At 44.3% G+C, this 72,089-nt stretch overlaps 1 protein-coding gene across 1 annotated transcript; it reads left to right on the forward strand.

Annotated features, from left to right (window-relative positions):
• Positions 1-269: 269 nt before the first annotated feature.
• LOC146689095 (uncharacterized) lies at positions 270-38,911 on the forward strand. The gene is made up of 13 exons (XM_085437557.1): positions 270-337; positions 1,772-1,971; positions 20,943-21,018; positions 22,648-22,734; positions 23,179-23,336; positions 23,682-23,789; positions 25,869-25,968; positions 26,542-26,615; positions 26,961-27,065; positions 29,340-29,735; positions 31,161-31,571; positions 35,244-35,939; positions 38,901-38,911. Exons 1-13 carry the CDS (start codon positions 270-272, stop codon positions 38,909-38,911), a joined length of 2,490 nt encoding a protein of 829 aa, XP_085293683.1.
• The last annotated feature ends 33,178 nt before the right edge of the window (positions 38,912-72,089 follow it).

The raw sequence follows: 72,089 nt of genomic DNA on the forward strand, positions 1-72,089 counted from the left end.
CCCTCTGCATGCATGTCTCCCCATCCGGATGGTTTGTGCTCATGTTGAATTGTATGGAATAAAACATTGTTGATTGAACATTTATACACTGAGTATTGTCCTTCCTTCAGCCCAAAGAATAAAAGAATTGGGAGGATTTAACACTGGATATCAGAAAAATTATTTTTAAGATGTCTTAACTAATGCTTTAAATATGATATGTAATGACATCATGACAAACATTTTTCATCTGCAGTGACCGACAGCACCAGCACTTTCCCAGCTTACGGATGTGCATCTACAAACCTGTGTGCAGCTGCCTCAAGCTTGAAATCTCTACCTTTCATGAAGAGCATTGGTACGATAACAACAGGACCAACATGTAATTCACCCTCGACCACTCCAGCACCAACCACAACCACCGCTGCTCCAACCACAACTACAGTGGCAACAACCACAACAACAACAGCTGCTCCAACCACAACAACAGTTGCTCCAACCACAACAACTGCTGCTCCAACCACAAAAACTGCTGCTCCAACCACTACAACTGCAGCTCCAATAACAACCACAGCTGCTCCAACCACAACCACAGCTGCTCCAACCACTACAACTGCTGCTCCAACAACAACAACTGCTGCTCCAACCACAACAACAGCTGCTCCAACCACAACAACTGGCGCTCCAACCACAACAACTGCCGCTCCGACCACAACAACAGTTGCTCCAACCACTACAACTGCTGCTCCAACCACAACAACTGCCGCTCCGACAACAACAACAGCTGCTCCAACCACAACAACTGCCGCTCCGACAACAACAACAGCTGCTCCAACCACAACAACTGCCGCTCCAACCACAACAACAGCTGCTCCAACCACAACAACTGCCGCTCCAACCACAACAACAGCTGCTCCAACCACTACAACTGCAGCTCCAACCACAACAACTGCCGCTCCAACCACAACAACAGCCGCTCCGACCACAACAACAGGCGCTCCAACCACAGCAACTGCCATTCCAACCACAACAACTGCCGCTCCAACCACAACAACAGTTGCTCCAACCACTACAACTGACGCTCCAACCACAACAACAGCTGCTCCAATCACAACAACTGCCGCTCCAACCACAACAACTGCTTCTCCAACAACAACCACAGCTGCTCCAACCACAACAACTGCCGCTCCAACAACAACCACAGCTGCTCCAACCACAACTGCTGCTCCAACCACTACAACTGCGGCAACAACCACAACAACTGACGCTCTAACCACAACAACAGCTGCTCCAACCACAACAACTGCTGCTCCAACCACAACAACAGTTTCTCCAACCACAACAACCACAGCTGCTCCAACCACAACAACAACAGCTGCTCCAACCACAACAACAGCTGCTCCAACCACAACAACTGCGGCACCAACCACAACAACTGCCGCTCCAACCACAACAACAGCTGCTCCAACCACAACAACTGAGGCACCAACCACAACAACTGCCGCTCCAACAACAACAACTGCCGCTCCAACCACAACAACAGCTGCTCCAACCACAACAACCACAGCTGCTCCAACTGCTACAACAGCTGCTCCAACCACAACAACTGCTGCTCCAACAACAACAACTGCTCCAACCACAACAACAGCCGCTCCAACCACAACAACAGCTGCTCCAACCACAACAACTGCTGCTCCAACAACAACAACTGCTCCAACCACAACAACAGCCGCTCCAACCACAACAACTGCTGCTCCAACAACAACAATTGCTGCTCCAACCACAACAACAGCTGCTACAACAACAACAACTGCTGCTCCAACCACAACCACAGCTGCTCCAACCACAACAACCACAGCAGCTCAAACCACAACCATGGCTGCTCCAACAACAACCACAGCTGCTCCAACCACAACAACAGCTGCTCCAACCACAACCACGGCTGCTCCAACAACAACCACAGCTGCTCCAACCACAACAACAGCTGCTCCAACCACAACAACTACCTCTCCAACCACAACAACAGGCGCTCCAACCACAACAAGTGCCGCTCCAACCACAACAACAGTTGCTCCAACAACTACAAGTGCCGCTCCAACCACAACAACAGCCGCTCCAACCACAACAACAGCCGCTCCAACCACAACAACTGCCGCTCCAACCACAACAACTGCGGCAACAACCACAAAAACAGCTCCTCCGACCACAACCACTGCGGCACCAACCACAACTGCTGCTACAACAACAACAACGGTTGCTCCAACCACAACAACTGCTGCTCCAACAACAACAACTGCTCCAACCACAACAACAGCTGCTCCAACCACAACAACTGCGGCACCAACCACAACAACTGCTGCTCCAACCACAACAACAGTTGCTCCAACCACTACAACTGCTGCTCCAACAACAACAACAGCTGCTACAAAAACAACAACTGCGGCACCAACCACTACAACAGCTGCTCCAACCACAACCACAGCTGCTCCAACCACAACAACTGCGGCACAAACCACTACAACTGCCGCTCCAAAAACAACCACAGCTGCTCCAACCACAACTGCTGCTCCAACAACAACAACAACAACAGCGTCTGCAACCACTACAACTGCTGCTCCAATCAGAACAACTGCTGCTCCAACAACAACAATTGCTTCTCCAACCACAACAACAGCTGCTACAACAACAACAACTGCTGCTCCAACCACAACCACAGCTGCTCCAACCACAACAACCACAGCAGCTCCAACCACAACCATGGCTGCTCCAACAACAACCACAGCTGCTCCAACCACAACAAAAGCCGCTCCAACCACAACCACGGCTGCTCCAACAACAACCACAGCTGCTCCAACCACAACAACTACCTCTCCAACCACAACAACAGCTGCTCCAACCACTACAACTGCCGCTCCAACAACAACAACTGCCGCTCCAACCACAACAACAGCTACTCCAACCACAACAACTGTGGCACCAACCACAACAACTGTGGCACCAACAACAACAACTGCTGCTCCAACCACTACAACTTCTGCACAAACCACTACAACTACTACTCCAATCACAACAACAGTTGTTCCAACAACTATAACTGCTGCTCAAACAACAACCGTTCCAACCACAACAACAGCTGCTCCAACCACAACAACTGTGGCACCAACCACGACAACAGCTGCTCCAATCACAACTACAGTGGCAACAACAACAACAACAACAGCTGCTACAACCACAACAACAGCTGCTCCAATCACTACAACTGCTGCTCCAACAACAACAACAACAACAACAACAACAACAACAACAGCTACTTCAACCAAAACAACAACTGCTCCAATTACAACTACCGTGGCAACAACCACGACAACAGCTGCTCCAATTACAACTACAGTGGCAACAACAACAACATCAGCTGCATCTCCAACAACAACAACAACAACAACAGCTACTTCAACCAAAACAACAACTGCTCCAATCACAACTACCGTGGCATCAACCACAACAACAGCTGCTACAACAACAACAACAACTGCTCGAACAACTACAACTGCTGCTACAACAACAACAACAGTTGCTCCAACCACAACAACTGCTGCTACAACAACAATAACTGCAGCTCCACCACCACCAACAGCTGCTCCAACCATGACAACAGCCGCAACAACAACCACTAAAATGCCTTCAACAGCTATAACATCCACGACGACAACAAGTCACGCATCCTCTGTCAGAATTAATGTAATCCCTCTATTAGTGGCACTCTTTGTCTTTACCATCTATTAAATGGTAAATCATGGATGGAAACCATAAAAACACTACAACTGTGAAAGGATGATTTTTTTATGTTACTGTTTACTTCTTCTTTTCCTGTTTAGTTGGGATTTAAGTTCCATTCACTTCAGATGTAAGAAAAAGGGTCTGGGTAAACCTTAGCATGGATAACTATTTAACAAACAATTACCCTTGTGACTTATAAAGTGTAATATCTATTTAATATTTACCCACAAATATATTTATCTATTTATTAAACTCATTATGCAAATGTCTTGAAAAAATGTAATAGTGTGCAATAATAGGAACAGAAATATACATACAGAAATAGACAACCAAACTAGTTACTTGGGATTTTTGTTATATGTGATTCAATGACAGTATTTCTTAAACTAGTAACTGTAATTACACCAAAAAAAAGCCAAAGGATTACAACTATGACCATGATAAAGTTTTCAACAGACAGTATGATGGGATTAGTTTTTTTGCTTTGGAAATATCCCATTGATGGCAAGGGGAATAAAGAAAGCTATGGCAGTATATTTGTTTTGTATAATGTTATGATTGTCACGACTGTCACTATTTTCTTGAATTTTCTCAATCATATTGATGGTAACACATGGCCCCACTTTTAACATTTATAAAATTGCAGAATATATTAACCATATGTTATTTAAGATGAGATACTCTGGTTTCCCCTAAATGTAGACTTTTACTCTCTTCACCCTAATAAAACTATTAATGCAACCAATTGTTTTTCTACATGAATTACCGTACCTATAAGATATTTCAAAGTTTCTTTAATGAAGTGATATATTTCACACTATTCAACAATATTTCATTATTAAGAAAGTTAATGTTTTTTTGCTGGCTTTTCTAACTAACAGTACATTTCCCTCATAGATATACAAATTTTGATAATTGAAAAGGAAGGGGGATGTGTTGAATTATATATTCTTTTTAAACGAATATAATCTCTGTTTCTAGTTATCAGGTTTCAGTTATGTTGTCCTCGGATCTTTAGTGGTTCTAACAGGCACTAACTATTTGTTTCTTTTTATAAAGGGCTTGGAGTGGTTGATAAGATTGGAAATAAGCTTCCTAAATGCTTATCGATCACATAGTAGTACATATCATGTCACAAGAACCAAAATTAATTGTTGTAATGGAAGTAATAACTAATATGAATTTAGGCAGGTTTGCAACCAAACAGAAAAGTCTTTCAACATCCCAGATAAATAAATATGAAATCACCACACTTGGAGAATGTTCATTTAGCTTTTTTTACTTCAGAATTTGAATGGCTTCCCCCTTTTTAAAATTAAGTACATAAAACTTTATGTAATGTTACGATATAAATATATATTTTTAATGCTTATTTTCTGATTATATTGCCTTTTGTACTTTGTAATAGAGGCATAAGAAACAAGTAGGTCAGAGGGTGACAGGTCGATCTGGCAACAGACTTTAGAAAGGGGAAGTAAAGAAAGGGGAAGTTTAGTGCAGAGCTGCACAGGAAACCAGACACAAGCTGCAGAAAATTCAGACCTGAGCATGTGTGTTCTGTCTCCATTTCCAGAAATGTAAAAATAAAGATTTTTTTGAGCTTTACCACTCTGAGTTCAGTCTTTCTCTTTCGCCAAAAGAATTCAAAAGAACGTGATTTAATAGTAATCATTTGATAATTTAAACATTATGGAAACCAAAAAGGAGACTCCGCTGGAGAGAGGTCAGCAGCTGATGGATGGATGGCTTCGACAAAGAAAAGGTCATTAGCAATAGGCCACAAAGGAGGTGGAACTCTTCTGAATCTGGAGAAGGAAAATTCAGTGATGCAAGCTCTGACAAAACATTCATAGAACATACAATTTAATATTAGTTGCTCTTGAAAGGTGTGAAGGACCTAAAACACAGGAAAAAAATACAATCCTGTCTTTGTGTTTGAAAGGCAAGCACAATCATAGCCCCTCTCATTTGCTGTCATGTTATTAACTGTTATTTTTAACTGCAATTTTTGTTTTATGTTATTTTAAACCAGTAGTTTTGTAAATAAATCACATTTTTTAAATAAAGCTTATCATGGTGAAGGGGTTTGTGTGTCCCAGGGATCACAGGGGCTATGTTGGCAGGGGGCTTTTGCCCCCTTGGTAGGGTCTCCCATGGCAAATTGGCCCTGGGTAAGGGACCAGACAAAGAGCGATTCAGAAATCCCCTATGAGAAGACCATTGAGGGGACCGTTCACCCTACCCAGGATATAGTTTCAACACTACTTCCTAGCCAACAGCTTCAGTTTATCTCAGGATGGCTAAAACATACCTTCTTAGATGACACAATATGGGATCAACAGAAAAAGATTATTAGAATATCAACAAATTAAATCCATAGTAAAAAAAAAAGAAATATAAACCTGGTTAAGTTGATTTACAAACACCACCAAGTGTGGTACAATTTCTTGCTCTTATAACCCCCAAATTACTGTCAAAACTATACAGAATGTTTTCTAAAACAGATGAATCAATATCACTTCCTATTACAAAATGGGAAGCGGATTTTTCTTCATATATATATATATATATATATATATATATATATATATATATATATATTAGGGGTGCAACGATATTCGTATATATATTTAACCATTCGATACAGTGCTTTCGGTTCGGTACGCATATGTATCGAACAATACAAAATTTGTAATTTATTTTATCAACTTTCCTTCTGACGATGCTGTCTGTGTTGAGCACTCAGTGAATCTGCGTTCGACTACTCCGCCTAGGCTGCACTGTCGAGCGTATCCACTGAGCGCTTAACACAGACAGCATTGTCAGAAGGAAGAACGCAGGGCAAGCTAGCGAGACAGAAGTTAAGCTCTCCTTGCAACATGGCAAATTGAACCTCCCCCACCCTCATTCAGATCTGGCGTTTGGAATTATTTTGGTTTTTATGTGACGTATGACCCTGAAGGTAAGCGAGTCATGGACTAAAGTAAAACAGTATGTTGGATGTGCCATGCAATGCTCAATTACATGGGTGGGAGCTAGTGTGTTAGCGCAGTTAGCTCGTTAACGTGTTGGCTGTCCAGCCCCATGCACGCCCAAGAGCACCTGGCGATCAGGGGTAGCTCGTTAACGGAGATTTGCCGTGTTGTGGCGTTAAGGTCATTTCAACGAGATTAACCTGAAAGCACTAGTGGGAACACAACGAATATGACTGCACATTTACGCCGACATCATCCTAGTGCAAAGACAAGTGGAAGCAGACAAAAACAACAAGCAGGCATGCTACAAACTTTACCCGAGTCATTTAGACAGCCGTTAGCACATGATTCTCCTTATGGGGACCTGATATGTTTAATATGCTGCTGAGACTATAGCCCAGAAGAAGCGTATAGTATAGCTTTTACTTTGGAAAGAGCCATTTCTCTGTAATAAACTCTGTTTTCCAAAGATGAGTGATTCCTCAATCAGATACAGGGCTCGCAATATCGCTACCCCAACGTCCCGGGGCTAGCGATATTTCCAGTCGGGCTACCAAAATCTATCTCTACCCTGCCCGTCGGGCTATTGTAGGAAGGAAAAATATATGTCAATGCTTTTGCATTCTTTTGCAGCACTGATCTGTGAGTGATGATAATTTGTGCACCAATTCCTCTGACATCGTCTTATCAATCGTTAGCTTACTATGCAAACATGACAAGTGAAATCTCCCGCAGCAAGCTTAAACATGTGAGAGGTTGATCGCGCAGAGAATCGCTGAGCGTTATGTGAGTGCGTGTGTAAAAGCAGCAGGATATATATTTTAGTTCTGCTGAGCCAAATAAGACAGGTCAGGGTGAAGAAGTGACAGCCAAAGAAAAGCTTACCACAAAACGGAAAAGTTATGACAAATCAGACTATAAGGCAAAAAGAAAGTGCAGCTTTATGGTTTCATGGACAAAAGAATTTCTGTGGCTGCAATATGACGAGCTAAATAACCAGGGGTGCACATAAGTGGTCCGCAGGTGCGCATTCGCTGTCAAAATAAAAAACACGCACAAGGGTTAGGGTTAAATTTAAAAACTGTACTTTTGAGTTAAAATATATATTTATAATTTTAATAAATGACAAATAAAAAAGTCAGGAACATTTTTTTTTGTATCGAAAAAATATCGAACCGTGACACCAAAGTATCGAACCGAACCGAACCGTGAATTTTGTGTATCGTTGCACCCCTAATATATATATATATATATATATATATATATATATATATATATATATATATATATATATATATATATATATATAATATATAATATATATATATATATATATATTATATATATATATATATATATATATAAACAAAAATAATGTTGACAATACAAAACAGCTTATTAGGTTCCAAAACGGAGGTGGGATGAGGTTTAGTCCAGTATGAGATTTAGTTTAGTTCCATGGACCTGTGATAGGTCATGTGTCAACAGTCAAACTCAGTCCATAGGTTCACGATTCCTACCGCAATGCAACGGTGGCCGGGTGGCTCGCCATTCCGCGCTGATCAGGGCTGTGATCGCGGAAGAAAAAGAAAACCTGACCTAAACAAGGTCAAAAACATAAATTATCATTCAATATTAAATTTAAACAGCGTTCGACTGCCATGATAAAACAAAATCAATAAATCCATAAATAACAAAGTCAAATAATGCCATATTTTATACAACAATCAATAAACCAATAACCAAACAAATCATAACATATTATAATCATCTTATAATGAATTTCATTCAAAATACTATTATACAAAAACATTCTCATGGGTCCCATCAAAGCTCATAAACATTATCCAAAATTAATCAATTAACACATTTTTTTTCTTTTTTTTGTGTCCCGTTTGGATCTTTAGCCATCAGAATTGTTGTCTTAAGGCCAAGAAAGATTCCAAGCGGATTTATTTTACCAAGTGGATCATCATGGCCTTGCCATATTGGTCCATTTGATTGACCTTTATTATAATTATATATTTATTTTATTTTCGGTTGTTACAAATGGGACAGACATGACTGGGGGATAGGACAGGGAGAAAGAATGAAAGAAAGAGAGGGAGAGAAAGAAAAACAGAGGGGAGAAGAGACGGTGAGAAAGGGGGAAAGAAAGAAAGAAAAACAAACAAAACACCTGGATCACCTGTATGGAGAAAAAAAAAACAGAAGAGAACGCAAAAAAAAAAAAAAGAGCAACATAATAAATACAGCACCATCACAATAAACTAGCTAGCAGTAGATAACAGTAGATACTAAATATTAAACGCTATTGTGCAGCATGCAAGATAGACAGCGCACAATGTGCTTTAAGGCAGCAGCCAAGAAAGGTGTAGTTCGCGTCTGTGTACACAGGTGTGTACACGTGTGTACACACCTGTGTGGATCAGCATGCTTGTATTCCAAAGGTTTCTCCATGTAACGATCTGCTAGGGAGTGTGGGGAGCCATAGCCCCGTCCCCCAGGGCATGAAGCAGGTATGGAGGAGATCCAGGCCACAGACATCCAGAGGCCCCAGAATACAAGGAATTCTGCATTAAGAAATATTATTCACAAAGGGAAAACATTTAAGGCAAGGCAAGGCAAATTTATTTGTATAGCACAATTCAACAACAAGGTGATTCAAAGTGCTTTACAGAGACATTAGAAACAAAAACAAATAAAAAGCATGATTTAAAATTGATTAAAACAAGCAAACAAACAAACTAACTAAACACACACATTTCACACCTGTTCGCGCGATCTGAACCCTTATCGTAAGGGGAGCTACCAGTCCTTCTGTGGACGAGCTACTTTCTATTTTAAATTCCCTGAATTGAAAATACTCTCTAGACCCAGTCTAGACCCAGCTGGGGAGCTACCCAGAGCTCTAAACCCACTTAACAAACAAACAAACAAACAAACAAACAAACAAAACAGTATATCAAATCAAAACAGATAAAATCAGAACAGTAGATAAAATCAGTAGTTAATGTAAGTTTTGAAATTTAAGCTTAACAAACAAACAAAACAGTATATAAAATCAAAGCAGATAAAATCAGAAATAGATAAGATCAGTAGTTAGTGTAAGTTTTGAAATTTAAGCTTAAAAGTGTGGATTTGGTGCTTTATTCAAATGCAGCTGAGAACAGGTGAGTCTTCAACCTGGATTTAAATAAACTGAGTGTTTCAGCTGATCTGAGGCTTTCTGGGAGTTTGTTCCAGATATAAGGAGCATAAAAGCTGAATGCAGCTTCTCCGTGTCTGGTTCTGACTCTGGGAACTGATAAAAGACCGGATCCAGATGACCTTTAAGAAACTTTCCAGGAAATTCACTAATTGGAAAACAAGAGCAGTGTTGGTTCCTGGTGCATTATGACAGGTGTTATGTAACTACATTCTTTATGCTCATTGTAATATAAGTGTGCATAAAGTGATACTGGTATCTCTTCATAGTGTCCTTAACTGGGAAGACAGCTCTTTTCTCAAGTTTGGAGTGAAGGAAAATCAGAACATGCTCTTAGGTTCTACACTCAGATAAGCAAATATATGTAGATGCAAGATTGTTTTTAGAGGGGAGCTACAGGCAAGAGACACAGGAAAAACTTGGAGCCACTCAATCATCTTACCGTAAGGGAGTGCTGCAGCTAACTTTAAAAACCAGAAAATAAATCCCAATATTTTGTATTGGATACATTTTGGATGTAGCAAAGCATTAAGTAACTTCAGTTCAAAGAGTAAAGAGTTTCATGAAAACAGCTATTGAACAACAAGAACAACCAGAATCTAAAATAAAACCATTCTGCATGAAAATCAACACTCTTTGTTGTCCTTTTACAGATGCACAAAACACACACAAAACAGAAGCCAAAATCTAAAAAAAGAAAAAAGCAAAACAAAACATGACGTGCCTAGGTCAGGGGTGTGTGTGCCTGTGACACACACGCAGACCCGATACAAAGAATATCTTATGTTTGATTTCCACCATGCTATTATTAAGATATAAATAGATTATACCTCAACAAGAGAGGGTGCAGCAATGTCATCAGAAAGCAGAACTGTGCTGTGAGAATAACAATTCCCGTGTTTGCTATTATTTAACTTATTACACCAAATACTTTCAAATATTTTAAGCTTTTATTAGAGTCGCAGTATCATCTGTACTTGGTGATGTGTGCAAACTGTCAAAGTAACATGTTATTAGCAAAATGAACAAAGTGCAAAATATACTTTTCAGTTTATGAAAAATAAAACAGAAATGTTTGAGCTAATATATAGTTAACTACAGCAATGGAGTAAAAGTGCAGTTCCTTCAAATAATAATGTGATACTCAAAGAGAAACTGCTGCCACATCTGCTGCTGGAGTAGTTTTACACCTCTGTCCTGGTTTATCAACATCACAGATTAGCAGGAACAACAAAAGTACAAGTGAGCCATGAGTCCAGTGATATTACATCTGCATTATAATTTGCAGATCACAGTGGCTCTATAAAGTCAAAATGCTTGAAACAATGGTGTCGCATCACAACAACAAGAATAGCAGTGCATTTAATCATGAGGGGGGAAAAGCATCATGATAAATTAAGAGCATAATTGAAACTTGATTTCACACTGTCTCTGTAAGTTATAGACATAGGATGTGTGTTTGCATATAAGCTTTGACTGTTTGTAGCTCCAGTGAAAAACTTGCATTGATTATGGGTTTACACTAACTATAGCGGGACAGACAAGCATCCATGGCTAGTGCCATTATAGCCAAAACTTTGTTTGCTGTACTAAGCCTTTAGAAAACAGTAGTGAGGAATAAATACATCTGTATGTTAAACTGTACATAAATGTACATTAAATCTTCAAAAGGTGTTGAGGGATTTCTAAAATAATGCTGTGCAATATTTCATGTAGTGTGATGTAGAAAAGATCTCACCATGACTATTCATTCCTTACTCTACAGGTTTTTACAACTATGAAAAGTAATCATGGACTCATATTAATTTAGTGAATAAAGAAATGCAAAACACGGAAAATAAAAATAAAATTTACATTGCAAAAGAGAAAATGAAGGCTCAGTGACGCATCATAGGAAATCGTACTCATTCATTTATATTTAGAAATTAAAAAGCTGTTGCGTACCCTTTTTGTTTAAATGCACAATTGAACACAGGGTGTGGTAAAGTGCGTTAGCAGAATGATTTGACAAAAGAGGAGATGAATGTCTGAATGTTCATGCTGTAAAAATGTAAACACACCCAATCCTGAGCTCACCTGTTCAGTATATAAAGTGTGGGAGTGCTCCTGAGATTTAGTATCACAGTCCAAGGAAACTAATCTGCAGAACTGACCTGTTCATCACAATGAAGCTGACTGCTCTAATTGTCCTTTGGGCACTCTCCAGCACAGGTAACTGCTCTTTTCCTTATCATTCAGGATTTAATTTAAACATTTAAAGTCTAAATTTAGAAGAAAAATAAAACCTTAAAGTTTATTTTATATAGATATTAAATGTCCTTTTCCAAGAACATCCAAACAGTTTACAAGATTAGGTAACTACATGAGCATCACACCACAAACATAACTAAGTTTTCTCTCAAAGTATTATCAGGAAACCAAATATCTGTCAGCATATATGTAGAGAAAACCGATCAATGAGTGTGATACACCCAATTAAAAAGCAAACAAGCAAACAAAAAAAAACCAAACCAAAAAAACCCAAGAGGCTCTGAGAAAGATATGCCATACATTTTGTTTTAGTTTATAAATTCTGTTTCTGAATCTGTTTGGCAAACTGATGTGGAAATCTTTTACTTTCGCCAAATCATTTCACTGAGTGGATAAGTTCTACTTCATGCTGAGCAAAACTGGGAAGTGGACATTTCTGTGAAAATGCTTCCTAGAAAGTAGGTAGTGGTTATTTTCCAATTCAAGCTACACTTATACTTTTCCAGCCAAAGGTTAATTATAATTTCTTTAGAATGATCATTATTTTAACTTCTAATTAGAGTTGATTGGGATAAAGTGATCGATAGAGGAAATTCTACTTCAGTCGTTAAACAAAGTGGAGGAAAGGCGTTACACTCAGTAACTATCCAGCAGATAAATAAAAGAAAATAAGATTTAATGTATAGACTATGGAGCAGTTATCCTGCACAGGTCAAATTATTATGGTGAAGTATTCACAGGGTGATCTGCTAGCAGTGTGGTGTAATTTAGATGCAAAGACCCAGCAAGTTCACTTCAGTAATATACAGTGTTCTGCCAGGAGGAGCCCAAACTAACATCTCAAAGAAATGAGCAGACCAGGTAGGGTCGCTGAGGGAGCGAGTAATAACCTATTAACAAAAAAAGGTTTCAATTCAATTTGATTCAATTTTTTTTATAAATGATTCCCCTACCCAACCTTGAATATTTGTCAGGTAAATGTCAGGTTAGGAAAAGGAGGTACTTCTAAATGCACTCTGTGTGTTAAAACAAAAATGCCAAGGAGGAAAGACATAAGCCATATTATGTCTTACTGTTTCTGTCCATAAATCTGGCAAGGATTAAACCAAGTTCTATCATTCTGCATTAAGAAATATTATTCACAAAGTGAAAACATTTAAGACACTTTCCAGGAAATTCACTAATTGGAAAACAAGAGCAGTGTTGGTTCCTGGTGCATTATGACAGGTGTTATGTAACTACATTCTTTATGCTCATTGTAATATAAGTGTGCATAATGTGATACTAGTATCTCTTCATAGTGTCCTTAACTGGGAAGACAGCTCTTTTCTCAAGTTTGGAGTGAAGGAAAATCAGAACGTGTTCTTAGGTTCTACACTCAGATAAGCAAATATATGTAGATGCAAGATTGCTTTTAGAGGGGAGCTACAGGCAAGAGACACAGGAAAAAACTTGGAGCCACTCAATCATCTTACCGTAGGGGAGCTTTTCCCAAAATGAAGAGTGCTGCAGCTCACTTTAAAAACCAGAAAATAAATCCCAATACATTGTATTGGATACATCTTGGATATAGCAAAGCATTAAGTAGCTTCAGTTCAGAAGAAAAAACAAAACAAAACATAACGTTTTGCTGCAGCAGTATAAAGCATCTGTCTGAATAATTTCACTGAACAGATCGGTCACCTGGTTTATCAACATCACAGATTAGCAGGAACAACAAAAGTACAAGTGAGCCATGAGTCTAGTGATATTACATCTGCATTATAATTTGCAGATCACAGTGGCTCTATAAAGGCAAAATGTTTGAAACAATGGTGTCGCATCACAACAACAAGAATAGCAACTGTTTGTGATTGGGAAAACAGGTTTAACCCAGAGATAACTGGCAGTTAAAGTCCACCTTAAGATTTCATATTGCGGTAGATTCTTTTCTCACACTAGGTGGTGCTACACATGCCATAAAAATTATAACATTTTAAATATAGTTTCACAAACTGTTAAATGTTGGAAGGTTTTTAGAGCAGGCCTCCATGGTGTAAATTACCCTTAATAGATTAACCTTAAATTAACTTTAATGTAGTGTTTCATGTCGACTTTATTAAAAATATTTATACACACACACATGTTAAAGAGATTAACTGCATTTTATCAATCTGTGTAACAGTGTAAAGAAATCAAAGAGATAACGATTCTTTAATTATGCCAGTATACTGGGGTATTTTAAAACCTTTCATTTTTCATTATAACTTCAATCCTTTTATTGTTTCTCTCCTGATTGCAGCTGGAGCCCTTGAGTGTCAAACCTGCACAGATCAGACGTGTTCAAGCACAGCACTACTTCCATGTTCTTCAGAGACCATGTGTGTTACAGCTACTATTTTAGGTAATCTTCTCTTCATATTATGAAATTTCCCCTTGTGGGACTAAAGGTATATCAAATCAAATATTATGTAATAAACTTCAGTAAATTTCAATGACTTTGAAATTATGTGTACTTTCCATCAACATTAATAAAATACACTTTGAATTTGCAGCTACTTCATCTGGAAATACGGCAACACAAATCTACAAGGCATGTGCATCTTCCTCCCTGTGTCCAGTTACGAGCTCTCAGATATTTTCAATTAACATGGGTGTTCAAAGTGCTCTTGCATCTGCCACGTGCTGCAACACAGATAACTGCAACTCACAAACTCTGGCTGGTAAGTACAAATCTATAAGTGTTTTATTAAAGACGCAATAAGAAACAATATTCTGATATTTGCTGAAATGTTCTCAGTTCTGAAATGAAATGATGCTCTTTTCTTTTACAGCTCCTGCTCCTCAGTCAAGTAATGGCCGACTATGTAACATTTGTTCCACCCCTCTGTGCGACACTCCAATACAGTGTCAGGGAGTGGAGGACCAATGCTTTCAATCAATGAGTGAGTCTTCATCATATATACTTTAACAAAGATCATCTTTAAATTGGCTTTTATACCTAAAATAAATTCAAAACATATTCTTTTTTTTAAAAATTAGTCAGTGGCAACATTATGAAGCATTTCATCAGTATGTGTAAGACATTTTATTTTGTACCTTAAATCTTTGAAGATGAAGGTCAGGATTTGATAATTAGTTCATGAAATTATATATATGTATTAGTTAACAAGTATTCCCCGCACGAAAATAGAACACCCAGTGTAGGTACACTATTCACTAAAAGGGAATCACAGTGGCTTCTGAAATTGTAACTACATGTTTTCATAAACGTGAAAGTCACTATAAAAATTGACTGAAAATCAGGCTCTGTTCTTCTCGCTGATTAAAAAATGTTTACCAGTGGCATTAGAAATGTTAAACAAACAACTACACCCTTTAGTGGTGTTCTCGGGTCACTGCAGTGAGATTTTGAGTTTCAGCAAACAGAACACAAACAGATTTTAGATTACTCTTTATGTGAAAGATATTGAAGATAGGTACAAAGCATTTCCCTAACCATTTGCAAACCAATAATGATGGTCAATGCCCACAACTCTACAGTTGATCTACAGTGTAGCGTCATGATTTTCTTTTGACTAAAAAATAATAAGAAGCTCTAAATAAAATGTAACAGAATATATTTAATAATAATTGCTGTGACAGGAGTGTTAGTGCATAAAAAAGGAAACCATTTTAATTATAATACTCTGAGTGCATGTTTGGATTGTCACAGGCTACTACACAGGCATGTTTGTCTTCTTATACATTTTTTGGTTAGAATTCACATGTCAACATGAAAGATTCTGAACATCAAATTAACCTCATGCATTATAAGTGTTGCGCACAACAGTTAGAGAGCACAAAAAAGGCTAACTGTAAAACTGCTGTCTGAGTTTCAAGTTTTATTGTCATGTACATATAAACAGTGTAGCCACATTTACCTGTAGTGAAATTCTTTGGCTCGTGCTCCTCAGCTTTATATGAACATATATAAGTCTGCAGTTATATTTTAAAAGAAAATAACCACAACAACAGCAATAATAATAATAATGATAATAATAAAGATAACAAATAACAAAAAACTAAAGTATTAATATTAACAGAATTTGAGACAGTTGTTCAGAATTTACAGTTTCGTATTTAGAGTTGTGCAAAAAGTATGCAGTGAGGATATAAAGTGGCAGTGTGTAAAGTCTAGTAATTGTAGGGAGTGTGTAATGGTCAGATATCAGAATCTTTATTGTCATTGTCACAGGTACAATAAAATTACAAATGGTTCCCAATCAATGCATCAACCCTAACAATATCAAAATATAAATAAAACAATAAAATTCAATAATAAAATAAATAGAATTCTTAAAGTACTAATAAGAAGTATCAACAAACATTCACATACATTCCCACATACATGCTTCAGTCAGCGCACAGATTAATACAAGAGTGGCGTGATGGACAGTTTTTTGTAGCAGTATTCAGACGTGTTATTGCAGTTGGATAAAAGCTGTTTGAGCCTATTAGTCCTTACACTGATTGCTCTGTACCGTCTGCCTGAGGGCAACAGTTCAAACAGGGAGTGGCCAGGATGTGAGGTAACTTTTATGATGTTTTGGGCTTTTTTAAGACAGCGGGTGTAAATCTTCCAGTGTGGGGAGAGGGCAGCCAGTGATCTTTTGGGCAGTGTTAATGATCCCTTGGAGTGCTTTCCTCTGAGCCACTGTGCAGCTAGTGTACCAGATGCATATGCAATAGGTTAGAACACTCTCAATGGTGGCTCTGTAGAAGGACACCAGCAATCTCTGTATGATGTTATTCCTCCTGAGAATTCTCTGGAAGTACAGTCTCTGTTGGGCCTTTCTCAGCAGCTCGGAGGTGTTCGCACTCCAGGAAAGGTTCTCCTCTATGTTGACTCCCAGGAAGCGGAAGCTTGCCACCCTTTCTACACAGTCCCTATTAATGAATAGTGGTTGGGTCTCTGCCTTTTTCCTTCTGAAGTCTATTATGAGTTCTTTGGTTTTTGAAGTGTTGAGGAGGAGGTTATTGGCCTTACAACATGACGACAGCTGGTTGGTCACACCAACATGGTGTGACCAACTCAGATCCTTGCAAATGTAGATGCCTAGGAATCTGAAGAAGCTGACTCTTTCCACCTCTGCTCCTTCGATGTGAATGGGCGTGTGCCTTCTTCTCTGTAGTCTCCTGTAATCCACAATGAGCTCCTTGTTTTTGCTGACATTAAGCAGGAGGTTGTTGTCATGGCACCATGATGTCAGGGCTCTCACCCCTGCCCTGTATGCTGTCTCATCTCCATCAGAAATGCAGCCAATGATGGTGGTGTCGTCTGCAAATTTGATGATGGTGTTGGAGCTGTGTGTTGGTGTACAGTCGTGGGTGAACAGGGTGTAAGCAGGGGGCTAAGCACGCATCCCTGGGAGGCATCTGTGCTGAGTGTGAGTGTGGATTAGGTGATGCTGCTGATCCGAACCACCTGAGGTCTGTCTGTCAGGAAGTCCAGGATCCAGCTGCACAGGGAGGAGCTGATGTTCAGGTCACGGAGTTTCATGATGAGTCTGGATGGTATGATGGTGTTGAAGGCAGAGCTATAGTCTATGAACAGCATCCGCACATATGTGTTTTTCTGGTCCAAATGCGAGAGGGCAGTGTGGAATGCAATTGCGTTGTCTGTAGATCTGTTTGGCCTGTAGGCAAACGGAGGGGGTCGAGTGAAGCAGGGAGTAAAGGTGTGATGTGAGCTTTAACTATGCGCTCAAAACACTCACACAATGGATGTGAGTGCTACTGGGTGATAGTTATTTAGGCAGCTCACATTAGTTTTTCTTGGGACAGGGATGCTGGTGGCCCTCTTAAAACATTTTGGGACAACAGACTGGAGCAGGGAAAAGTAAATGTGTGTCTGAACTGGTAAATATGACTTGGTGGAAAAATTAAATTGGGGGCTTTATTAAAGTAGAAGACAACAATAAATGTATCAGTTGTTTTACCATTTACCATGACTTATGACTTACCAAAAGGCACTAAACCAACATAATAATGAATATTACTGGTGTAAGATTCTTATTTTATCATATGTTATCCTATCCCTATAATCGAACTGTGTGAATCATTATACTACTGTAAGCCACACCCTACTCCATATTATAGAGAGTATAATTAGTATGTAGTTTTAATTTGCATTATACCTCTGGATTAAGAAATTGTGAAAATCATTAGATTTATTAGATATGTCTATATTATCCTATACTGTTGATTTACTGTGAATGATTTACACTGTTTCATTGCATGTCATACTGCTGAGTTAAGAAGAGAATATTGTGCGCAGAAGGCCTTGTTTTCTGATAGTGGAGGAGACAGACCACATTCCAAAGAAGTTCTACCCCCACCTTTCTCTATGTCAGAAAGACAGGGAGCCAAGGTCATAATACAGGCTCACTGAGAGTTAGAGGGTATGTAAGTTTAGGCTTTTTGAGACTAGGTGGGGGTCAACAGAGGCTATAAAAGCTTTGGGTAACGCTCCACCATTTTGAGATTTGCTGTGCCCCTCTGCATGCATGTCTCCCCATCCGGATGGTTTGTGCTCATGTTGAATTGTATGGAATAAAACATTGTTGATTGAACATTTATACACCGAGTATTGTCCTTCCTTCAGCCCAAAGAATAAAAGAATTGGGAGGATTTAACACTGGATATCAGAAAAATTATTTTTAAGATGTCTTAACTAATGCTTTAAATATGATATGTAATGACATCATGACAAACATTTTTCATCTGCAGTGACCGACAGCACCAGCACTTTCCCAGCTTACGGATGTGCATCTACAAACCTGTGTGCAGCTGCCTCAAGCTTGAAATCTCTACCTTTCATGAAGAGCATTGGTACGATAACAACAGGACCAACCTGTAATTCACCCTCGACCACTCCAGCACCAACCACAACCACCGCTGCTCCAACCACAACTACAGTGGCAACAACCACAACAACAACAGCTGCTCCAACCACAACAACTGCTGCTCCAACCACAACAACTGCTGCTCCAACCACTACAACTGCAGCTCCAATAACAACCACAGCTGCTCCAACCACAACCACAGCTGCTCCAACCACTACAACTGCTGCTCCAACAACAACAACTGCTGCTCCAACCACAACAACAGCTGCTCCAACCACAACAACTGCCGCTCCAACCACAACAACTGCCGCTCCGACCACAACAACTGCCGCTCCAACCACAACAACAGTTGCTCCAACCACTACAACTGCTGCTCCGACCACAACAACTGCCGCTCCAACCACAACAACTGCCGCTCCAACAACAACAACAGCTGCTCCGACCACAACAACTGCCGCTCCAACCACAACAACAGTTGCTCCAACCACTACAACTGCTGCTCCGACCACAACAACTGCCGCTCCAACCACAACAACAGTTGCTCCAACCACAACAACTGCCGCTCCAACCACAACAACTGCTACTCCAATCACAACAACTGCCGCTCCAACCACAACAACAGCTGCTCCAACCACAACAACCGCGGCACCAACCACAACAACTGCCGCTCCAACAACAACAACTGCCACTGCAACCACAACCACAGCTGCTCCAACCACAACAACCACAGCTGCTCCAACAACAACCACAGCTGCTCCAACCACAACAACCACAGCTGCTGCTCCAACCACAACAACCACAGCTGCTGCTCCAACCACAACAACAGCTGCTCCAACCACAACAACAGCTGCTCCAACCACAACAACTGCAGCACAAACCACAACAACTGCCGCTCCAACCACAACAACAGTTGATTCAACCACTATAACTGCGGCACCAACCACAACAACTGCGGCACCAACCACAACAACTGCGGCACCAACCACAATGACTGTCGCTCCAACAACAACAACAGCTGCTCCAACCACAACAACAGCCGCTCCAACAACAACAACAGCTGCTCCAACCACAACAACAGCCGCTCCAACCACAACAACTGCCGCTCCAACCACAACAACTGCAGCTCCAACCACAACAACTGCCGCTCCAACCACAACAACAGCCGCTCCAACCACAACAACTGCTTCTCCTACCACAACAACTGCCGCTCCAACCACAACAACTGCCGCTCCAACAACAACCACAGCCGCTCCAACCACAACTGCTGCTCCAACAACAACAACTGCTGCTCCAACAACAACAACAGCTGCTCCAACCACAACAACAACCGCTCCAACCACAACAACTGCTTCTCCAACAACAACAACAGCCGCTCCAACCACAACAACTGCCGCTCCAACAACAACGACAGTTGCTCCACCCACAACAACTGCAGCTACAACAACAACAACAACTGCTGCTCCAACCACAACCACAGCTGCTCCAACAACAACCACAGCTGCTCCAACCACAACAACTGCCGCTCCAACCACAACAACAGTTGATTCAACCACTATAACTGCGGCACCAACCACAACAACTGCCGCTCCAACAACAACAACAGCTGCTCCAACCACAACAACAGCCGCTCCAACCACAACAACTGCCGCTCCAACCACAACAACTGCAGCTCCAACCACAACAACAGCCGCTCCAACCACAACAACTGCTTCTCCAACCACAACAACAGCCGCTCCAACCACAACAACTGCTGCTCCAACAACAACAACAGCTGCTGCAACCACTACAACTGCTGCTCCAACCACAACAACAGCCGCTCCAACAACAACAACAGCCGCTCCAACCACAACAACTGCTTCTCCAACCACAACAACAGCCGCTCCAACCACAACAACCACAGCTGCTCCCACAACAACCACAGCTGCTCCAACAACAACCACAGCTGCTCCAACCACAACAACAGGCGCTCCAACCACAACAACTGCCGCCCCAACCACAACAACAGTTGCTCCAACAACTACAACTGCCGCTCCAACCACATCAACTGCCGCTCCAACCACATCAACTGCGGCACCAACCACAACAACTGCTGCTCCAACCACAACAACAGTTGCTCCAACCACAACAACTGCCGCTCCAACAACAACCACAACTGCTGCTCCAACAACAACAACAGCTGCTGCAACCACTACAACAACCGCTCCAACCACAACAACTGCCGCTCCAACCACAACAACAGTTGCTCCAACCACAACAACAGTTGCTCCAACCACAACAACTGCCGCTCCAACCACAACAACTGCAGCTCCAACCACAACAACTGCCGCTCCAACAACAACCACAGCTGCTCCAACCACAACTGCCGCTCCAACCACAACAACTGCCGCTCCAACCACAACAACAGTTGCTCCAACCACAACAACAGTTGCTCCAACCACAACAACTGCCGCTCCAACCACAACAACTGCAGCTCCAACCACAACAACTGCCGCTCCAACAACAACCACAGCTGCTCCAACCACAACTGCCGCTCCAACCACAACAACTGCAGCTCCAACCACAACAACAGCCGCTCCAACCACAACAACTGCTTCTCCAACCACAACAACAGCCGCTCCAACAACAACAACAGCTGCTCCAACCACAACAGCCGCTCCAACCACAACAACTGCCGCTCCAACCACAACAACTGCTTCTCCAACCACAACAACAGCCGCTCCAACAACAACAACAGCTGCTCCAACCACAACAACTGCTGCTCCAACAACAACAACAGCTGCTGCAACCACTACAACTGCTGCTCCAACCACAACAACTGCTGCTCCAACAACAACAACTGCTGCTCCAACCACAACAACAGTTGCTCCAACCACAACAACTGCTGCTCCAACCACAACAACAGTTGCTCCAACCACAACAACTGCTGCTCCAACAACAACAACTGCTCCAACCACAACAACAGCCGCTCCAACCACAACAACTGCGGCAACAACCACAACAACAGCTGCTACAACAACAATAACTGCTGCTCCAACCACAACAACAGCTGCTCCAACCACAACAACTGCTGCTCCAACCACAACAACTGCTGCTCCAACAACAACAACTGCTGCTCCAACCACAACAACAGCTGCTCCAACCACAACAACAGTTGCTCCAACCACAACAACTGCTGCTCCAACCACAACAACAGTTGCTCCAACCACAACAACTGCTGCTCCAACAACAACAACTGCTGCTGCAACCACAACAACAGCCGCTCCAACAACAACAACTGCTGCCCCAACAACAACAATTGCTGTTCCAACCACAACAACAGTTGCTCCAACCACAACAACAGCCTCTCCAACCACAACTGCTGCTCCAACAACAACAACAACAGCTGCTGCAACCACTACAACTGCTGCTCCAACCACAACAACTGCTGCTCCAACAACAACAACTGCTGCTCCAACCACCACAACAGTTGCTCCAACCACAACAACTGCTGCTCCAACCACAACAACAGTTGCTCCAAACACAACTGCTGCTCCAACAACAACAACAGCTGCTGCAACCACTACAACTGCTGCTCCAACCACAACAACCACAGCTGCTCCAACCACAACAACCACAGCTGCTCCCACAACAACCACAGCTGCTCCAACAACAACCACAGCTGCTCCAACCACAACAACAGGCGCTCCAACCACAACAACTGCCGCCCCAACCACAACAACAGTTGCTCCAACAACTACAACTGCTCCAACCACAACAACAGCCGCTCCAACCACAACAACTGCGGCAACAACCACAACAACAGCTGCTACAACAACAATAACTGCTGCTCCAACCACAACAACAGCTGCTCCAACCACAACAACCACAGCAGCTCCAACCACAACAACCACAGCTGCTCCAAGTACAACCACAGCCGCTCTAACAACAACAACAGTTGCTCCAACCACAACAACAGCCGCTCCAACCACAACAACAGCCGCTCCAACCACAACAACTGCTGCTCCAACCACAACAACTGCTACTCCAACAACAACAACTGCTGCTCCAAGCACAACAACAGCTGCTCCAACCACAACAACAGTTGCTCCAACCACAACAACTGCTGCTCCAACCACAACAACAGTTGCTCCAACCACAACAACTGCTGCTCCAACAACAACAACAGCTGCTGCAACCACTACAACTGCTGCTCCAACCACAACAACCACAGCTGCTCCAACCACAACAACCACAGCTGCTCCCACAACAACCACAGCTGCTCCAACAACAACCACAGCTGCTCCAACCACAACAACAGCCGCTCCAACCACAACAACTGCCGCCCCAACCACAACAACAGTTGCTCCAACAACTACAACTGCCGCTCCAACCACATCAACTGCCGCTCCAACCACAACAACTGCGGCACCAACCACAACAACTGCTGCTCCAACCACAACAACAGTTGCTCCAACCACAACAACTGCTGCTCCAACAACAACAACAGCTGCTCCAACCACAACAACAGCTGCGGGAACAACCACAACAACAGCTGCTCCAACAACAACAACTGCCGCTCCAACCACAACAACTGCCGCTCCAACAACAACAACTGCCGCTGCTCCAACAACAACAATAGCTGCTCCAATCACAACAACCACAGCTGCTCCAACAACAACCACAGCTGCTCCAACCACAACAACAGCTGCTCCAACAACAACCACAGCTGCTCCAACCACAACAACAGCTGCTCCAACAACAACAACTGCAGCTTCAACCACAACAACAGTTGCTCCAACAACTACAACTGCCGCTCCAACCACAACAACAACCGCTCCAACCACAACAACTGCCGCTCCAACCACAACAACAGTTGCTCCAACAACTACAACTGCCGCTCCAACCACAACAACTGCCGCTCCAACCACAACAACTGTAGCAACAACCACAACAACTGCTGCTCCAACCACAATAACAGTTGCTCCAACCACTACAACTGCTGCTCCAACAACAACAGCAGCTGCTCCAACCACAACAACAGCTGCTCCAATCACAACAACAGTTGTTCCAACCACAACAACTGCCGCTCCAACAACAACGACAGTTGCTGCAACCACAACAACTGCTGCTACAACAACAACAACAACTGCTGCTCCAACCACAACCACAGCTGCTCCAACAAAAACCACAGCTGCTCCAACCACAACAACTGCCGCTCCAACCACAACAACTGCTGCTCCAACCACAACAACAGCTGCTCCAACCACAACAACTGCCGCTCCAACAACAACCACAGCTGCTCCAACCACAACTGCTGCTCCAACAACAACAACAACAACAGCTGCTGCAACCACTACAACAACCGCTCCAACCACAACAACTGCAGCAACAACCACAACAACTGCTGCTCCAACCACAATAACAGTTGCTCCAACCACTACAACTGCTGCTCCAACAACAACAGCAGCTGCTCCAACCACAACAACAGCTGCTCCAATCACAACAACAGTTGTTCCAACCACAACAACTGCCGCTCCAACAACAACGACAGTTGCTCCAACCACAACAACTGCTGCTACAACAACAACAACAACTGCTGCTCCAACCACAACCACAGCTGCTCCAACAACAACCACAGCTGCTCCAACCACAACAACTGCCGCTCCAACCACAACAACAGTTGATTCAACCACTATAACTGCGGCACCAACCACAACAACTGCCGCTCCAACAACAACAACAGCTGCTCCAACCACAACAACAGCCGCTCCAACCACAACAACTGCCGCTCCAACCACAACAACTGCCGCTCCAACCACAACAACTGCAGCTCCAACCACAACAACAGCCGCTCCAACCACAACAACTGCTTCTCCAACCACAACAACAGCCGCTCCAACCACAACAACAGCCGCTCCAACCACAACAACTGCTTCTCCAACAACAACAACAGCCGCTCCAACCACAACAACTGCTGCTCCAACCACAACAACCACAGCTGCTGCTCCAACCACAACAACAGCTGCTCCAACCACAACAACAGCTGCTCCAACCACAACAACTGCCGCTCCAACCACAACTGCTGCTCCAACAACAACAACAACAGCTGCTGCAACCACTACAACAACCGCTCCAACCACAACAACAGCTGCTCCAACCACAACAACTGCAGCTCCAACCACAATAACAGTTGCTCCAACCACTACAACTGCTGCTCCAACAACAACAGCAGCTGCTCCAACCACAACAACAGCTGCTCCAATCACAACAACAGTTGTTCCAACCACAACAACTGCTGCTCCAACCACAACCACAGCTGCTCCAACCACAAAAACTGCTGCTCCAACAACAACAACAGCTGCTTTAACGACAACAACTGCTGCGCCAACCACAACAACTGCGGCGCCAACAACAACAACAGTTGCTCCAACCACTACAACAACAGTTGCTCCAACCACTACAACCACAGCTGCTCCAACAACAACCACAGCTGCTCCAACCACAACAACAGCCGCTCCAACCACAACAACTGCGGCAACAACCACAACAACAGCTGCTACAACCACAACAACTGCAGCTCCAACCACAACAACTGCCGTTCCAACCACAACAACAGCCGCTGCCACCACTACAACTGCTGCTCCAACAACAACAACAGCTGCTTTAACCACAACAACTGCTGCGCCAACCACAACAACTGCTGCTCCAACCACCACAACAGTTGCTCCAACCACAACAACTGCTGCTCCAACCACAACAACAGTTGCTCCAAACACAACTGCTGCTCCAACAACAACAACAGCTGCTGCAACCACTACAACTGCTGCTCCAACCACAACAACCACAGCTGCTCCAACCACAACAACCACAGCTGCTCCCACAACAACCACAGCTGCTCCAACAACAACCACAGCTGCTCCAACCACAACAACAGGCGCTCCAACCACAACAACTGCCGCCCCAACCACAACAACAGTTGCTCCAACAACTACAACTGCTCCAACCACAACAACAGCCGCTCCAACCACAACAACTGCGGCAACAACCACAACAACAGCTGCTACAACAACAATAACTGCTGCTCCAACCACAACAACAGCTGCTCCAACCACAACAACCACAGCAGCTCCAACCACAACAACCACAGCTGCTCCAAGTACAACCACAGCCGCTCTAACAACAACAACAGTTGCTCCAACCACAACAACAGCCGCTCCAACCACAACAACAGCCGCTCCAACCACAACAACTGCTGCTCCAACCACAACAACTGCTACTCCAACAACAACAACTGCTGCTCCAAGCACAACAACAGCTGCTCCAACCACAACAACAGTTGCTCCAACCACAACAACTGCTGCTCCAACCACAACAACAGTTGCTCCAACCACAACAACTGCTGCTCCAACCACAACAACAGTTGCTCCAACCACAACAACTGCTGCTCCAACAACAACAACAGCTGCTGCAACCACTACAACTGCTGCTCCAACCACAACAACCACAGCTGCTCCAACCACAACAACCACAGCTGCTCCCACAACAACCACAGCTGCTCCAACAACAACCACAGCTGCTCCAACCACAACAACAGCCGCTCCAACCACAACAACTGCCGCCCCAACCACAACAACAGTTGCTCCAACAACTACAACTGCCGCTCCAACCACATCAACTGCCGCTCCAACCACAACAACTGCGGCACCAACCACAACAACTGCTGCTCCAACCACAACAACAGTTGCTCCAACCACAACAACTGCTGCTCCAACAACAACAACAGCTGCTCCAACCACAACAACAGCTGCGGGAACAACCACAACAACAGCTGCTCCAACAACAACAACTGCCGCTCCAACCACAACAACTGCCGCTCCAACAACAACAACTGCCGCTGCTCCAACAACAACAATAGCTGCTCCAATCACAACAACCACAGCTGCTCCAACAACAACCACAGCTGCTCCAACCACAACAACAGCTGCTCCAACAACAACCACAGCTGCTCCAACCACAACAACAGCTGCTCCAACAACAACAACTGCAGCTTCAACCACAACAACAGTTGCTCCAACAACTACAACTGCCGCTCCAACCACAACAACAACCGCTCCAACCACAACAACTGCCGCTCCAACCACAACAACAGTTGCTCCAACAACTACAACTGCCGCTCCAACCACAACAACTGCCGCTCCAACCACAACAACTGTAGCAACAACCACAACAACTGCTGCTCCAACCACAATAACAGTTGCTCCAACCACTACAACTGCTGCTCCAACAACAACAGCAGCTGCTCCAACCACAACAACAGCTGCTCCAATCACAACAACAGTTGTTCCAACCACAACAACTGCCGCTCCAACAACAACGACAGTTGCTGCAACCACAACAACTGCTGCTACAACAACAACAACAACTGCTGCTCCAACCACAACCACAGCTGCTCCAACAAAAACCACAGCTGCTCCAACCACAACAACTGCCGCTCCAACCACAACAACTGCTGCTCCAACCACAACAACAGCTGCTCCAACCACAACAACTGCCGCTCCAACAACAACCACAGCTGCTCCAACCACAACTGCTGCTCCAACAACAACAACAACAACAGCTGCTGCAACCACTACAACAACCGCTCCAACCACAACAACTGCAGCAACAACCACAACAACTGCTGCTCCAACCACAATAACAGTTGCTCCAACCACTACAACTGCTGCTCCAACAACAACAGCAGCTGCTCCAACCACAACAACAGCTGCTCCAATCACAACAACAGTTGTTCCAACCACAACAACTGCCGCTCCAACAACAACGACAGTTGCTCCAACCACAACAACTGCTGCTACAACAACAACAACAACTGCTGCTCCAACCACAACCACAGCTGCTCCAACAACAACCACAGCTGCTCCAACCACAACAACTGCCGCTCCAACCACAACAACAGTTGATTCAACCACTATAACTGCGGCACCAACCACAACAACTGCCGCTCCAACAACAACAACAGCTGCTCCAACCACAACAACAGCCGCTCCAACCACAACAACTGCCGCTCCAACCACAACAACTGCCGCTCCAACCACAACAACTGCAGCTCCAACCACAACAACAGCCGCTCCAACCACAACAACTGCTTCTCCAACCACAACAACAGCCGCTCCAACCACAACAACAGCCGCTCCAACCACAACAACTGCTTCTCCAACAACAACAACAGCCGCTCCAACCACAACAACTGCTGCTCCAACCACAACAACCACAGCTGCTGCTCCAACCACAACAACAGCTGCTCCAACCACAACAACAGCTGCTCCAACCACAACAACTGCCGCTCCAACCACAACTGCTGCTCCAACAACAACAACAACAGCTGCTGCAACCACTACAACAACCGCTCCAACCACAACAACAGCTGCTCCAACCACAACAACTGCAGCTCCAACCACAATAACAGTTGCTCCAACCACTACAACTGCTGCTCCAACAACAACAGCAGCTGCTCCAACCACAACAACAGCTGCTCCAATCACAACAACAGTTGTTCCAACCACAACAACTGCTGCTCCAACCACAACCACAGCTGCTCCAACCACAAAAACTGCTGCTCCAACAACAACAACAGCTGCTTTAACGACAACAACTGCTGCGCCAACCACAACAACTGCGGCGCCAACAACAACAACAGTTGCTCCAACCACTACAACAACAGTTGCTCCAACCACTACAACCACAGCTGCTCCAACAACAACCACAGCTGCTCCAACCACAACAACAGCCGCTCCAACCACAACAACTGCGGCAACAACCACAACAACAGCTGCTACAACCACAACAACTGCAGCTCCAACCACAACAACTGCCGTTCCAACCACAACAACAGCCGCTGCCACCACTACAACTGCTGCTCCAACAACAACAACAGCTGCTTTAACCACAACAACTGCTGCGCCAACCACAACAACTGCGGCGCCAACCACAACAACTGCGGCGCCAACAACAACAACAGTTGCTCCAACCACTACAACAACAGCTGCTCCAACAACAACCACAGCTGCTCCAACCACAACCACAGCTGCTCCAACCACAACTGCTGCTCCAACAACAACAACAACAGCTGCTGCAACCACTACAACTGCTGCTCCAACCACAACAGCAGCTGCTCCAACCACAACAACAGCTGCTCCAACCACAACAACAGCTGCTCCAACCACAACAACTGCCGCTCCAACCACAACTGCTGCTCCAACAACAACAACAACAGCTGCTGCAACCACTACAACTGCTGCTCCAACCACAACAACCACAGCTGCTCCAACCACAACAACCACAGCTGCTCCCACAACAACCACAGCTGCTCCAACAACAACCACAGCTGCTCCAACCACAACAACAGCTGCTCCAACAACAACAGCTGCTGCTCCAACCACAACAACCACAGCTGCTCCAACCACAACAACCACAGCTGCTCCCACAACAACCACAGCTGCTCCAACAACAACCACAGCTGCTCCAACAACAACAATAGCTGCGGGAACAACCACAACAACAGCTGCTCCAACAACAACAGCTGCTGCTCCAACCACAACAACAGCTGCTCCAACAACAACCACAGCTGCTCCAACCACAACCACAGCTGCTCCAACAACAACAATAGCTGCGGGAACAACCACAACAACAGCTGCTCCAACAACAACAGCTGCTGCTCCAACCACAACAACAGCTACTCCAACAACAACCACAGCTGCTCCAACCACAACAACTGCAGCAACAACCACAACAACTGCTGCTCCAACCACAATAACAGTTGCTCCAACCACTACAACTGCTGCTCCAACAACAACAGCAGCTACTCCAACCACAACAACAGCTGCTCCAACCACAACTGCTGCTCCAACAACAACAACAACAGCTGCTGCAACCACTACAACTGCTGCTCCAACAACAACAACAGCTGCTTTAACCACAACAACTGCTGCGCCAACCACAACAACTGCGGCGCCAACAACAACAACAGTTGCTCCAACCACTACAACAACAGCTGCTCCAACAACAACCACAGCTGCTCCAACAACAACCACAGCTGCTCCAACCACAACTGCTGCTCCAACAACAACAACAACAGCTGCTGCAACCACTACAACTGCTGCTCCAACAACAACAGCAGCTGCTCCAACCACAACAACTGCTGCTCCAACCACAACAACAGCTGCTCCAACAACAACCACAGCTGCTCCAACCACAACAACTGCCGCTCCAACCACAACAACTGCCGCTGCTCCAACAACAACAATAGCTGCTTCAACCACAACAACAGTTGCTCCGACAACTACAACTGCCGCTCCAACCACAACAACAACCGCCGCTCCAACCACAACAACAGTTGCTCCAACCACTACAACTGCTGCTCCAACAACAACAACAGCTGCTTTAACCACAACAACTGCTGCGCCAACCACAACAACTGCGGCGCCAACAACAACAACAGTTGCTCCAACCACTACAACTGCTGCTCCAACAACAACAGCAGCTGCTCCAACCACAACAACTGCTGCTCCAACCACAACAACTGTTGCTCCAACCACAACAACAGCTGCTCCAACAACAACCACAGCTGCTCCAACCACAACAACTGCCGCTCCAACAACAACAACTGCCGCTGCTCCAACAACAACAATAGCTGCTTCAACCACAACAACAGTTGCTCCAACAACTACAACTGCAGCTCCAACCACAACAACTGCCGCTCCAACCACAACAACTGCAGCAACAACCACAACAACTGCTGCTCCAACAACAACAATAGCTGCGGGAACAACCACAACAACAGCTGCTCCAACAACAACAGCTGCTGCTCCAACCACAACAACAGCCGCTCCAACCACAACAACTGCGGCAACAACCACAACAACAGCTGCTACAACCACAACAACAGCTGCTCCAACCACAACAACTGCTGCTCCAACCACAACAACAGCCGCTCCAACCACAACAATAGCTGCGGGAACAACCACAACAACAGCTGCTCCAACCACAACAACTGCTGCTCCAACCACAACAACAGCCGCTCCAACCACAACAACAGCCGCTCCAACCACAACAACCGCCGCTTCAACCACAACCACAGCTGCTCCAACAACAACCACAGCTGCTCCAACCACAACAACAGCTGCTCCAACAACAACAGCTGCTGCTCCAACCACAACAACCACAGCTGCTCCAACCACAACAACCACAGCTGCTCCCACAACAACCACAGCTGCTCCAACAACAACCACAGCTGCTCCAACAACAACAATAGCTGCGGGAACAACCACAACAACAGCTGTTCCAACAACAACAGCTGCTGCTCCAACCACAACAACCACAGCTGCTCCCACAACAACCACAGCTGCTCCAACAACAACCACAGCTGCTCCAACAACAACAATAGCTGCGGGAACAACCACAACAACAGCTGTTCCAACAACAACAGCTGCTGCTCCAACCACAACAACAGCTGCTCCAACAACAACCACAGCTGCTCCAACCACAATAACAGTTGCTCCAACCACTACAACTGCTGCTCCAACAACAACAGCAGCTGCTCCAACCACAACAACAGCTGCTCCAATCACAACAGCAGCTGCTCCAACCACTACAACTGCTGCTCCAACCACAACCACAGCTGCTCCAACCACAAAAACTGCTGCTCCAACAACAACAACAGCTGCTTTAACCACAACCACAGCTGCTCCAACCACAACCACAGCTGCTCCAACCACAACTGCTGCTCCAACAGCAACAACAGCTGCTGCAACCACTACAACTGCTGCTCCAACCACAACAACTGCCGCCCCAACCACAACAACAGTTGCTCCAACAACTACAACTGCCGCTCCAACCACAACAACAGCCGCTCCAACCACAACTGCTGCTCCAACCACAACAACAGCTGCTCCAACAACAACAACAGCTGCTCCAACCACAACAACAGCTGCTCCAACCACAACAACAGCAGCTGCTCCAACCAAAACAACAGTTTCTCCAACCACTACAACTGCTGCTCCAACAACAACCACAGCTGCTCCAACTACAACAACTGCGGCACCAACAACAACAACAGCAGCTCCAACAACTACAACTGCTGCTCCAACCACAACAACAGCTGCTCCAACAACAACAACAGCTGCTCCAACCACAACAACAGCAGCTGCTCCAACCAAAACAACAGTTGCTCCAACCACTACAACTGCTGCTCCAACAACAACCACAGCTGCTCCAACTACAACAACTGCGGCACCAACCACAACAACAGCAGCTCCAACAACTACAACAGCTGCTCCAACCACAACAACAGCTGCTCCAACAACAACAACTGCTGCTCCAAGCACAACAACAGCCGTTCCAACCACTACAACTGCTGCTCCAATAACAACCACAGCTGCTCCAACCACAACAACTGCTGCTGCAACCACAACAACAGCTGCTCCAATCACAACAACTGCTGCTCCAACAACAACAGCCGCTCCAACCACAACAACAGCTGCTCCAACCACAACACCAGCCGCTCCAACCACAACAACAGCTGCTCCAACCACAACAACAGCCGCTCCAACCACAACACCAGCCGCTCCAACCACAACAACAGCTGCTCCAACCACATCAGCAGCTGTTCTAACAACTACAACGACTGCTCCAACCACAACAACTGCTGCTCCAACAACCACAGCCTCTCCAACCACTACAACTGTTGCTCCAACCACAACAGCAGCTGCTGCAACCACAACAAACGCTGCTACAACCACAACAACTGCGGCACCAAGCACAACAACAGTGGCTCCAACCACAACAACAGTTGCTCCAACCACAACAATTGCGGCACCAACCAGAACAACAGCTGCTCTAACAACAACAACAGCTGCTCCAACCAAAACAACTGCGTCTCCAACCACAACCACAGCTGCTACAACAACAACCACAGCTGCTCCAACCACAATAACAGTTGCTCCAACCACTACAACTGCTGCTCCAACAACAACAGCAGCTGCTCCAACCACAACAACAGCTGCTCCAACCACAACAACAGCTGCTCCAATCACAACAGCAGCTGCTCCAACCACTACAACTGCTGCTCCAACCACAACCACAGCTGCTCCAACCACAAAAACTGCTGCTCCAACAACAACAACAGCTGCTTTAACCACAACCACAGCTGCTCCAACCACAACCACAGCTGCTCCAACCACAACTGCTGCTCCAACAACAACAACAGCTGCTGCAACCACTACAACTGCTGCTCCAACCACAACAACTGCCGCCCCAACCACAACAACAGTTGCTCCAACAACTACAACTGCCGCTCCAACCACAACAACAGCCGCTCCAACCACAACTGCTGCTCCAACCACAACAACAGCTGCTCCAACAACAACAACAGCTGCTCCAACCACAACAACAGCTGCTCCAACCACAACAACAGCAGCTGCTCCAACCAAAACAACAGTTTCTCCAACCACTACAACTGCTGCTCCAACAACAACCACAGCTGCTCCAACTACAACAACTGCGGCACCAACAACAACAACAGCGGCTCCAACAACTACAACTGCTGCTCCAACCACAACAACAGCTGCTCCAACAACAACAACAGCTGCTCCAACCACAACAACAGCAGCTGCTCCAACCAAAACAACAGTTGCTCCAACCACTACAACTGCTGCTCCAACAACAACCACAGCTGCTCCAACTACAACAACTGCGGCACCAACCACAACAACAGCAGCTCCAACAACTACAACAGCTGCTCCAACCACAACAACAGCTGCTCCAACAACAACAACTGCTGCTCCAAGCACAACAACAGCCGTTCCAACCACTACAACTGCTGCTCCAATAACAACCACAGCTGCTCCAACCACAACAACTGCTGCTGCAACCACAACAACAGCTGCTCCAATCACAACAACTGCTGCTCCAACAACAACAGCCGCTCCAACCACAACAACAGCTGCTCCAACCACAACACCAGCCGCTCCAACCACAACAACAGCTGCTCCAACCACAACAACAGCCGCTCCAACCACAACACCAGCCGCTCCAACCACAACAACAGCTGCTCCAACCACATCAGCAGCTGTTCTAACAACTACAACGACTGCTCCAACCACTACAACTGCTGCTCCAACAACCACAGCCTCTCCAACCACTACAACTGTTGCTCCAACCACAACAGCAGCTGCTGCAACCACAACAAACGCTGCTACAACCACAACAACTGCGGCACCAAGCACAACAACAGTGGCTCCAACCACAACAACAGTTGCTCCAACCACAACAATTGCGGCACCAACCAGAACAACAGCTGCTCTAACAACAACAACAGCTGCTCCAACCAAAACAACTGCGTCTCCAACCACAACCACAGCTGCTACAACCACAACAACTGCTGCTCCAACAACAACAACAGCTGCTTCAACCACAACAACAGCTGCTTCAACCACAACAACTGCTGCGCCAACCACAACAACAGCTGCTCCAACCACAACAACTGCTGCTTCAACAACAACAGCAGCTGCTCCAATCCCAACAACAGCTGCTCCAATCACAACAACAGCTGCTCCAATCACAACAACAGTTGTTCCAACCACAACAACAGCCGCTCCAACCACAACAACAGCCGCTCCAACCACAACAACCGCCGCTCCAACCACAACAACAACAGCTGCTCCAACCACAACAACAGCTGCTCCAACCACAACAACTGCCGCTCCAACCACAACAACAGCTGCTCCAACCACAACAACAGCCGCTCCAACCACAACAACTGCAGCTCCAACCACAACAACTGCCGCTCCAACCACAACAACAGCCGCTCCAACAACAACCACAGCTGCTCCAACCACAACTGCTGCTCCATCAACAACAACAGCTGCTGCAACCACTACAACTGCTGCTCCAACAACAACAACAGCTGCTTTAACCACAACAACTGCTGCGCCAACCACAACAACTGCGGCGCCAACAACAACAACAGTTGCTCCAACCACTACAACAACAGCTGCTCCAACCACTACAACAACAGCTGCTCCAACATCAACCACAGCTGCTCCAACAACAACCACAGCTGCTCCAACCACAACTGCTGCTCCAACAACAACAACAGCTGCTGCAACCACTACAACTGCTGCTCCAACCACAACAACCACAGTTGCTCCAACCACAACAACCACAGCTGCTCCCACAACAACCACAGCTGCTCCAACCACAACAACAGCTGCTCCAACAACAACAGCTGCTGCTCCAACCACAACAACCACAGCTGCTCCAACCACAACAACCACAGCTGCTCCCACAACAACCACAGCTGCTCCAACAACAACCACAGCTGCTCCAACAACAACAATAGCTGCGGGAACAACCACAACAACAGCTGTTCCAACAACAACAGCTGCTGCTCCAACCACAACAACAGCTGCTCCAACAACAACCACAGCTGCTCCAACCACAACCACAGCTGCTCCAACAACAACAATAGCTGCGGGAACAACCACAACAACAGCTGCTCCAACAACAACAGCTGCTGCTCCAACCACAACAACAGCTACTCCAACAACAACCACAGCTGCTCCAACCACAACAACTGCAGCAACAACCACAACAACTGCTGCTCCAACCACAATAACAGTTGCTCCAACCACTACAACTGCTGCTCCAACAACAACAGCAGCTGCTCCAACCACAACAACAGCTGCTCCAATCACAACAGCAGCTGCTCCAACCACTACAACTGCTGCTCCAACCACAACCACAGCTGCTCCAACCACAAAAACTGCTGCTCCAACAACAACAACAGCTGCTTTAACCACAACCACAGCTGCTCCAACCACAACCACAGCTGCTCCAACCACAACTGCTGCTCCAACAACAACAACAGCTGCTGCAACCACTACAACTGCTGCTCCAACCACAACAACTGCCGCCCCAACCACAACAACAGTTGCTCCAACAACTACAACTGCCGCTCCAACCACAACAACAGCCGCTCCAACCACAACTGCTGCTCCAACCACAACAACAGCTGCTCCAACAACAACAACAGCTGCTCCAACCACAACAACAGCTGCTCCAACCACAACAACAGCAGCTGCTCCAACCAAAACAACAGTTTCTCCAACCACTACAACTGCTGCTCCAACAACAACCACAGCTGCTCCAACTACAACAACTGCGGCACCAACAACAACAACAGCAGCTCCAACAACTACAACTGCTGCTCCAACCACAACAACAGCTGCTCCAACAACAACAACAGCTGCTCCAACCACAACAACAGCAGCTGCTCCAACCAAAACAACAGTTGCTCCAACCACTACAACTGCTGCTCCAACAACAACCACAGCTGCTCCAACTACAACAACTGCGGCACCAACCACAACAACAGCAGCTCCAACAACTACAACAGCTGCTCCAACCACAACAACAGCTGCTCCAACAACAACAACTGCTGCTCCAATAACAACCACAGCTGCTCCAACCACAACAACTGCTGCTGCAACCACAACAACAGCTGCTCCAATCACAACAACTGCTGCTCCAACAACAACAGCCGCTCCAACCACAACAACAGCTGCTCCAACCACAACACCAGCCGCTCCAACCACAACAACAGCTGCTCCAACCACAACAACAGCTGCTCCAACCACAACACCAGCCGCTCCAACCACAACAACAGCTGCTCCAACCACATCAGCAGCTGTTCTAACAACTACAACGACTGCTCCAACCACTACAACTGCTGCTCCAACAACCACAGCCTCTCCAACCACTACAACTGTTGCTCCAACCACAACAGCAGCTGCTCCAACCACAACAAACGCTGCTACAACCACAACAACTGCGGCACCAAGCACAACAACAGCGGCTCCAACCACAACAACAGTTGCTCCAACCACAACAATTGCGGCACCAACCAGAACAACAGCTGCTCTAACAACAACAACAGCTGCTCCAACCAAAACAACTGTGTCTCCAACCACAACCACAGCTGCTACAACCACAACAACTGCTGCTCCAACAACAACAACAGCTGCTTCAACCACAACAACAGCTGCTTCAACCACAACAACTGCTGCGCCAACCACAACAACAGCTGCTCCAACCACAACAACTGCTGCTTCAACAACAACAGCAGCTGCTCCAATCCCAACAACAGCTGCTCCAATCACAACAACAGCTGCTCCAATCACAACAACAGTTGTTCCAACCACAACAACTGCTGCGCCAACCACAACAACTGCGGCGCCAACAACAACAACAGTTGCTCCAACCACTACAACAACTGCGGCACCAACCACAACCACAGCTGCTCCAACAACTACAACTGCTGCTCCAACAACAACAACAGCTGCTCCAACCACAACAACAGCAGCTGCTCCAACCAAAACAACAGCTGCTCCAACTACAACAGCTGCTCCAACTACAACAACTGCGGCACCAACCACAACAACAGCAGCTCCAACAACTACAACTGCTGCTCCAACCACAACAACTGCTGCGCCAATAACAACCACAGGTGCTCCAACCACAACAACTGCTGCTGCAACCACAACAACAGCTGCTCCAACCACAACAGCAGCTGCTCCAACCACAACAGCAGCTGCTCCAACCACTACAACTGCTGCTCCAACAACAACCACAGCTGCTCCAACCACAACAACTGCGGCACCAACCACTACAACTGCTGCTCCAACCACTACAACTGCTGCTCCAACCACAACAACAGTTGCCCCAACCACAACAACTGTGGCACCAACCACAACAACTGCGGCACCAACCACAACAACAGCCGCTCCAACCACAACAACTGCCGCTCCAACCACAACAACAGCAGCTGCTCAAGCCACAACAACAGCAGCTGCTCAAGCCACAACAACAGCCGCTCCTACAACAACAGCAGCCGTTCCAACCACAACAACAGCAGCCGCTCCAATTACAACAACTGCAGCCGCTCCAACCACAACAACTGTGGCACCAACCACAACAACAACCACTCCAATCACAACTACAGTGGCAACAACAACAACATCAGCGGCTTCTCCAACCACAACAGCATTTTCTCCATCCACAACAACAGCTGCTCCAACCACAACAACTGTGACACCAACCACAACAACAGTTGCTACAACAACTATACCTGCTGCTCAAACAGCAACCGTTCCAACCACAACAACTGCTGCTACCACAACATCAGCTGCTGCTCCTACAACAGCTACCCCAACCACAACAACAGCTGCTACAACCACAACAACTGTGGCACCAACCACAACAACAGCTGCTCCAATCACAACTACAGTGGCAACAACAACAACAGCTGCTACAACAACAACAACAACAACAGTTGCTCCAACCATAACAGTTGCTACAACAAAAACAACAACAACAGTTGCTCCAACCATAACAACTGCTGCTCCAACAACAACCACAGCAGCTCCAGCAACAACAGCTACTCCAACCATGACAACAGCTGCTCCAATCACAACTACAGTGGCAACAAAAACAACAACAGCTGCTCCAACCACAAAGACTGCTGCTCCAACAACAATAACTGCAGCTCCACCACCACCAACAGCTGCTCCAACCATGACAACAGCTGCAACAACAACCACTAAAATGCCTTCAACAGCTATAACATCCACGAAGACAACAAGTCACGCATCCTCTGTCAGAATGAATGTAATCTCTCTATTAGTGGCACTCTTTGTCTTTACCATCTATTAAATGGTAAATCATGGATGGAAACCCCATAAAAACACTAAAACTGTGAAAGGATGATGTTTTTGTTTTATCTTACTGTTTACTTCTTCTTTTCCTGTTTAGTTGGGATTTAAGTTTCATTCACTTCAGATGTAAGTAAAAGGTTAAACCTGCTGGGTAAACTATTTAACAAACAATTACCCTTGTGACTTATAAAGTGTAATATCTATTTAATATTTACCCACAAATATATTTATCTATTTATTAAACTCATTATACAAATGTCTTGAAAAAATGTAATAGTGCAATAATAGGAACAGAAATATACATACAGAAATAGACAACCAAACTAGTTACTTGGGATTTTTGTTATATGTGATTCACTGACAGCATTTCTAAAACTAGTCACTGTAATTACACCAAAAAAAGCCAAAGGATTACAACTATGACCATGATAAAGTTTTCAACAGACAGTATGATGGGATTAGTTTTTTTGCTTTGAAAATATCCCATTGATGGCAAGGGGAATAAAGAAAGCTATGGCAGTATATTCGTTTTGTATAATGTTATGATTGTCACGACTGTCACTTATTTTCTTGAATTTTCTCAATCATATTGATGGTAACACATGGCCCCACTTTTAACATTTATAAAATTACAGAATATATTAACCATATGTTATTTAAGATGAGATACTCTGGTTTCCCCTAAATGTAGACTTTTACTCTCTTCACCCTAATAAAACTATTAATGCAACCAATTGTTTTTCTACATGAATTACCGTACCTATAAGATATTTCAAAGTTTCTTTAATGAAGTGATATATTTCACACTATTCAACAATATTTCATTATTAAGAAAGTTAATGTTTTTTTGCTGGCTTTTCTAACTACCAGTACATTTCCCTAATAGATATACATATTTTGATAATTGAAAAGGAAGGGGGATGTGTTGAATTATATATTCTTTTTAAACGAATATAATCTCTGTTTCTAGTTATCAGGTTTCAGTTATGTTGTCCTCGGATCTTTAGTGGTTCTAACAGGCACTAACTATTTGTTTCTTTTTATAAAGTCGAAAGGGCTTGGAGTGGTTGATAAGATTGGAAATAAGCTTCCTAAATGCTTATCGATCACATAGTAGTATATCATGTCACAAGAACCAAAATTAATTGTTGTAATGGAAGTAATAACTAATATGAATTTAGGCAGGTTTGCAACCAAGCAGAAAAGTCTTTCAACATCCCAGATAAATAAATATGAAATCACCACACTTGGAGAATGTTCATTTAGCTTTTTTTACTTCAGAATTTGAATGGCTTCCCCCTTTTTAAAATTAAGTACATAAAACTTTATGTAATGTTACGATATAAATATATATTTTTAATGCTTATTTTCTGATTATATTGCCTTTTGTACTTTGTAATAGAGGCATAAGAAACAACTAGGTCAGAGGGTGACAGGTCGATCTGGCAACAGACTTTAGAAAGGGGAAGTAAAGAAAGGGGAAGTTTAGTGCAGAGCTGCACAGGAAACCAGACACAAGCTGCAGAAAATTCAGACCTGAGCATGTGTGTTCTGTCTCCATTTCCAGAAATGTAAAAATAAAGATTTTTTTGAGCTTTACCACTCTGAGTTCAGTCTTTCTCTTTCGCCAAAAGAATTCAAAAGAACGTGATTTAATAGTAATCATTTGATAATTTAAACATTATGGAAACCAAAAAGGAGACTCCGCTGGAGAGAAGTCAGCAGCTGATGGATGGATGGCTTCGACAAAGAAAAGGTCATTAGCAATAGGCCACAAAGGAGGTGGAACTCTTCTGAATCTGGAGAAGGAAAATTCAGTGATGCAAGCTCTGACAAAGTGTCTGGTGACTTAGGGGCAGACTCCCTAAAACATTCATAGAACATACAATTTAATGTTAGTAGCTCTTGAAAGGTGTGAGGAACCTAAAAACACAGAAAAAAAAAATACAAAATACAATCCTGTCTTTGTGTTTGAAAGGCAAGCACAATCATAGCCCCTCTCATTTGCTGTCATGTTATTAACTGTTATTTTTAACTGCAATTTTTGTTTTATGTTATTTTAAACCAGTAGTTTTGTAAATGAATCACATTTTTTAAATAAAGCTTATCATGGTGAAGGGGTTTGTGTGTCCCAGGGATCACAGGGGCTATGTTGGCAGGGGGCTTTTGCCCCCTTGGTAGGGTCTCCCATGGCAAATTGGCCCTGGGTAAGGGACCAGACAAAGAGCGATTCAGAAAACCCCTATGAGAAGACCATTGAGGGGACCGTTCACCCAATGGCATGTCCAGCGTGCTGGCCTGGGGGGTGCACAGGCCACCCCCCCAACCAGACTGGCCACCCCAGGTGCCACCCCGAAGCTAAAACAATAAAATTCAATTAAATATCAAATGTACGATTACGTTTTCGTAGTGAAGCTCAGATATCCGAGTGTAGGTGAATGCAGCATCGGCAAAGGAAGGAGAAAGACGGCACCACAGAAAGCTATTTTCCAGCGAAAGAATATGGAGAATAAATGTCCTGGTAAGTAATATTAAGTTTGTTGAGTTTAGTAAACTTCGGTGAAATTAGAATACCAAGGAAAAAATAACACTTAAAGAATTATTGCAACCGCCGAATATTTCAGTAGGCTACTGGGGGGAGCTAGCATAAGAGTTATTAGTTATAAGATATAATCCAAGTCGTAACATTGCTGTGTGGAGCTGCAGATTTGGTTGCAGGTTAATACTGGCAGTGTCGCCATGCCAGCTGACTGCATTTCATCATCAGCCAGTGTTGTTCTTTATACATCAATATTACCAAAGTTTGTGCCATGTTCAATGTAGGGATGTGCAGTTCTGGTCCTCCTGGTTTCAGATGTTTCCATACTTCAACACAGCTGATTTAAAGAATCATTTACAGACTTGTGCACAACTAGGTGTTTGGGGATTATTTGGTGACAGGTGACAGATCAGTGGAGGCACGGGGTCTGTTGGCACAAATTGACCTCACATTTATTGGCAATTTATCCACATTTAGAAAAATTCTAGGGGAAATTAAGTTGCTTTCTGATGTACTTCAGTCTCCATCTCTTGATCTAGCAAAGGCTGTAGACCTAATTCATGCACTTCAAGACACCTTGGACCAATATAGAAGTGAATCCTGTTTTGATGAGCTGTGGCAAGACGCAATGGATATTGCAGAACAGTGTACTGTTGCCTCTGAGACAGTTAAGAGAAGGATGCAGAGAGAGAGCCTCAGGCTAAAGGGTTATTTTGTAGATTCTCCAATCGGGCAACACAGGTGTAAGGAGGATGACAAGGACAAGTTTAAGAGGGAAGTATTTTACCCCATTCTTAACCATGTACATGCAGAGATGGAGAAGCGCTTCAACAAGACCAATTGTGATATTATGCGGGGTATACAGGCACTAAACCCCAAGAGTAAGAGCTTTTTGTCAGAGGAAATAGTTGTAAGCTTGGCTGGTCTGTATGACTGTGATATTGAAGACCTCAAACATGAGCTGTATCAAGCTAGAAAGGTTGTTCAAAGGAGAGCAGGGTGTGGGAATGAACTCTCCAGTATTTTGGGGTTTACTACCTTCCTAGAGCCTTACAAAGAGGTGTTTCATCAGCTTTTTCATTTATGTCGAATAGCTTTAGCTTTACCTGTCAGCAGTGCTACTTGTGAACGTAGCTTTTCAGTGCTAAAGCTTAGAAAAAATCATCTACGAACAACTATGACTGATGAGAGGCTTAGCAATATTGGAGTTTTGAGTATTGAGAGGAAAAGGGCAAGATCATTAAGCCTGGATGACTTTGTAACACGTTTTGCCACCCGTCACCGTAACAGGCGGATCTACCTATTCTAAGTCATTGATAATATTTAATGAAGCATAGAGTAGGTACTTGAGTAAATGTTCTCTTTCAAAACATAAATATTTTGCAACTACAAGTGCTGCTGTTCACAAATGTTTTTGTACTTCTTGTCTTCTTAACATGTAACAGAGTCTTATTAAAAGTTCAGTATATTTTAATAAGTTTAAATAAGTTTTGCATTGCATTGGCTAATTTGCCAATTGTATGTTAAAAATGTTTGTAGTTTAATGTTCAAAAATGTTTTAGCCCAAAACATATGTGCACTATATGTCAGTAAAAATACTTGTCCTTGAATGCTGAATAAACTGACAAAGCACTGATTGTATCTCTTGTACTTTATCAACACAGTATCTAAACACTTTTCACTGTAGTGGTGAAAATCTCATTCTAATAAAAGTTAAAAGCGCATCCAGTTATTAGGTTTATAGGATTATTGAATTATGGTTAACGGTTGGTAGAATTTTTGTTTAACATTATCTGCCAATTACATCTGCCACCCTTCTCCAAATCTGTGCCCCTACCTGGCCACCCCAAAAAAGATTTTCTAGACACGCCACTGCGTTCACCCTACCCAGGATATGGTTTCAACACTACTTCTTAGCCAACAGGCTGTTAAAATTCAATATTAAATTTTAACAGCGTTCGACTGCCATGATAAAACAAAATCCATAAATCGATAAATAACAAAGTCAAATAATGCCATATTTTATACAACAATCAATAAACCAATAACCAAACAAATCATAACATATTATAGTCATCTTATAATGAATTTCATTCAAAATACTATTATACAAAAACATTCTCATGGGTCCCATCAAAGCTAATAAACATTATCCAAAATTAATCAATTAACACATTTAATCACAGGTGTTGCGCAACAAGTTCAATAATCTAAAGGGAGTTCAACTCAATTCAAAAGTCTCATAGGCCGTTTTGGCATTTAATCAGAAAAGTAACAAAAAACATCCAAAACGGACAAAACTACAAAAATAAAATCACTCGCTCAACTCTTGATACGTTAATTCAACATTCGGCCATAGTGAAATAAACAAAAACAACAATATTCAATAAATCAAACCAGTAATTGCACTTACTGTCACTAGCCTAGCATTAGCTTACCGGCGTTTTAGAATGCGCGACCGCGGCTCCGTATTTTCATTAATTGTGACAAAACAAAACAAACAAATAACTCACCGTTGAGTCGATTGAGAGAGGGTGTAAAGGTGAATGAATCGGCCGGGTTATTGCACGCTGTCAACTGGTATGTAGTCTGTAATTTGTCAATATCTGACAAGAACGCCAACCAGGGCTGTATCCCAATTCAGGGTCTGCAGCCTTAAAGTACGCAGCCTTAACGGTCCACCAGGGCCGCATACGCAAAGACCGCTAAGGCCGGAAGTGCGAGGCTTGTGAAATGGGACGGTCTAGCCTCCGTCTGCCCAGGTTGCCTAGCAACCATGACACTAACAGCTGGAAACGTTTCATACAGCTTTGTTTGACAGAAATGAAGGAAAAATCTTTTGTTCATTTGTTTGTTTGTTTCTACATGAGCTTTGATTTGATAAGCATCTGAGGCTGAGACCAAGGGACTGTGAAATCATGATTATTGGGCTTCACTTCTGTACTGAACAGTCATTTAAGATTAGCTAGTAAATAACAATTAGCTAATGTTGTTCATGAGACTAAAGTCATCTCCCTTTGGTAATGTACATATAATATGGCCAATATTAAAGTTATAATTTCAATCATTATTACAACAGTGAATGAACTCTGTTTCAAATACTGAGCTTCAGTAAAGATTCAAGCTGCATTTATTTATATTATTTATATTTCCTGTCACCTTAAATCTTCACTCAAAGACAGGTTTCTGTCTTGTGGGGTCAGATGGTACCATGGTTACACTCCCCCCCCCCCTCAATCCCATGGACGTCCTTGTACATGGACTAGGCTGGCAGTGAATGACTGGTTGGCTGAGGTGTGAAGGCATCGTATCCTCTTCTTCATCGTCTTGAAGAGCGAAGGAGAAGACAGAACTTAACTCATGCAGAAAGGTCTGAACGCTCTTTAACAGAGGCTTACCAGGCTTGATGTACTGCAGCCGATCAGGAGGATTCCTGGTGCAGGTTGAGTGCCTTAAGGGCGGTTCTGCCTCAGGACTCAGAGGCTCTGATTCAGTAGGTGAGTGTTGTGACAAGTTATTACTGGATGGTTCTGGAATAACTGGATCAGAAGATAGACTTTCTTCATCATGAGAGGTTTCTGCAAGCTCAACTGGCTCAAAGCCAGCTTCCAAGGTTTCGTTATCAATAACTTGTTCCTCTTCAACAGGTACAGGTATAGGTTCCTCTGTGTTCGCTTCCTCTGTAGCCAATACTACAGGGTCATCTGGCTGGTCGATAACTTGAACAGATTGCGGAGTATTGGGTAAGTCAATGGTTGTTGTGAATGTGACAGGTTCAGCAAAGAAAGGAACGGGTAGGTATGAGATGAGTTCCCCTTTGTCATTGTCATCATCATCAGCAGCAGCAGCAGCATGTACAGGAGACACAGGTAACACAGGCATTTTCCCCTTTTGCTTAGTAAGCATTTCATTTTCAGAAGGTGGTAAATACCCACAGGGCAGTAGGAGGTCTCGATGTAAAGTCCTCAGGGGCTTGTCTTGGCCTTCGGGTCGAACTGTATACACAGGAAGATTGCCGGCTTTCTTCACTACAATGTACACAGATGACTCCCATTTATCTGCAAGCTTGTGTTTGCCTCTTACCCGCACGTTCCTCACAAGAACTCTGTCTCCAACATTCAGCTGTGATGCAGTGATATTCTTATCAAATCTGTTTTTGTTACGTTTCATCACTTTTTCTGAGTTTTCAATGGCCAGCTTGTAACTTTCTTCCAGGTGGGACTTTAGTTTTTCCACATATTGTGTGTGGGATGTTGATCCTTCTTTGGCAAGGGGTAGTCCAAAGGCTAAGTCCACCGGTAAGCGAGGTTGGCGACCAAACATGAGCTCATATGGTGAGAAACCTGTAACATAATTTCTTGTGCAATTGTATGCATGCACCAGGGGCTTTACAAAATCTTTCTAATGACATTTCTGTTGAGCTGTCAGTGTTCTTAGCATATCCAGTAATGTTTGGTTAAACCGTTCAACAGGATTGCTTCTTGGATGGTATGGAGTGGTTCTTATTTTGTGGATCCCAGCCATTTCACAAAGCTCTCGGATGATTCTGGATTCAAAGTCAGGGCCTTGGTCACTGTGCAACCGTTCTGGGATACCATAATGAACAACAAATTTCCATTGCTGCCAAAAGGGCTTGTGGGGACCAAAAGCACAGGACAAATTCAAATCAAGGGCAACCATTTCAACTGTCTTCTTGATACTGGCTCTCAGGTTACTACCATTCCTTATGCCTTCTATAATACTTATCTTTCAGACCACCCAATGAAACCACTAAATGATCTGTTGGAAGTAGAAGGAGCAAATGGACAAGCCGTACCTTACCTGGGATACATTGAGATTAACATGACGTTCCCAGCTGATTTTCTTGGTTCATCCATTGATGTAGATACACTTGTCCTTGTCGTGCCTGATGTCCAGCAATCATACCCAATGATACTTGTTGGCACCAACACTCTTGATGTTGCTTACAGCAAACACTGTGATACCCACCCTGAGCAGTCATTCCTGCCAACTGGTTCCGGTTACATTGCAGTTTATAAAATTCTCCGCCATGTCCAGAATTTAAATGACCAGTATGCTCCTGTAATCTTAAAGTCAGACCAACCACATACCATTACTCCCGGCCATGTACGGAAGACTAGGTTGAGTTAGTTAGGTTTAATAGGCAGATAGAGGGGATATTGCTCCTGTTAATTGTGTGTGTCCAAGGTTTATTGAAGGGAATGTCATCAAGTTGATGTGTTGGAATGAGGCTGCGTGGCATAGGTGCAGTTCAGCGTTTGGATTTTGTAATGTTTTGAAAAAAATGGAGACACACCAATTAATACAATGTGGTGATGTGGATGGAAAGAAAAGACAGCCAAAACCAACTGCTAATGCTTTGGAGAATCAGATTGAAAGGCTTCAAACAGAACATCACACTAAGATTAATAAAATTAAAAAGGTCATAAAGGTTATTAAAGAGTTAAAGCAATCTGAAGATAATGTTTCCACTGTTCAGGCTCAGTTAGAGAATTTGTCTGTGTTGCTTAATGAGGCAACTCATCTGCATGAAACCTTGCTTCCTTTGCTTCCTCAAGAAGAGCAAGAAAAAGTAAATTGCTTGGTTCATAAGTGTGCGAGCACATAATACCGAGTTTATGGAAGAGATAAAGAAATGGCTTCAAGATGCAAAGGGAAACCCTCAGAGCAAAAACCAGGTGTCTGAGCTTGATTTGCCACAGTTAAATCCACCTGGTGTTGATTCCTCTGATGTATTACCTGCTGGAAATGGTTCTGGTGCTTCTAGGCACGCAGGGAATGTTGGTAAAGGTACTGCGATAGATGATGTTAATCCAAGTGATAGCATCTCTAATGTTGCAAACAAAAGTTGTAGGAAAAGCAAATCATCACTCAGTGGCTCAATGGTTTCATCTGCCTTGTCAGCACGCATAATGGCAGAAGCTGACATGGCTGCCCTTCTTGTTCGACAGAGGTTGTTGAAAGAAAAGCATGCTTTTGAAGAACAAGAAATACAGCTTAAGAAAAGAAAAGAGCTGCTTGACTTAGAAACTGAAATAGCAGCCTCAGCAGCAAAGGTGAATGTTTTAAAAGCTTCTGAAATGTCCCGAGTCTCAAGTGCTGTTAATGGTGAATCTGATGGAATGAATTCGTATTTAGAACGAGAGCAGGGGCGTTTAGGTGTCTTAAATCCTAATGCTCCGACGTTCAAACCTGTGTTGCCAGAGCGACCATATCAGGGTGTTGATGCAAGTGATCATCAAGCGCATGTATTGGATGTAAGGCCCAAGGTTAAAAATATTTCTCAGCCTAAGGTCGTTTCATTGGAACAGTCAGAGACGAAGCCACAAGTATTTCCAGGTGCAGTTTCAACTACTCAGATGATGTCGCAGTCTCACGCACAATCAAAACCTCTTACACATACAGTGCAAGGTGGTGAGGGTCATGATCATCTAGTCACAGTTTTGAAGAAACAGAATGAAATTACAACTTTATTGGCTGAGCAGCAGTCTCTGCTTTTGTTACCAAGGCGTGACATTCAGTTCTTTGATGGTGATCCTTTACAATATCAAACATTTATGAGAGCTTTTGAGCACATGGTGGAGAGTCAAGCTCACAGTGCTAAGGATTGTTTATATTTTCTCGAGCAATACACTAGAGGCCATCCAAGAGAAATGGTCAGAAGCTGTCAGTATATGCCTGCTGAGTATGGATATGCTAAAGCTAAATCTTTGCTCCAGGAGAACTTTGGCAATTCGCTGAAAATTGCTGCTGCCTACATTGAAAGGGTCAGTAAATGGCCACCTATAAAATCTGATGATGTGAAGGCTTTGCAGGAATATGGGTTTTTATTAAGGCAATGTTGTAATGCAATGGGAGACGTTGAGTCCTTGCATGAGTTGGATGTCTCTGCTAATATGCAAGCAGTTATAAAAAAGTTGCCTTATAAGCTCAGGGATAAGTGGAGGAATGTTGTCTGCGATCTGCAGGAGAGGTTTCAACGTAAAGTGGTTTTTTGCGATGTTGTTGAGTTTGTCGAAAGGCAAGTTAAGATCGCAAGTGACCCATTGTTTGGAGATATACAGGATCCTCCGACAGCCATCAGAAAGGAGGCTAGGAATGGTAAGTCTCAGTTTTACCCTAAGGCTAAGCAGAGTAGTTTTGCTGCAGTGGCCAAGGTGGAAGGGAAGATTGGGCCAGTGTTGAGGCAAGAGAGTGGTTCAGTTGTGACCAAGGTTTTCTTGTTTTGTGGAGCAGGGCATATGTTGGATTTGTGTCCTTTGTTTGAAAGAAAGTTGCACTGAAAGATTATCTTTTTTGAAAGAGAATAAGATAAGATAACCTTTATTAGTCCCACACGTGGGAAATTTGTTTTGTCACAGCAGGAGTGGACAGTGCAAAAGTTATGAGGCAAAAATTAGAATACAATAAGAATAAATACAGTACACAACTGTACAGAATAGAATAAAATAAAATACTATATACAGTAGAATAAAATAAAATAAATATACAATAAGATAAAAATAGAATACAAATACAAATACTATATACAACTGAGTAAAAATACAACGATGACAGAAAGGATTATTGCACTTAGTATTATTGCATATGTATGGATGTGTGTGCTTGATCAGTTAAAGTCTTTATTATGGAGTCTGACAGCAGTGGGGAGGAAAGACCTGCGAAATCTCTCCGTCCCACACCGTGGGTGCCGCAGTCTCCCACTGAAGGAGCTGCTCAGTGCTGTCACAGTCTGCTGCATGGGGTGGGAGATGTTGTCCATCAGGGATGACAGCTTAGCCGCCGTTCTCCTGTCACTCACCACCTCCACTGGGTCCAGAGGGCATCCTAGAACAGAGCTGGCCCTTTGGATCACCCTGTTCAGTCTCTTCCTGTCCCCAGCAGAGATGCTGCCGCCCCAGCAGACCACGCCATAAAAGATAGCAGAAGCCACAACAGAGTCATAGAAGGTCTTCAGGAGTGGGCCCTCCACTCCAAACGACCTGAGTCTCCGCAGCAGGTACAGCCTGCTCTGCCCTTTCCTGTAGAGGGCGTCTGAGTTATGAGTCCAGTCCAGTCTATTGTTCAGATGAACACCAAGGTACCTGTAGCTGTTCACAGCCTCAATGTCCATACCTTGGATGTTCAGTGGTTGCAGTGGAGAATGCTTGTGCCTGCGGAAGTCTACCACCAGTTCCTTGGTTTTACTGGCGTTGATCTGGAGGTAGTTCAGCTGGCACCAGCCCACAAAGTCTTGGGTCAGACCTCTGTACTCCTTGTCGTCCCCATCAGTGATGAGGCCGACTATTGCAGAGTCATCAGAGAACTTCTGCAGGAAGCACTGGGTGGAATTGTGGGAGAAGTCTGCAGTGTAGATGGTGAAGAGGAACGGAGCCAGAACCGTTCCCTGTGGGGCCCCCGTACTGCAGACGACCCTGTCCGACACACAGCCCTGAGTCCTCACATACTGTGGTCGGTTGGTGAGGTAGTCCAGGATCCAGGTAGTGAGGTGATGGTCCACTCCAGAGTTCACCAGCTTGTCCTTTAGAACCGAGGGAAGAATAGTGTTGAAGGCACTGGAGAAATCAAAGAACATGATTCTCACAGTGCTTCCAGCGGTCTCCAGGTGAGCGAGGGAACGATGTAGGAGGTGAATGACGGCATCATCCGCTCCAATGCCAGGCTGGTAGGCAAACTGAAGTGGGTCCAGTGATGAGCTTATTAGGCGCCGAAGCTGAGCCAGGACCAACCGCTCCAGGGTCTTCATCAGGTGGGATGTCAGAGCCACCGGCCTGTAGCTGTTGAGGTCCTTGGGGCGTGAAGTCTTTGGCACTGGTACAACACAGGAGGTTTTCCAGAGCTGTGGGACTCTTCCCAACCTCAGGCTCAGGTTGAAGAGGTGCTCCATCACCCCACACAGTTGGTCCGCGCAGGACCTGACGACCCTCGAGCTGATGCCATCTGGACCCGCTGCCTTCTTGCCATTAATCCTCCTCAGTTCCCTCCTAACCTGGGTGGTTGAGAGAGACAGGCTGGAGCCTTGTGTTGAGTGTGTATTGGATGCTGCAGTTGGGGGTGGGGGGGAGTGAGCAGGGTGAATAGAGGAGGTGTGAAGTGTCTGAGCTGGAACAGCAGCAGTGGGGGTGGGTGAGTCTGCAGCCGATGTTGCAGACTGCCTCATGGCTGAATCAAATCTGTTGAAGAAATGATTCAGTTCATTTGCCCATCTCACATCCCTCCCAGGCAGAGAGTTCTGCTGTTTGTGGCCCGAGATGGTTCTGAGGCCTCTCCAGACTTCACCAACGTTGTTTTGTTGAAGCTGGTTCTCCATCTTCTGCCTGTAGCTCTCCTTCCCATTCCTTATCAGTCCCCTCAGCTCTCTCTGCACCCTTTTCAACTCCTCTTTGTCTCTGGATTTGAAGGCCCTCCTCTTCTGCTTGAGGACGGTTTTAATTTCTGGGGTAATCCAAGGTTTGTTGTTGGAGAAACACCGTACAGTCCTGGTAGGTACAGTGTTATCCACACAGAAGTTTATATAGTCAGTAATGCATGTAGTAAGGCTGTCGATGTCCTCTCCGTGGTCATCACAAATCACCTCCCACACAGTCGACTCAAAACAATCCTTAAGAGCCTCCTCGCTCTCCTCTGACCATCTCTGTACTGTGCGGGTGGCTGGTGGCTCCCTGCGCACTAAGGGCTCATACACAGGGACAAGGTGCACCAGGTTGTGATCAGATCTGCCCAGGGGAGGGAGAGGTGATGAACTGTATGCCTCTTCTGCATTGGCATACAGTAAGTCCAGTGTTTTATTGACTCTGGTTGGGCAGGTCACATACTGGGTGAAGGTGGGCAGTGTGGAGTCCAGTGAGGCATGATTGAAGTCCCCTGATATTATGAGAAGGGCTCTCGGTGATTGTGTTTGCAGTCTGCTGACCACAGAGTGAAGAGAGTCACAGGCTGCATCCGCGTTGGCCGAGGGGGGGACATACGCTGTTATCGCGATAACATGCGAGAACTCCCGGGGCAGGTAGTACGGACGCATGCTAACGGCTAACAGCTCAATGTCTCTGCTGCAGAGTTGCTCTTTTACAGTGATGTGCCCAGGGTTACACCATCTGTCGTTCACAAAAACTGCCAGTCCCCCTCCTTTCCTCTTACCGCTGTCTCTGGTCCTGTCCGCTCGCAGCAGCTGGAATCCCGGTAGTGTCACGCTTGTGTCCGGAGTTAGCGATGTTAGCCACGACTCCGTTAGCATCATGATGCTACATTGCCGGTACTCCCTCTGTGACCAGGTTAGCGACATGAGCTCATCCATCTTATTGGTGTGTGTTTTGGTTGTCTGCGCATTGGGCACAGAAGCAAGGACTGTAGGAAACGTCTCTTGTGTAAAGTCTGTAATAGGGCTGGGCCATATTATACCGTTCACGATAATACCGGTATAATGTTAGGCAACGATAGGAAAATGAAATATCGCGATAGAATGGGAGTAAAACGCGCATGCGCAGTGCCTTTGTTTTCATACGCACATGGCCGGTCGTTGAGTGAAACAGATGAACCAGAATTGGTTTGTAAAAATGGTGCAACTTCAGTGATGTGGAACTGGTTTGGTGTTTGTCCGTCAGATACACAGCAAAGCACATTTTTTTGCAGAACATGCAAGCGGCCATCGTTATTGTCGTATTTGTCGGACTAAGATGCTCTTAAATCTGGGAGTAATCTGGGTCCTAAGCTCCGTATGCTTCATGTCAAACAACACTGCAGCATCACTTAGAGTTAAAAACTGTCTAAATTCTTTCATCTTTAATAAAACGATCAGCATTGCTGCTTTACCAGGTGTAACTATAAAGTTTAACTTCCAGGCATCCATGAAAACAAAAGTTATTACATTTAACGGAGTTAGAAGTTAGCAGGAAGCTAGCGGAAGTTAGCTCGCTAGTTTCGCTAGTTACCTAAGCATGATATAGCATGTTCTGACTGAGAGATTTCTGAAAAAAAATCAAACGTACAGCTCTGCTATCACTTCCAACATAAATGAAGACAGGAAACTAAACAGCAGTGACGTTTGTAGGGTTACTGAAGTTGGGCTAGCTGGTATATAATGATGTGCTACGTGATCGCTAGCGACACAGCTATGTTAGCATAACATAAGCAGTGAAGCTGGAGGACAAACACTAACACTTTTCCACTTATAAAAGTTAATGTGAAGGTTCTTCATGGTTAGAGACAAATGCAATCGCATGGCAGGATGCTGTAAACGGACCAAACTTCAGTCAGGAGAACAACTGAGATAATCCATCCACAATACGAGGTTAGTCATTAATATACTGCAACAACATGGGAATAGAGCAGCTGCAGAGAATTCAACATTAATGAATCAATGTTACAGAAGTGGAGGAAGCAAGAAGAATGAGTTTAATAAAGTTTGATTTATCTGACTGCTTTGTTTCGCTTAATGTGCCTTATAATCCTGTGCACCTTATGGTCCGAAAAATGTGTACTGCACACTGCAGTTTAATGTTGCAAAGCACCTCTTTTTAACTTCAGTGGATATTATACATGGTTATGCTCAGGATATGTCAGCCCATTTCTACTGGAAATGCCTTTTGGTTAAACTTTCAGCAAGGAATTTGCATTTGCACTGTTACATTTTTATAAAGCTTTAATGTACATAAAAACCAGCTTCTTGTTTAAGTGAAAATAAATGGAAGGTTGTCTTTTTGCACTAGTAATGTTGTGGAGTTGTATTTTGTCTCGCATCAATTATATCGTCGGTTATATCGTTATCGCAAATTTTCAAATATATATCGTGATAAATATTTTTGGCCATATCGCCCTGCTCTAGTCTGTAATCAGAAACACCCCACACTCTTACATAGCCACTCCAAGCAGAGGGAAGGTGTTGCAGTGCAAACTATAGGAGGGGGAGAACCACCAGATGAAGGTCCTTCATGTGCGGTGCAAAGCAGTGGTGTTACTGGGGCCGGTGAGCAAAATAGTGCTCTATCCGTAATACCAGTTAGAGTGAAGGCCAAGAAAGGTAATCAGTCACTGATAACCTATGCTTTTCTAGATCCTGGGAGCTCAGCTTCATTTTGTACTGAAGGGCTCATGAATAGACTGAATCTTTCAGGAAGGAAAACTGGCAGATTTTTGCGGACAATGGGTCAGGAGAAAATGGTCAGTAGTTATGTTGTTTCAGATTTGGAAGTAGCTGGTTTGGATTTAGATCACTACTGTGACTTGCCTGACTTATTTACTCAGAAAAGCATGCCTGTTCATCAACGTAATATTCCCCGACAGGAAGATCTCGATAAATGGCCACATTTGCGCTCTATTAAGATACATTCCGGGGTAGACCTGTTGATCGGGACCAATGTGCCCAAGGCTTTAGAGCCATGGGAGGTTGTTAGAAGTCAGGATGGAGGTCCCTATGCAGTAAAAACTATGCTGGGTTGGACGGTGACTGGTCCTCTCAGAGAGGATCGTAAGACTGACATTTTTGATGTGAGTGTCAATAGGATTTCCGTGGCAAGATTGGATGAGCTGTGGGAACGTCAAATGAAGGCTGATTTTCCAGAATGTATTCAGGATGAGCAGTTTGCTTTGTCTAGAGAAGATCAGCAGTTTATGAAGTCAGTGATGGACTCTGTTAAGTTGGTTGATGGTCATTACACCATTGGTTTACCTTTTAGGTGCAATCAGGTAAACATGCCAAATAATAGGAAGGCTGTAGAACAGCGAGCTATGAGCCTTAAACGGATGTTTATAAAGGATGATTCCTGGTTGTCAGGGCCAAAGTTTCTTGCTGAACCAGAAATTAATTGGCCAGTGAACCTTGATTTTGGGAAGATCTCTTCGAATGATCCAGAGATTAAAATGGCCAATTTAGTTGATGCTGTTGATGCAAATGAATACAAGAGTGCATTAATCAGGGACATCAAGAAGGCCTACAGAAAGCTGGCTTTGCAGTTACACCCCGACAGAAACCAAGACGACCCGCAAGCCCTGGACAAGTTCGCAGACTTGGGGGCAGCCTATGAGGTCCTCTCCGATAAGGAGAAAAGGAAACAGTATGACATGTATGGAGAGTACAGGCTCAAAGAGGGTCACCACAGCTCTCACAGTGATATCTTCTCCAGTTTCTTTGGTGACTTTGGGTTCATGTTTGGTGGCAACCGACAGCAACAGGACAGGAATATTCCCAGAGGAAATGACATAATACTGGACCAGGATGTTACACTGGAAGAAGTGTGCTCTGTGAACTTTGTGGGTGGTGAATGTGAGTTGAAAGAGGCAGTGGAAGGATGGAATCAGGCACAGATTCATGAGATGCTGCTGCAAAAGGGCAAAAAGTGGATTTTTCATCCCCCTGCTGGTTCCCATCATGGCAGTGTTTGGGAATGTCTCATAAGGTCTGTCAGGAAGGTAAATGGTAAATGGCCTGTATTTATATAGCGCCTTACTAGTCCCTAAGGACCCCAAAGCGCTTTACATATCCAGTCATCCACCCATTCACACACACATTCACACACTGGTGATGGTAAGCTACATTGTAGCCACAGCCACCCTGGGGCGCACTGACAGAGGCGAGGCTGCCGGACACTGGCGCCACCGGGCCCTCTGACCACCACCAGTAGGCAACGGGTGAAGTGTCTTGCCCAAGGACACAACGACCGAGACTGTCCAAGCCAGGGCTCGAACCGGCAACCTTCCGATTACAAGACGAACTCCCAACTCTTGAGCCACGGTGTTAAATTCCATTTTGAAAGTGCAGAATTTGGACGAAGAAGGCCTTTGTACAGTTCTTTGTGAGGCAGAGGCTATTGTGAACAGTAGACCAATAACCAAAGCCTCTACTGATCCTAATGATTTGGAGGCCTTGACTCCTAACCATCTGTTGCTGCTTAAGACCAAGCCATTGATACCACCAGGAGTGTTTCAGAAGGGGGACGTGTATGGACGACGTCGATGGAGGCAAGTACAGTACATGTCTGACCTGTTCTGGAAGCGCTGGGTTAAGGAGTACCTGCCCCAGCTTCAAGAGCATCAGAAGTGGCAGAAAATTGGACGGAACTTCATTCCTGGGGATGTGGTTATCGTTGTCGATTATTCTGCGCCTCGTAACTCTTGGGTGACTGGAAGGATTGTGGAAGCAATTTCTGACAGTAAAGGACTTGTACGTCAGGTTCGTGTTAAAACAAAGACTGGTTGTTTGGACAGGCCGATCACTAAAGTGTGTCTTCTACAGGAAGCAGAAGAGTCATGAAGATTGACTTTTTCAAATGTCTATTTGTATTAATGTCTATTTGTTTATTTTGAATTAAAATTGTATCTTTGAATGTTTGATAAAGGATAGCTCATGTTTCTCAATGTCTCCTACATGGTAAGTATGATGTAATTATTGCTCTAAAATAATTAGGGGCTGGTATGTAGGAGCCATATGAGTTGTTCATTTTTGATTAAGTGGGTTGGTTTAAATAGACTCACTGTATTGGTGCACGGGTGTGGGGTGTGTCTCATGATTGTGGTAGATGATAAATGTGGTTGCACTCACCTGTTCACGGCACCTGATGTTGATGAGCAGAAAGGTAGGGTGAGCATGAGGCAAAACTTTCTGTTGACCGCAGCTTGAGCGCAGCTTGAATGATTTTGATGTATTTTAACTAGAGCTTAATGGTTTTTGTATATTTGTGCACTAATTGATGCCATAGACCAGATTGTAAGTTGGCATAGTAGTTAGTGCAGTTATTGGTGAGTTGTAGTTATTTGTTTGTGCAGTCTGTGCATTTGTTTAATAGTTAATCCCATGTGCTGATTTATATATTGGACAGTTGCATGTGGAAATAAAGGAGCAAATGGTACAGAAGTGTATTTTATGCGTTTATTGTTGCGCGTCATCTGTGTCCTCATGTTTAGCCTGCCGCGGCCATAGGTTGGAGAAGCCGCAACAGCTGTTCTTGGGCACAGGGATGACGGTGGATCTTTTGAAGCATGTGGGGACCACAGACTTCGCCAGGGACTCGTTAAGATGGAAGTGAACACACCTGCTAGCTGGTCAGCACAGCAGCGCAGCAGACGGCCGGTGATGCCGTCTGGCCCCACCGCTTTCCTTGTGTTCACTCTCCTCAATGCCGCTCGGACGTCGTGCTCCACGATGCTGATCACCGGTCTCTCTAGAAGGTAAACTCAAACTTGGATTTATTGTAAAAAAAACAAAAACTACACTGAAAACTACAAAATCAAACAGGCTGAAAGGAGCAATTAGGGAATGAGAAACAGGAGAGGAACACAGCTGGGGCAAATCAGGGCTGACGAGACAAAGAAAGCAAAACCAGACACATTAACATGAGACATGGACTTTCAAAGTAAAACAGAAAACACAGAATGAACTTACAGAGCAGTGTTGGGAAGGTTACTTTTAAAATGTATTCCATTACAGAATACAGAATACATGCCCCAAAATGTATTCTGTAACGTATTCCGTTACGTTACTCAATGACAGTAACGTATTCTGAATACTTTGGATTACTTAATATATTATCATGCTTTTTACAACAACGTGAATGTACTATTGCCGTGTGATTTATTACTATTACTGAAGGTCCGCGACTCCGAACTGTAGTAAAGGGACCTCTGACTAATACGGCGGGGTCCCTGTCGGCTCGTAGCCGAAAACTAGCTTTACTTTGTTGTGTGGGTCAACTTTTCTTGACAGAGAGACAGAGAGAGGCGTTGAAAGACTGCTCCAACGGAACTTATTGTTTTCGGAGGAAAACACGAACACAGTGTACAGTCTTAATAGCTTACTTACAACTGGGCTCATCAGGCACTCTTCTTGGCTGAAGTGGTTATTATTATATTTACATGCTTCCAGCTCCCGTTTTTCCTCGATGACAACTCCTACCTTTCCACTCCCCTTTTTCTCTCTCCCTCCTCGCGCTCACAGACCCATAACGTGTATGGCAGTCCATTCTCTCTGCAACACGGACTACACTGCCCATGATGCTACATTCTTTAGAGCTATGCTTGTAGCATTCTGCCTGTTAGCTTAGCACAACAACAACAACAACAACAACAACGAAAAGGCGCTCTCTCACCTAGGAAACACACAGTCACAGAGAGAGAGAGAGAGAGAGCGTCGCCCATGGTTACGGTGGCCTGTAACCATGGCAACCGTAGCGCTGCCGCCTGGAACAACAGAACGTAGCTGTCAAACAAAACCCAAACAGTCCTGACCCGCGACAAAATGAAACAGGAAAGTACCGCAGTGTAATCCATTTATTTCAACAAAGTAACTGTATTCTGAATACCACCTTTTTAAACGGTAACTGTAACGGAATACAGTTACTCATATTTTGTATTTTAAATACGTAACGGCGGTACATGTATTCCGTTACTCCCCAACACTGTTACAGAGACAGACTCACAAGCAGACACTGCAACAGAAGGAACAGAGACGAGAGACCAGGGCAGACACAGACACCGACTGGACACAGAACAGAGGGAAGTATGGAACCAAACTTAAGAACTACAAAATCACACACCAAGAAGAACTGGGGAAAGAGAAATGCAAAACAGAAACCAAAACCTTCACAGTAATAAACTGTACAAAAGGCCCCGTAGTTATGGTTTTATTCTGTTCAGTTGTTAGTTCACCTGTAGTTTTTAGAGTGGCCAGTAGAGGTTACCCCGCCGCTTTGTATGAGAGAGACTATGTCCAGGGAGAAACCTGGGCAAAGCACCTGAGCTTTTCTGCTCCAGATTACTGGCAGAGAATTGGTTATTCCGTGAGAAGTGTGCGTTAATGAGCAACAGACCACACACACACACACACCCATGCCCACGCACCTAAACCTGTATGCAATACCTGCTCCTCTGACAATCCCTGTTACCTTCAACTGTGTGAAGTCAATACAAGAGTCTGCACTATCCTCGGTGTCTTCATTGTCTCCCTTCTGAACATTCATCCGGGCCTTGAGCAGTGTTCTGGCCGACACTCCGGGGAGTGGTAGCTGCAAACCTGAACTAGCACCTTACAGTCCTCCAAGCTATCTACCCAACATTAATGGTCCTTCGAGCCGGATGTAAGCTGCTTCTACCCTAACAAGATGGATGATAGTCAGAACTTCTCAGCTCTTGGTGCGCGCCCACGGCGTAATGTACGTCGTCCCCTCTGCTATTAAGCTTATGAGACTGACTTCTCCGGGCTTGGTGCAGGTTACCAGGAGGAAGGTGAGACAGGAGGCGACACCCGTTCTTCCCACCATCCTCCGTCTGACCCCTCTGATGACCGCTCACACGGCCATGTCACATCATTGAGAGCAGAGTTAGAAGATATACAATGTGAAAGGTTCCTGTTCCAGCAGTCGCATGACCAGATGAGAGCCGGGCTGGCTAATTTCCAGGCCCTTCATGCTAGTTTGCTGCAGTTGCTGGACCGTGCAGAGAGTCTGCAGCTCAGTCCACCGCCCAGAGCCCCTGCTGTTCATCTCCAGCCACCCCCTGCTGAAGAGCAAGAGGACTGGCCTCCACCACCTCCTCCTGTTGTGTTCAAGGAGGAGTCTGTCTCCAGCCAGTGTCCAGTTGCAGACCGTATCGATACGATGATGAAAGAGCTCCGGGATCTGAAGAGGGAGTCTATGGCTGCACAGGAGAGTCAGATCATCCCCCCACATGAATCTAAGCCAGGGTTCACTTCTCCTCAGCCAAGGACCACCTACCCTCCAGCGCCGCCTCCGAGAGCACACCCCCCTCCATTCCAACCACTGCCAGCTCCACCTCCGTCCTCATCTACTCCTTTCTTGACCTACAGGGGGCCTCGTCCAAGCATTCCCAAGCTCACACGCTGTGATCCTGGGGAATTTTACTCGTCTAAAGATGGCGCTAGAGAACTTATTGCCCCCGGAGAGTTCAGAGCTCTTCAGGTACCAAGTCTTGTTAGATCACCTACACCTGGAGGAAGCAAAGTTGATAGCGGACGCTTACCTCCATTCTGCCACGCCCTTCAGTGACACTACGAACGCTCTTAACGACAGGCTTGGGCAGCCCCACCAGCTTTCCCTGAGAAGAATTGCTGCTGTCATGGACTCACCTGACATCCGCCGAGGGGATGCAGCCGCATTTGAGCGATTCTCTCTCCACATTCAGTCGCTCGTGGGCATGCTGAAGACTTTAGGCCCTGATGGGGAGGTCGAACTCCAGTGTGGCTCCCATGTGGCTCGACTCCTTAGTAAGCTTCCTTCAGAGCAAAGAGCTGATTTCCGTCGGTGCATGTACAACCATTCTGGTCAGGCTTACACCCTGGACGACCTGGCTACCTGGTTAAAGTACAAATCCTGGTGTCAGGACTATGACGGCTTGCCCACTCCAGCGATCACCAGAGAGAAGCCTGATGTCAGACCAAGCAGACGCTCTGTTGCAGTTCTTCACAGTGCAGAGAGCTCACCCAGGTCACCAGGTACCACTCCAAACAAAGCTAGGCAGCAACCCTACTGCGCCTTTTGCGATAACCGTGCCCATCACCTGAGTCAGTGTCAGGAGGTCATCAAGCTGAGTCGCGAACAGCTCACAGACTGGATAAAGACCAACAAGAGGTGCTGGCGTTGCGCTGCTCCCATCAGGCAGCACAGTGTACCCTCAAGAAACCCTGCAGCCTGTGTCAGGGTCGTCATCTGCAGGTCCTTCATGACGTGAATTCTAAGCCCTTAAAGACACATGGCCCAGTGTCTGCTCCCCTACGAGAAGGTGAGAATCCTACGGGCGTCCTGTACCTCGATCGTCCTACAGAGAGCGGCCAAGTCCTGTTAAAGGTTGTCCCAGTCATCCTTCGCCATAATGGCAAGACTTTGAGCACTCACGCAGTTTTGGATGATGGGTCAGAGACGACTATGCTGCTACCCACCGCTGCCCAGAAGCTTGACCTTCAAGGCATCCCAGAGACACTTCCATTGCACACTATCAGGCAAGATGTGCAAACTCTTTATGGATCATGTGTCTCATTCGAGATCTCCCCTGGTGGCAAACCTAAGCTGAAGTACAAAGTCCGCAACACCTTCACCGCCACCCGTATCGACCTAGCCGAGCACAGCTACCCGGTGGAGTCCTTGCAGCGGAAGTACAGACACCTCCGAGGCCTGCCTCTCCAGTCCTTCAAGAAGGTCAAACCTCTCCTTCTTATTGGCAGTGACCACCCACAGCTCATCACTCCAACTGAAGCTGTCCGTCTTGGTCCACCGTGTGGTCCCGCTGCTATGCGCACCAGGTTAGGGTGGACACTACAGGGTCCCTCCAGCCTTATAGGTTCCTCTTCGCTGCCACAACAGTGCCTCTTCACGACCGCCATTCCTCCCCAGGTGAGTGAGCTACTCAAACATGTAGAAAAGTTATGGCAGGTAGATGTTGTCCCGGTGCCAGAAGGCAAGGTGGTTACCCGTTCAAGAGAAGATAACTATGCAGTTAGCCTGCTAGAGCAGAAGACAGTTCATGTAGATGTCGAGGGCATCCAACGCTATGCCACCCCCCTCCTTCGCCGCGAGAACATGCCACACCTTAAAGCTAGCCCTAACGCTGTCGTTCCCAGTTTGAGAAGTCTGTAGAGAAGGCTCCAGAAAGATCCAGAACGAGCTAAGATCTACTGGGCGGAGATAGAGAAGTTGGTCCAGGCCGGTTCGGTGGTTAAGGTGTCCCCCTCTGAGGTTGCTCAAGCAGATGAGTCATGGTACATCCCTCACCACCTTGTTAGCCACAACGGCAAAGATCGCCTTGTGTTTAACTGTTCGTTCCAGTTCCAAGGCCAAGCCCTCAACGAACATCCTCTACCTGGGCCTACCCTGAGCGCATCGCTCCTTGGTGTCCTCCTTCGCTTTCGAGAGCATGCCGTAGCCATTAGTGGTGACATTAAAGGTATGTTCCACCAGATTTGCCTTCTTCCCGAGGATCGTTCCCTCCTGCGGTTTGTGTGGCGGGATCTGCACCCCGAGGAACCGGTGGCTGTTTATGAATGGCAGGTCCTCCCCTTCGGTACAACCTGCAGCCCATGCTGTGCAACCTTCGCTCTGCAGCGCCACGCCAGGGACCACACGGAAGGAGTTGATCCACTACGTCACTCTGTGGGACAGTGCTTCTATGTTGATAACCTTCTCCAGAGTGTGCCGACCCCTGAAGAAGCCCGGGACCTAGTGGACAGGCTAAGAACCCTCCTGTCTTCTGCTGGATTTGTCCTTCGTCAGTGGGCCAGTAATGAACCCAGCACCATTGGCCATCTACCTGAAGACCTCAGATCCACAAGTGCAGAACTTTGGCTCACTCAAGACAAATCAGACACCTCTGAGCCAACTCTGGGCCTTAGCTGGCACTTCCCCACGCACACCTTGGGTTACAGACACCGCAAAATCAGTTATGGCGCCCCCACTATGCGGAATATTTATAAGGTTCTCGCAAGCCAATACGACCCACTTGGCTTTATCCTACCGTACACCACCCGAGCCAAGATGCTGGTGAGGCGCCTTTGGGATCAACAGAGGGGATGGGATGACCCACAGCTTCCGCCAGAACTACTCCAGCAGTGGAAAACCTGGGAAGAGGAATTGCCGTTCCTTGCACAAGTCCTGCTTCCTCGCCCATATCTCCCAAAGCACATCACGGAGTCAGTTAGTGAGAGAGAGATTCACATATTCTTTGATGCATCAGAGCAGGCTTATGGCGCAGTGGCCTACATGAGAACAGTGAGAGGTGATGGCAGCTCACATCTGGCCTTCCTGATGGCTCGCTCCCATGTTGCCCCTAAACGCATTCTCTCCAAGCCTAGACTCGAGCTGTGTGGTGCCCTCTCCGGAGCTCATCTCTCCCGTCTCCTTAGAAATGAGCTCACTCTGGACATAAAGAGAATAGTGCTGTGGTCTGACTCCACAACTGTACTCACCTGGTTGAGGTCCCAGTCATGCCACTTCAAGGTCTTTGTCGGCACCCGCGTGGCTGAGATCCAGGAAGTAACTTACTCGCACACCTGGCGCTACGTGGATTCAGCCCAGAACCCCGCAGATGATATAACCCGTGGGAAGTCCCTTCCCGAGATGACCAGACCGAATAGATGGAGTCAAGGGCCTCCTTTCCTGCTCCTAGGTCCAGAACAGTGGCCTCCAGAGCCAAGCGGCACCCTGGCTGAGCCTCCAGGCCCATCTGAGCTCCATAAAGAGTCCTTTTGTGGATTTTCTACCACCTTTGACCCCGCCACCTCGAACTTCAGCAAATATGACACCTGGACACAGCTGCTGGAAGCTGCTATTACGCAGTTGCATGGGGCGGCCAAAGGCGGTGGAACTTCATCGGCTTATGACTATGTTCAAGCAGAGATGCACGTCCTGAGAGAAGCTCAACAGGAGAGATTCCCTGAGGAGTATCGACTCCTTAAGCAGGGGAAATCTATCAGTCGCAGCAGTCGTCTCCTTGCACTATCCCCTGAGTTCGACCACGAGAATGAGGTCATCCGTGTAGGTGGACGTCTTCGCTGCTCTGAAGATCTCGCCTTTACCAGCTCCCATCCTTTACAGGGAGTGCAGAATTATTAGGCAAGTTGTATTTTTGAGGAATAATTTTATTATTGAACAACAACCATGTTCTCAATGAACCCAAAAAACTCATTAAGGTTCAAGGTTCTTTATTTGTCACATGCATAGTTATACAAGTATAACACACAGTGAAATGTAGCCTGACACGCTCCTCGACATGTGCAAAAAAATTGGGGGGGGGGGGGGGGGTGTAGAGGAAGGACATTATATATATATATATATATATATATATATATATATATATTCGTCCGGCTGTACCTTCCAAGCCTGCAGCTTCGGCAGAAATGGCGGTCATCCCCTGCAGATATCACACAAGGTTTGGTGGTGATGATCGTAGATCCTCAGCTGCCTTGCGCTTCCTGGCTCGTGGGCCGCATCTCCAAAGTCCACCCCAGTCCCGACGGGCACATCAGGTCTGCTGACATCAAGGTGAAGGACCGGACCTTCACCTGACCTGTGGCGAGGCTGGTGGTACTGCCTGCCCTCCCGGACGAAGACAGGACAATCACCGTGACTTTGTTTGTAAAATTGCCTTTTGTTGTGAGCAAATGTACTTCATACATTTGGGGGCGGCTGTACAAAAGGCCCCGTAGTTATGGTTTTATTCTGTTCAGTTGTTAGTTCACCTGTAGTTTTTAGAGTGGCCAGTAGAGGTTACCCCGCCGCTTTGTATGAGAGAGACTATGTCCAGGGAGAAACGTGGGCAAAGCACCTGAGCTTTTCTGCTCCAGATTACCGGCAGAGAATTGGTTATTCCGTGAGAAGTGTGCGTTAATGAGCAACAGACCACACACACACACACACACACACACCCATGCCCACGCACCTAAACCTGTATGCAATACCTGCTCCTCTGACAATCCCTGTTACCTTCAACTGTGTGAAGTCAATACAAGAGTCTGCACTATCCTCGGTGTCTTCATTGTCTCCCTTCTGAATATTCATCCGGGCCTTGAGCAGTGTTCTGGCCGACACTCCGGGGAGTGGTAGCTGCAAACCTGAACTAGCACCTTACAGTCCTCCCAGTACAAGCTATCTACCCAACATAAATCAAAAATGAGAACACATAAAGGTACCAAACTGAAAACACTGGGTCAATGACCCAGGTACCCTAATACACTCAAGGAAAGATTCAGGATATTGTTTCAGAATATAGTTTCTCTCTGCTCCCCAGTTATAAGTTTGCCATTTTCCTCTGTCAAACAGCTCATGCTCAATAACTAACCCCACTTTCCCTGTGCTCTAGAGGCTCTGTGTCGTCCTGCCCTGGGAAACCACCAGCTCCCAAGTTTTCCCCAGTGACCCCTTTCCTGAGACCCTTCGTCGCCCTGTACCATTCCCCTGTGTTGTATAGAGTTGTAAACAGAGATGGGCAGTAACGCGTTACCTGTAATCCAATTACTTTTTTCAAGTAACGAGTAAAGTAAGGGATCACTATTGCAAAAACGGTAATTAGATTACAGTTACTTTGCCGTAGGAACGCTGCGTTACTGCGTTACTAAAACCGTGATTTTTTTTGCAAGAATGTCTCATGACAGTGACGTAAGCAAGTGCGACGTTCGTGACAACAGCTGTGTGCAGAGCAACAATGGATCATATATCGAGTGCGGGAGAGAGTATGAGCGTGCAGCGTTTAAAGTGTGGAAGTACTGACCTTATTTTGAGTTTGATTCCATAAAAAGTGACAAAAACATTAGCGTCCATTAGCATTGTGCGTGGGAAGAAAACTTATTTTTACTGCAAAAAAATCCCCCCTAAACGTCCAAGCAAGCACCGAGTGCGCTACCACGTAATGGGAAACTCACAGAGAAACTCGCGGATTCTTCAACTGACTGCTGCGGCACACCTGCACCAGGATAAACCTCCGCCTACCCCGCTCCTGCTTTACAGGTGAAAATAGAGCAAAAGGACCGCTACTCTTTGACTTGATTTATTTTCTGCTGTGTTTTACTTGCATCTATTTGAAAGAGTGAGTGTAAACACACACAAAAAATTATTTAATGTGCTGGAATGTGCAGAAAATAGGTTTAAATATTAAATAAATTTCTTCCAGTCAGAGAATGTTGCATATAATAAAATTTTTGCTTGATGCATAAAGTTAAAAGATTAAAACTAATAAAACAAGTTTTAAAAAGGGACTTTTCCATCACATTTTGTATGATGGATTATGCAGAAAAAGTAGAATTGGGCTGAAAGATCTATCGCTTTATTACCTATTCAGGTTGTAAATCGTGTTTTTAAAAAGTAACTAAGTAACTAAGTAATTAATTACTTTTTAAAATAAGTAATCAGTAAAGTAACTGGATTACTTTTTGGGGGAAGTAATCAGTAATTAGTTACTGATTACTTTTTTCAAGTAACTTGACCAACACTGGTTGTAAATAGTAGTTATCGCACTAACTGCAAATTCGTTTCACTGTACTTGAACCATGCTGTCGCTGTTTCACCAAATAAATCACTTGTGTTAATTCTGAGCTTACTGCATCTGCGTTTGAGTCTTTCCCTTCCATGCTGGCCACAGGCCATCGTGACAGGATGTCTCATCTGAAGGCTAAGCTTCTGCTAGTCTAGCTCTTAGGGTCACTGAGGCATGCAAACCCCCTTGACCACCTTAATATGTCAATCACTCATGGGCAAAACTGAAAAATAAAACAAAAAATAATAATAATGAAATGCTACTCATCAGATTAAAACAAGTAACAACATGTCATTTACCTTAATGGATTGCCTATAGCAGATATATTCTAACCCAAAAATAACACTTCTCACTATTGCCAATAATAAGAAAACTAAAAAGGGTAGGCCAAATTATTTAAAAAAAAATAAGTCACTCACCAAGACTTTAAAAATAAAACTGCAAAATAGAATTAAAAAAATAAAATATCTATCTAGATCTTTACAGCCAACATTTTTTTTATCTTAATTGGATAGACTAATTCTCAAATAAATTTGAAAAATGAAGTAAGAATAAAATGAGACCTCTCAAAATAGCCAGTATTTACAAAATTGCAAAAGGGTTGGCATAGTAATAAAAAAAAAGAAATTATGAAATCATGTCTTTTCCTACAATTCTCAAACTAATTTGCAGAACACAGCAGATTTAGAACAGAACATTTTAATTTCTTCCTCCTCTTTTGTCTTGTTTAAGGCTTGTTTGTTTTGCAGGGCCTGAACAGCTCCATGGTCCTTTTGTCTGGGTGAGTTCTGAGGCTTTCTGTGTTGTTGGGGTCTCCACACCTGGGCGGAGTCCCCTCACTTCCACAGACTGGCACCTGTGAGTAATTAATAATGAATTAGTAATTATTGTCTTTCTCTGCTCACAGTAAACATCCAGATGTTGTTACTCTACATTGCCATAACTTGCCTTTGTTCACTGATCTACCCGCAACTTCTGTGTCGGGTCTAAACTCAGACCTCGCTGACTCAGAGACTTATTCCCATGAAGGAAAAAAAGCAGGGCAACAGCGGTCGATCTACAGTATTTTACTTGTGCAAGGGAGGCCTCGTCGGTATCTTAGGAACGCACTTCAAATCCTACCACAAAATGGCTCCGACTCTGGCCTCCGCTCGCTGCCTTTTATTGAAAAAATTGTTACAATAAACAATAGTTTACAATAGTTTACTCAAGCACCTCCCCTTGTAAAACCCCCCTTGGTTACAAAGACAAGGCACTGTGTGTGTGCGCACGTGTAAGCATGTGTGCAAGAATGTGTGTGTATGTGGTGGTGTGTGTGGGGGTGTCTCTCTCTGTGTGCGTGACTTCCTGATCACAACATCCTTAGTCATAAAGGGGTAATCTCCCCCACACCCAAAATATGGTTCAATTCCTGTATTGGTTCACCATACACAACACAGTGAAGTCATAAAAGGGCAGGAAGCTTACCAAACATCAAACAAACCTTCACAAGGGATGTGCTTGTGATAAAACACTACAGCCTCCCCCGCAACCTCGACGCGCTGGGGAGGGGGCCAAAGGAATGCCTTTGATCACAGAGTTTGAAACAATGTAGAGATGGTAAGCATAAAAATGACATTTAACAATTCACTTTAACATTTCCCTCCTGTTTTGTTATTTTTATGCTCCAAATTATTCCCGTGTAGTATGTTCTCAGCCATGCACCACTTGCTTGACATTTTCAGCGCAGGCGTCATTTATACACAGGCTTCTGTCATGTCATTAATTTCATTAATTTCAAATTGTTGCAAAAGTACATAATTAACAAATGTATTAGAAATCATTTTAGTTAGCATTGATCTTATACAAGGTAAAATGCATCATATACATAAACAAATCAATGTCAACAGTCCAAAAACAGGAGTTAATATTTTCAAAAGAAGATGCCACCAAGGACCAGACATTAACCAAGCTATCCAGCTTTGTGGTGTATCTCCTCCTGGTGTGCGATTCATCATGTATTTCTGCAATGTGGTTAAATTCTGCAGTGCTTCATAAATGTCTCCTTCACTTGTATATCTATCTGGTATGAACATACAACATGTTTCTCCTATCAATTTGCATACTCCTCCGTGCGATGCAGTTATCAAGTCCAAAGTCAGTCTGTTTTGCAATACCATTGTCCTTATGGCCCTTTGCTCCTCTGCTAAGGCTGTCCCAAGGGTCTGGGTCCAATTTATGTCTCAGTAGTGCATATCTGTTGATTTCTACATGAGTTCCAACTTTCCCGACCCCAATCCATGGGAACAATCCTTGTAGGAACTTGGCTCTGGGTCCCCAGATTCGAAACTCCCAGGGGACCTCTATGGGCAGAAATCTGTGCCATCAGAAACTGAATTTGAATAAGTTAAATTTGAATTTGAATTGCTCAGACTGAATCTGAATTGTAACTTGAATAAATGCTTTTGAAAACCAAATTTGAATTAGTCTAATTTGAAATTGAATTTATGGTTTGAAAATGATCATCACTAAATTGAAATTGAATTTTATATTTTGAAAATGAATTGATTTGCTTTGAAACTGCATTTTATCCTTTAAAAATTCAGCTCTCGAATAATTTCAGTTTCACTTCTCACCATTCAGTTTCAGTTCTACAATTCAATTTCAGTTCCAAAATTCAGTTTTTTGGAACTTACATCCGGTTCCGGTTCAAGCGCAGATTAATAGAACTACGTTTTACTAGTGGACCGAAAGTGTTACCGACGGGAATCTACAGCGTCTTGAGCTGAATTAAGACTTCAGAAGTCATTCGTCATGTCGAATGACCAGCGGATGAACTCTCAGGTTGGTAATAAATGTACTACATGTATAAGAACAAGCGTCATGTTAACAAATGATAGCCGTACGGTAACTTTTATGCTTATTGTAGCTCCTAGCTAAAAACACTAATTTAGCGTAGTTTGCCCTGAATTCAGCTTTGACAACAAATATGATCGACTGTTTCTAGTAGAATTCCAAAGTTGTCATCTTGGACCCTCTCAGAGCACCCCCTCTGTATGCTTGGAGAGACCCCTACAGTAGGGAAACATGCAAAACGGTGTCCAAACCTTTGTATTTTAGCTTTATTTATGTCTTACACAGCATCCCAACTCTTTAGCTAACTTAATAACTTTAGCTAAAGTGAATAGTTAGTCTAATTCATTAGTGCAGCATTACTGGATCACCTCTGTTTGAAGTGATATAATATGATATACAACTATCACTGAAACAGCAAACTTTGTAAATAAGCAAACAACACTTCTCATTCTCTAAACGTTTGGCCACAGCTGTAGATTACACTATCAGTGCTTGTTCACTCTTAACAATAATTACATTTCTAAATTTACTTTGTGCATTTACAGGTAAACAATATCTAATATTTTATCTGACTGCTTTGTCTTTGAAAAGGGTGAAGAGCCTGAGGCCGGTGACAGTCCAGTTCCACTCTAAGTACATCCTTACAGTGGCTCACAGGACAAGGCTACATTCCTGTCCTGCCAGAAGAGAAGAGAAGCTTCAGAGTCTTCATGCAGTTCAACCACACCTGTCATATTCCATATGACAGGGGTCTCAAACTCCAGTCCTCAAGGGCCAGTGTCATGCAACTTTTTCATGCCCTCGAGGACTGGAGTTTGAGACCCCTGCCGTATGGTATTTATGCTGTTTTCTACCCCACAGTTACAGCATGTCTGACTGCCTGTTCAGCATATGCAAAAATATATGAGTTTAAGCATGTGATGACTAAGGCCTTCCATTATGGTGTTTGTCATCACATGTCACAGACATCTGGATGATCATTTGGAATAAACAAAATACTAAAAACTTGTTACTTCATCTTATCTTTATTATTGTTCTTACTTTACATTGTTAGGCATTAGGTTTATTTGTAGTAGTCCTTTCCAACTTCTTTCCCTCTTCCATGTTACTGTGGCAGCTTGTCAGCATCTATTTGGGGTTGGGAGTGGAACAGAAAGTAAGGAAATCCAAAGTGCCATTAAAACCAGGAGAGTTAAAAGATGGTCGATTTAGGAGGTGACCCGACAACTTCAGCCTGTCAAACATATTAATGGAGCAGTATGTTAAAAAAAAAAAAAAAAATCTAATTAAGTAGAATTATTATGGTAGTTAAACACAGTGATAGTTGTATATCATATTATATCACTTCAAACAGAGGTGATCCAGTAATGCTGCACTAATGAATTAGACTAACTATTCACTTTAGCTAAAGTTATTAAGTTAGCTAAAGAGTTGGGATGCTGTGTAAGACATAAATAAAGCTAAAATACAAAGGTTTGGACACCGTTTTGCATATTTCCCTACTGTAGGGGTCTCTGCAAGCATACAGAGGGGGTACTCTGAGAGGGTCCAAGATGACAACTTTGGAATTCTACTAGAAACAGTCGATCATATTTGTTGTCAAAGCTGAATTCAGGGCAAACTACGCTAAATTAGCGTTTTTAGCTAGGAGCTACAATAAGCATAAAAGTTACCGTACGGCTATCATTTGTTAACATGACGCTTGTTCTTATACATGTAGTACATTTATTACCAACCTGAGAGTTCATCCGCTGGTCATTCGACATGACGAATGACTTCTGAAGTCTTAATTCAGCTCAAGACGCTGTAGATTCCCGTCGGTAACACTTTCGGTCCGCTAGTAAAATGTAGTTCTATTAATCTGCGCTTGAACCGGAACCGGATGTAAGTTCCAAAAAACTGAATTTTGGAACTGAAATTGAATTGTAGAACTGAAACTGAATGGTGAGAAGTGAAACTGAAATTATTCGAGAGCTGAATTTTTAAAGGATAAAATGCAGTTTCAAAGCAAATCAATTCATTTTCAAAATATAAAATTCAATTTCAATTTAGTGATGATCATTTTCAAACCATAAATTCAATTTCAAATTAGACTAATTCAAATTTGGTTTTCAAAAGCATTTATTCAAGTTACAATTCAGATTCAATCTGAGCAATTCAAATTCAAATTTAACTTATTCAAATTCAGTTTCTGATGGCACAGATTTCTGCCCATAGACCTCGCTCAAATCCGTGAGCCCTGTGCTTGCACTCTGTATGTCTCTCTTTGTCTTTGATCCTGGATGGTGTTTAATTCTCTCCATGAAGAAAACATGATCAGACAAATTCACTAGTGCACATAGACCACCTCATTTTGCTGGTAAAGATGGGTAAGCCTTATGTCCTATTAAGTTCCGGTTCTTTGGATTCTTTAGGGCCAAGAAAGACACGGCTCAAAAGTGGTCTTTTTACTTTTAAAAATGACTTTGGAACAGTCTGCCTCTTCAAATTAGGACCTCTCCAACACTTGACATTTTTAAATCCTGTCTGAAAACATCTTCACTCCCTAGCTTTTAATTGTGACTGAGTTTTGTTTTGTTCTCTTTGTTTGTGTTTGTTTTACTTTTTACTCTGTACAGCAATTTGGTCAACTTGTGTAGTTTATAAACGTGCTTATAAATTGATTGATTGATTGACTGATTGCTGTTCAAAGCACCCTAATAGTAGTCCGATATCACCAGTGTTGGGTAAGTTACTTTAAATTAGTAACTTAGTTACATTACTAGTTACTCCTATCAAAAGTAACTCAGTTACTTCAAGTTACTCATTACTTTCAAAGTAACTAGTTACTAGGGAAAGTAACTTTGGTTTTACCCAGAATTCTCTTATTAATGTGTTGCTTCCCTAACTGGATACCCAGCAAGGATGCCAGTCTTCTAGCTTGCTTACATGTTAGCACTATCCTGCCACAAGTACACTGTGCCACCTAATGGCCTGAACCTAAAATGGTTAAAATGGCAGTGTAGTAGTGCGAGTGCAAGTTAATGATGAAATGAATGAAACTAAATTAGAAATTAACAAAGTTTGTTTTATGTGTCACTTTTGTATCTGTTTGTTTTAATCTATTTCAGTTGTTTCAACCCTCTACAAATGCAAACTCATCATTCTGGGGTTGTTACAGCAGTGTCTAATCATTGTACGTAGTATCACTAGGAAGAAGCAGTGGATCACAAAACACAACATACAGTGTGTTGAAACTTTTGAAAGATATTTATTTTTGCCATTTAAATGGACAGAAAGTATGCTTTTAGCAGTGCCAACATTAAACTGTACCTCAGACAATTTAGGACCTGTAGGTATCAAAGTAGGTATCAAAGTGCAAAAACATGTAGTGCAAAAAATGATTTAACATAAACACGGTGAGGTTTGTCCATTCTTTGTAAACTTAACTGCTGAATTGCACCAACTGGAGACCTCATGTTCAGTAATAAAAGTATTTTCAGAGAAAGAGAAGAGAAATAAAATTAATTACAAGTATGTTCAGCCCCACAAACAGAAATAAAATAAATAATAAGTATTTTCAGCTTCATAAACAGTCAAACCAAAATAATATTGCCTCCATACAGGCCATGTAGATAAATAAAATATAATGGTATTTTAAATGCTTCAGAAGCCCAAGTTTCACTTGGAAATAACCCTGCTTTACCTTGTAGAGCACCACTGAAGGCAACACATCATCATCATATGAGCACTACTCAACTTTGGTTCCATCAAACCAACGATTGTACCTCAAGAGGAGAAGCTTCTCAAACTTCTGATCAGACAACTTGTTCCTCTTTGGAGTGAGAATCAGGTTTCCCAGGCTGACAAGCCTTTCAACTGGGGCACTTGAAGGAGTAGCTGCATTAAGTTTAAGAGAGAGTTTCTTTATCAATGATTCAGAGAGTCTAA

This window comes from Copadichromis virginalis, linkage group LG17, assembly GCF_057382275.1.
Source record: "Copadichromis virginalis isolate Kocher_CV1m ecotype Utaka linkage group LG17, C_Virginalis_male_GT1.1, whole genome shotgun sequence".
In the NCBI taxonomy this organism is placed as follows: Eukaryota; Metazoa; Chordata; class Actinopteri; order Cichliformes; family Cichlidae; genus Copadichromis; species Copadichromis virginalis.

Coding starts and splice junctions, on each gene's coding strand:
- LOC146689095 (XM_085437557.1), top strand. CDS start 270: ATGTGCATCTACAAACCTGTGTGCAGCTGCCTCAAGCTTGAAATCTCT. Junction 1,972..20,942: donor CCACAACAACAGCTGCTCCA/ACCACAACAACT, acceptor GCCGCTCCAACC/ACAACAACCACAGCTGCTCC. Junction 23,337..23,681: donor CAACAACAACCACAGCTGCT/CCAACCACAACA, acceptor ATAGCTGCTCCA/ATCACAACAACCACAGCTGC.